The sequence below is a fragment of the Panthera pardus genome, unplaced genomic scaffold (assembly GCF_024362965.1).
Source record: "Panthera pardus isolate Hobbes unplaced genomic scaffold, ASM2436296v1 HiC_scaffold_20, whole genome shotgun sequence".
Classification (NCBI taxonomy): Eukaryota; Metazoa; Chordata; class Mammalia; order Carnivora; family Felidae; genus Panthera; species Panthera pardus.
Window position 1 is genome coordinate 6899051 of NW_026526766.1, and position 62551 is coordinate 6961601.

General features: G+C 45.3%; 2 protein-coding genes and 1 non-coding gene across 3 annotated transcripts; 1 reads left to right on the plus strand and 2 right to left on the minus strand.

The window, feature by feature from the left end:
* The first annotated feature begins 4729 nt into the window (after positions 1-4729).
* On the plus strand, positions 4730-52354 carry SPATA6L (spermatogenesis associated 6 like). Its single transcript, XM_019463708.2, is given in 15 exon segments — positions 4730-4797; positions 4992-5036; positions 9475-9612; positions 12245-12293; positions 15670-15711; positions 26542-26666; positions 32318-32395; positions 35443-35670; positions 38679-38781; positions 42012-42046; positions 42800-42996; positions 46547-46640; positions 47928-47973; positions 47976-48017; positions 52125-52354. Coding segments are annotated over 14 exon segments (1260 nt in total). The 5' UTR covers positions 4730-4746; the 3' UTR covers positions 48005-48017; positions 52125-52354.
* Positions 8042-9385, minus strand: PLPP6 (phospholipid phosphatase 6). Its single transcript, XM_019463714.2, has one exon. It carries the CDS (start codon positions 9147-9149, stop codon positions 8259-8261), a length of 891 nt encoding a protein of 296 aa, XP_019319259.2. The 5' UTR covers positions 9150-9385; the 3' UTR covers positions 8042-8258.
* TRNAC-GCA (transfer RNA cysteine (anticodon GCA)) lies at positions 19010-19094 on the minus strand. Its single transcript has one exon. It is a non-coding gene; the product is annotated as a tRNA-Cys (tRNA).
* Positions 52355-62551: the final 10197 nt, after the last annotated feature.

The following is a 62551-nucleotide window of genomic DNA, read 5'->3' on the forward strand; positions in this document are numbered from 1 at the left end:
GTCCACACATTTTTTGTTCAATGCTTTTTGCCCCCTTAGTCCTATATTTTCGAGAGGATTTATTGCTGAGATGTGCATCTCAGATTCATACTTTTTCCATGCTGCATAATATTCCAACTTGAGGCTTAAGCATAATTGATTGAACCTGACCCTACTTAATGAACATTTAAGTGGTTTCCAGTATCTTTTTTTATTACTATTTTTTATTTTAGAGAGAGTATGAGTGGGGGAAAGGGGTACAGGGATCGAGAGAGACAGAGAGAGGCAGAGACAGAGACAGAGACAGAGAGAATCTTAAGCAGGCTTCATGCTCAGCATGGAGCCCCATTCAGGGCTTGATCTCACGACCCTGGGATCATGCCCTGAGCTGAAATCAAGAGTTGGATGCTCAACCAATTGAGCCACCCAGGCACTCCCAGTATCTTTTTTTCAAAACTGCAAATAATGCTGCAGCATGTATTTTTGTGTATGTGTGGAAGTATATCCATACACACCCATTCCTAGCAGTAGAATTGCTGAGTTGAATGAAAAATTTTGATAGACATTAACAAACTGCTCTCCAGAGAGGTTATACATGGTAGGCAGAATAATAGTCCCCAAAGATATCCACATCTTATTTCCTGGAACCTATGAATATGTTACTTTCCATGGCAAATGGGAATTAACATTACAGATGGAATTAAGGTTGCTAATCAAGATCTTAAAATAGGGAAATTATCGGGGCCTCTGGGTGGCTCAGCTGGTTGAGCATCTGGCCCTTGATTTTGGCTCAGGTCATGATCTCATGGTTTGTGGGATTGAGCTGTTCATCAGGCTCTGTGCTAACAGCATGGAGCCTACTTGGGATTCTCTCTCTCTCTCTCTCTCTCTCTCCCTCTGCCCTTCCCCTGCTCATGCTCTGTCTCTCTCTCTCTCTCAAAATAAATAAATAAACATGAAAAAAAAGATAGGAAAATTATTCTGGGTTATCTGGATGGGCCCAGAGTCATCACAAAGATCCCTAAAAGTGGAGGAGAGAACCAGAGAGGTGGAAGTGTGGGAAGGATTAGCTCAAATTTGCTGGCTTTGAAGATGGAGGATGGGAGCTAGGAGCCAACGAATGCAGGTGACCCCAGAAGCTGGAAAAACAAGGAAACGAAAAAGGCAAGGAACGCAGCCCTGCTTTTTTAGCTTTGCTTTTAGCCCTGTGAGATCTGTGTTGGATTTCTGACCCACGAAACTAATAATAACAAATAATAAATTTGTCTTGTTTTAAGTCATTAAGTTTGTGGTTATTTGTTACAATAGCTGTAGAAAAGTAATGCATAATATATATTTACACTCCTACCAACATCCATAAGATTAGAGCCTTCTTTTTTTATACATAGTTCCCTTCTCCATATGACTATTCCTTTCTACGTTATTTGAGGAATGTTTACGATTTAGTGTAAACGATTTAGATTCATGTGTTTAGTTAAATGGAAAATTCGCAACCATAATTGTCTGACTGTTACACCTTTGTTCTTTGCTAATTAACTCTTTGGAAATTTCCCATTTGGGACATGTGCCTGTTTTTTTTGTTTTTTGTTTTTTTGCAGTGGCCAGGATGTGAGCAGGATGTGCTGATGTGTTATTTCTGCAGTGCTGATATCACTGTTGACCAGCCTGCAGTGCAGAAACACTGTGGGAATAGAAGTTGTTCAGTGGGATTTGTTTTCTGCCACCAAGGTGGCAGTCTCGATGATGAACTACTCTGCAAGATGGGCCAAAGGCACTATGTATGATAGAAACTTCTACATCTCCATGGTAGCTCAGGTGACCACGGTGGGGAAAATTAACAGAGTATAAATATTCCTTATCAACTCAGTTGGTAAGCCTCCACGGCAGAGTAGCAGAAGTAGCTAGCATAATAAAAGGGAGGAATCAATCTTTATTGAGAACCTGCAAAGTGCTAGCTTACAAAGGAGGCACTTGGGTGACTCAATCGGTTATGATCTCACAGTTCAACTTTGGTTCAGGACATGATCTCGCAGTTCATGAGTTCGAGCCCCAGGTCGGGTTCTGTACTGGCAGCTCAGAGCCGGGAGCCTGCTTCAGATTCTGTGTCTCCCTCTCTTTCTGCCCCTCCCCTGCTCTCACTGTACCTCCCCACCCATCCCGCTTTCAAAAATAAAGAAAAATTAAAAAAAAAAGTGCTAGCTACAAAGTGCCATTTAGTCTGCCCTGATGTGGTGTTGGTTCCCAAACTCAGAGCTTCCCTGGGTGATATCTGAAATTGGCTCCTAGTTGTGGAGGACAGTGAGAGACTGAAGGAAGAGGCAGGCCACTCAAGATGAGTAGGTGGCAGTTTTAATAAGCAAGGGAACTTACACAGGAGGTTTGTCTTAGGCGGCCACCAGATGAGTAGATATCTGCACCCACCCACCAGAAACTAGAAGTTTATTTAGAAGCTAGAACTGGATTCAGACACATTTACGATCCAGATGGTCTCAACAGCATTTTGCTCTCTCAAGGCCTGTGTTCTTGAAATAACTCCCACTGAGGGAATGGTGGGTAGAATGTACATTCCAAGCACAGTGGAGGTGGGGGGGGTGCAGAACTTCCAGTTGCCTTGGTCCCGCCTGTGGGTCAACCAGTGGTCACGTCCTCTTGATGACCTCCTCCAACAAGTGGGAACCCCCTTTCCCACGTACGTTGAACCCTACAGACTGCCTTGATCAGCTCTGCATTTAACATCGCTTCAAAGCTATTTATTGAGCATCTGCTAAGCTAGGTATTTCGAATACAAACTCTTAGCCAGGCAAAGCGCGTAGTTTATAGAGAAAAAGAACAATCACAGGAACAAATGTGAAACTGCTATTGTGGCAGCTGCTACAAAGAGGAGATATAAATATAAATATAAATATAAATATAAATATAAAAGTAGTGAGATTCCTCCTCATCAGGAGGCCTGGGTGTGATATGTAAATCTGCATACATGTTTTTATCCATACCTATATTGTATGCCACCCTAGGTAAAAGGCACAGATTATGTAAAGGAAAGGACCTGGAAACACTGCATAGCCAGGTAGAGGAAGATGAACAGAGAGAAAGAGTGGCCAGAGAGTTGAAGGGAAACCAGAAAAGGGCTGTATTCTAGGAGCCAAGCAAGGAGAGTCCGATTAAGACTAGGAAGAACACAGGATGGGGCAGTGTGTCTGTAGAAATCAATAGGATTTCTATGCCACAGGGGCAGTGATGTGGTAGGGCACACCTGGATTCAAGTGTGGCTGTTTCCCTTTAGCCGTGTGACCTTGGGGAAAAGGCTGTTTGGTCTCAGATCCCGCATCTGTCAAACGGAGAATCTCTTCCTCCAAGAGTTAATGTGGAGATGAAATGAATTAGCATATGCAATGTGCCTAGCACTTTGCACGTTCTCAAGAAAGATCGATTCCTCCCTTCCATTGTGTCCCTGCCCACTCATTTATTCATCTATTTATTTCATCTCACTTATTCATCTATCCATCTTATTTATTCATCTGTTTTGGTTGTTTCTCTCCATGATGACTTAGCATTGGTGGTGGTAACTTACCCGTGAGGGTCAACACAGTTCATGTCCCTGTATATCCCTGCATATGTTCCTGTATATCCTGTATATCCCCGCTCTGGTCTGGGTGCCGGCACGCTGTCGTGAGTCAACAAATCAGTTCTCCGGATGTTGCAGGGGGCCAAGCACGCACCTGTGTTTCTCTCGGTATGCAGACAGACAGAGCAACAAAGATTGGATAAGGACATAATATACCTTCCTTCATCATACTGAGTCTTTCTGTTGCTGGGAAAGGAACTCCGGTTCCCAAAGAATGCCTAATTCTTGTCACAGAACATCTTTGTGCACTTGGATTTCTGCAGTGGCATAAATCTCCAAAAGTTTAGTAATAAATGACTCATCACAATTTAAGATTTCTTTCCAGAGACAGCACTGGCCCTCCCAGATTTTTCAGATTGGCTAGAAGCAGTCACTCCCGCCTCCTTTCCTGTCTTTTTGTCTGTTAAATACAGTGAATGGACAAAAAGCAATTTCCCGTACTGGTGAAAAACTTTTTCTCTGCCTGTCCCCTCTGATGGTTTTTACAGTGTGGCCCTGCCTTTGGCAACCACCGTAACTACCCACTGGGAGATAATGTAACTCCCTGCTTGCTCCCGGTTAAGTAGACGCCAGAAAAGAGAGACTGACAAATATTTCTACTGTGGCTAACGTGGAAACCAAACGTTTAAATCTCTTTCGGAATTATCCTTGTATTTCCAATAAGCAACATGTTAATTTCTTGTTATTGAAGGGGGCCATGTTTTCCAAACCAAACATAAGGACATAACATTTCGTAAGCAAGAGAGTACCTTTAGGGACAGGCTATTATATTAATTGAACTGTTAAAGAAATTCTGGGGCTTGGCGGTCTTACAGCTACTAAAAGCGGGTAGCACTTAAATGATAACGGAGCTCATGATCATATTCCCCTTTCAGAATGGACTCTGTGAACATTTTAACATAGCAATGGGGGCCATAAAGAGAGGTGATGGAGAGGGTTGGGGGAAGGGAAACTGGAGCTTTTTCAGCAGCTCAGGATCCAGCCGCCAAGCCTGCACCTGCTGGGGCTCTCCCGCCTGCGCACAGCCTGGGAAGCCCACTTCGGGCGCGCGCCGCGCTCCCAGTGGGGCAGCCGGGGGCGCGCACGCCTGCGCAGAGCCTCGCTGGCGCGTTCCAGGTGGGAGGTTGCGAGTTTGAGCGTTCATGGCAACGCGACGCTTCCGCCTTCTGGAAGCCTTGGCTCCAGCTCGCGCAGTGTGAGACCCATCCCGGTGGGAGGGACCTGAGCTGGGGCGGAGGGCGGGGGGACGGATGGCGAGACCAGGGGATAAAGGGCCTGGGGAAGCTGCTGGGAACCTTTGCCCTAGGGATTGAGCTAAACCAAGAAAAATTGGCCCAGGGCTGAGCACAAAAGGATCTTTTCATTCCAGTGCTTTTCGCCCACACAGGGGACCATGCCTCTGGAGGTGGTGGTGGAACTCCAGATCCGGGCGGTAAGAGAAGTCGACCGACCTCCATTCCTTGCCCCAAATCACACTCTCTGCCCAGGGTTCCTAAATGGTCTTGATCATTTTCACCACCTCCTACCCACCTCACCACACACATCATTGTCTTTGGGACAGATCATACCTCTCAGTCCTTAAGATCCTCTACATTGGTCTTTCCTGATTTCTTAACTCTTAATTCAGCCCAACCCCTTCCAACTCCCCCCGCCCCAACGACTTGTTAGCTTTATCCTAAATTTTTCTGTTACTTTAAAATAATGGGGGCGCCTGGGTGGCTCAGTTGGTTGTGTCTGACTTTTGATTTCCACCGAGGTCATGATCCCAGGGTCATGGGATGGAGTCCCTCATAGGCTCTGTGCTCAGCGAGGAGCCTGCTTCAGATTCTCTTTCTCCCTCTACCCCTCTCCCCTACTTGAGTGCACTCTCTGAAATTTAAAAAAAAAAAAAAATTAATAATAGCCTTGCATTAAGTCCAAGAAGAATTTTATTTTTTTCCAGGATAAAGATTTGTGAAAGAATTAAAAGAAAACAACAACACCCTCCTTTAAATAACAAGGGAAGAGTTTAATTCCATAAAGCCCAATGACTTCCTGATAATTTGCCACCTCTATGAACCAATTGAATATATTCTAAGGTATTTCCCCTAGAGATGGCTCTGGCTTGCTAATTCCAAAAGGGAAGTCAATCAACCAACACTTGTTTTATGATTGTCCACTGAATCCTGCTCAAGTGAGGTGCTTGTGGCAGAGTGACTGCATTGTTCCTGTTTGGGATCAGGCATTTCTTTTAATTCAGCTTATATTTTCCAATCCTTCCATCTGTAGTTGGTGACAGACTGTCATACAGCTTTGCCTGTCAGCTGTAGGGGCGTCTCTACTGGCCGTGAGTACAAGCGAAATGCCGACGGGTTACGGCCATGGAAGATCTGTCAGCCTCCGTACAAGTGACACGTGCTGTGCTTTCATCAGACATGCAGTTCTGAAAGATAAAAATTTCCTGGATTTGTCCCATTTTGCTAACAGCAAATAGGACCAGACTCTATCAGTTGTGCTCCATCAAATGCCAAGTCTCAAAATTCTGCAGTAAGAGGAAGGAATTCTTGAGGAGCTGAGTGATAAATCAGTCTTCCTGCTCATCAAGGCAAAGATTAAACCAGTTTGCATCTCGCTCCATTCAAACATTATTGGTTTATTTTATTTTAAGTTTTAAAAAGCATTCCTCAGTGCACGATTACAGTAAAATCAGTTTTCTAGCCTACAGTACTTAGAGTGCTTCAGAAACATCAGCTGAATTGATCTGTGCTTTAAAAGCCTGCAAAGTCAGGTCTGGACAACTAAGATGTGGGATTCCAGGGACCAGAAGAGAAGCCTAGTGTTGAGCCCCCAATATTCAGACTTGTGAACACTGCAAAGGCAATAAATGTCATTGCTTCCAAAAATAGCTGGCCCGAATATTGCTGGATTAAAACAAAGATCTCTCTAAGGTTAAACAATTAAGCAGACCACTTAGAGCTTTACAGTTGGGCTGATTCAGCGAGAGAAGAGGTAGTCCACGTCGGAAGATGTTGTGGGGATGCAAATGACTTTATTTTACTTTGAGGAGTTCCTCTTTCAGTGTGCCTCTCACGCTCAGGAGGTTCACACTTCCACCCAATCAGAACCTACTTGTCACGCTATTCTCCAGATTCTAGTGTTCACCTCTATGTGGCAGATCAAAGGCCATAATCCTTTCAATTTATAAATGTCAAAATAATTCCTCATTCTCTGAAAACACCGGTTCCACGGGTAATTTAAAGGTTCTCATTTTTCAGGGAGGACTTTCAGGGAGCATTTAAAGCACATCCCGTTTTGTGGTCTTTCCTGGTCAAAGAATAATGAGCAGAGTCCAACCTGCGTTTGGTGGTCTTTGGTCTTGTGATTTGGGGAGGCACCATGGATAAACCGATCTAAATGTAAAGGTCACCATAAAGGCAAATTTAGGAGTTAGTTATACCTTGAGCCTGGTATAGCAGTGGGTTCCCCTGATGAGTTTCAAGTTGAATACTGTTACCTAAAGTGTGCTGTGCACAGGGAAATGGGATTCTGTACGAAAAACCGTAGTATACAGGGTCATCCCTGTGGTACATATGAGAAAGCTTATGCCCTTGCACTGCAAAGAATCAAGTCATTTTCCTATTTTATTACCTACGTAGAGAAGCATCATTCTTTGTCAGTAGAGATAGTGGGCAGCACAGTCCCATCTCCTGCCATACTGGCCCCCTGCCATCACATGTGGTAAGCTCACCCCCAGACTCTTAGTTCCTGACGTCCTCAATGGGCATTTCTGCCCTCTGTCATGCCACGCTATTTGTTGTCAATAGAATCACACATTTGGTCATGGTCCCAGTCTTTCTCCACTGGCACTGTAGATATGCCCATATCTACATTAAGTGCTGCTTCTTCAAGGAAGTTCTTGGCTTGTTCTCTGAATGCAAAAAGATAACATGAGAGAGTACTGGGAGATATATATCTATTTAAAGAATTTTTGAGAAGGTAGAGGAAAGGAAAGAAAGATATATACTATAATCTCTCTTCTCGCTACCCAATCCACAAAGAGGGAAGAGACAATAAACAAAATAAGCTTATCAAGAAAATCGGGATTAAGAAGACACTGTGGCAACAGATTTTCAGGGAATCAGCGAGAAAAACCCATGCTTTAGACTCTTAAACTACTGTCTACAGTCTACCTCAGAAGAACCAGGCTTAGTAGGTGGCTCATCTGCATGTACATTTACAGAATGCAGACCATGTTTTGCTTTTTTCCCCCAAGTTCACTTTACAGGTGATACGTTGACTTACAGGATAACTACAAAACACAAAATTTACCGATGTCAACTTTTAAAAAACAGCAGTATTATAATCACCCCAGCTTGTTTTCTTTGCAGTTGTTCTGGAGATACAAACAATTGTTGAATAAATAGAGAGTTGTTGTAATAGAGAGGTTTGGGTTTTTTTTTTTTGTTTTTTTTTTTTGCTTTCCATAATATGGCTGTGGTCCAATGGCCAGCACGTTCTCCGGCCTAGCAAGCCATCAAGATGGAATGACACCTGAAATTTCAAAGGAAGCCTGAAATGTCCTTAGAGGGCCGAGCAGGAGTGCGGCTGGTTTTTGTCAGCATGGTCGCATGTGGAAACCTTCAGATCTCCTGGTGTCATGATGAATGAGATGGTGTCACTGTTGGCTCCACAGTAGGAAGAGGACCGGGGCATTGTGCGGTGAAAGCCAGCAATAGTCCACGATGCTGTACTGCGTGTAGCCCAGAAAAAAGCCAAAAGCCACGTCGGTGACATTGTGCCGCCCCAGCATGACCCTGGAGAGGCCCAAGATGAAGGCCCATAGTACCACGAGCACCCTCAGCGGAATGGCCAGCACCAAGTGGTTCAGGATGAACCGGGACACCAGGGCGGCCCTGGTGGCGTGGCCCGAGGGGAAGGAGTATTTGTCTACCGAGAGGGTGACGAACATGTCCATCTGGTTGTGGGCCGGGCGGCGCCTGCGGACCAGCCCCTTGATCAGGGCCACCAGCAGCAGGTCCAACAACAGGGCAAAGAGCAGGTTCATGAGCACCTCGCGCCCGGCCCAGCTGTCGCTCCTGGATAGGCAGTAGAGGGTCCCCAGCAGCCAGGGGATGCCGTGGCCCGAGATCTCCAGCAGCTTCATAAGGGGCCGCATGCTACCCCAGGACGAGCTCTCCCCGGCGCACACTCCCAGCTTCTTGGACAGCCACAGGTCGATGGCCAGCAGGGAGCGCAGGGCGATGCCCAGGAACGACGGGTTCAGGTCCATGCGGTCCTCCTCGGGGAGCGGGGCCGGGGGCGCCTGCGAGGGGCCCGCCCCGGCCAGGGGGAAGGAGCCGCGGCGGTGCACCGGGCTCTCGGACGCGCGGAGCCGGGTGCAGGTGGGGTCCAAGCCCGGCGCGCGGCTGCTGAGCAGGGACTGGAACTCGAACCTGCCGCCGCCGCCGCCGCCGCCGCCGTGGGCCGGGCTGCCGGGGCCGCTGCTGCTGCTCGAGGCGGAGGCGGCCAGCGGGCGTGCGTCCACGTTCCTGCGGGGGCTCGGCATCGCGGCGGGGGGCCCGGACCCCAGGACCCGACCGGCCTAGCGAGCGGCTCCCGGCCCTGCAGCCTCTTCCGCTTCCGCATTGCCATCCCCGCGGGGGCGGGGAGAAGGGCCGGCGAGAGGACGATTGTGACACCTGGCGGAGACGTGGGAGGAGACTGGCGTTTCCACTTGGGGAAGGGGGGGACGGGGCAAGGAAGGCGGAGGTGTGGGAGATGGCGGGGCGGCGAATTCCACCGCGTCCGTGCGAGCCTAGGGAACGCAGCTCCACTTCAAACACGAAACGAACCAAGCCCTGTTCTCTACTCTCTTCTTCTTTGTTTTTAAGATTTCTTGTCCAGGGGTGTTCCTTCCCGACAAGCAAGATGTGTACCTTGGGGTGTACCTCCTGAATCAGTACCTGGAGACAGACTGCTTTCCCTCTGTGTTCCCTATTATGATTCAGCAGAGCATGAGGTTTGAAAAGGTGATCTTGACTTTCTCATTGCTAAACGGAGAAATGTAGATGTTGCTGTCTGAAGATCCTCTAATGGTTCCTATAAAGAACGCGGTTCTTAAAAAGTTACTTGGTACATTTTCTTTAAAAAATGACTTGAAGCGGCCTCAGCACACCGTAGTTGGAGGAATAGCTTTTACATTGTAGGTCTGAGCCAAGTGCTGTCAACCTAGTGCTAAATACCCTGGTCGATGTTTTCTATTCTTGGAACTCCCATGGCATTTTTCTAACTGGAGCAGAGAGAGCATTTTCTCAAAGTTCCTGGAGGTGTTAGAGGCAGTTGCGTTACATTAATGACAGGGATTATCAGTGAATTATGGACCTTAGAAACAAATTGGTAGACTCAGAGAAATAATGAAAAAAAACAAAAAACAAAAACTAGATTCAAATTAGTAAAACCCTGTACCTGAAATCCTGTAACAAAACAGGCCTCTTCAGATTTACTGAGTATTCTTAGACCATACCTGGTTTATTTAGCTACAGTGATAAAGACTAGGTTTCATTCCTACGAATAGGAACATGATATTAATAGAACATTTATCAACCTGCTTCCCGCCTCAATTTAGAATATGAAGTTCATTACTGTGACTCATTGGCGGTCCTTTGAAGTTTTTGTTTTGGAATTTGGAGGTGAAATCAGTTTTAACCTTGATGAGTCTAATGATTTCCCTTCAAAATGATATCACTGAGCTGCTTCTTTGGGAGAGGGGACAAATCCGGGAAGGGCTCCAGGGTGTAGCCTATCACTTTTATCTTCAATTTTTTTTTTAACGTTTATTTATTTTTGAGACAGAGCATGAATGGGGGGAGGGTCAGAGAGAGAGGGAGACACAGAATCGGAAGCATGGAGCCTATCACTTTTAAAGGTCTGGATGGTGCTGCCCAGAAAATGACATGTTTTGAACTGAGAATGGGCGATGAGATGAGGGTTGGTTTTCCAACAGGCTAGGGCTGTAGATAATATTTTTGTACATTACAGCTTGTTTATTTAAACAGAGTCTACCAAACTGGTTAGATAAGAGAGGAGAAGAATAAATGGCTATTACCTTGGGACATACAGTCAGAATCGAAAGCAACCTCCTTCTACTAGATACTAGTAGTGGTAGGAAGTGAGCGGTGAAAATCCAGTCTATGTTTTCCCCTAAGAATTTCCTTTTTATCAAGTTTGCTTCTGTAGAAGACTTTAGAAATCTTTTTATAAGAAACCCAAGGGTACAAAGTCAAAGAAGCACAGAATGATAATTCTGTAAATGAACTTGGAGGTCATCAAGTCCAACATCCCTGATGTGTAGAAAAGGAAGGAGAGACTCACACATACTCTAGATGCCTCTCCTGCTCTCTTACAAAACTGTGCATTTAAGGTTGCTGGTCAAATATGTATCATGGGCCATTTTTCTTTTTATAAAATGTGGTTCTTTAAAAATCTGAAATACTGCCCTCATGCAGTTTGGGTTCATATTCCAGCTTTCTCCATTCGGCTCTAGTGTTCTTGGATTTGTTCTGTTCTCCAGCTGCAAATGCGTGCAGCAAGTATCAAAATCATTTTCTCGTCTCTGGACCTTCTGTGTAACCCAGAATTGAACACCCTAAAGCAATTGGATAAATAAACTGTTCATAACGAACGTATGAGACATTGTGTTTGAACAGTTCATGTTGATCATTTACTCCCCAGAGTCATACTTGAGAAAATCCTTAAACATGGATGAAGTGAAGGGATGCCATTACTGAAATATTTTAGGGGGGAAAAAAACCCTCACCCACATTTGCCCTGATACATCTAGGTCAGGAAGGCAAAAACGGATTGCAGGGGATAGCCTCCACTTTTGTAGTTAAAGCAGACCTGGCTTTAGATCAAGAGCAGATTTTAACCATGCTTACGTTTAAATACCATTTACATCAGAACATTAATGCCTGAAACCAAACTCTGGTGAAAACTTTGGTTTCATGCAGGCTTCCAGAGTTTAGGGAGACGGACGTGGTGTGCTTTCAATTTCAGTCCTGTCCCAGACCCTTTTAGCTCAAGGACAAAATAAGCAGATTTGGCATTGGCTAGGCAGATATCACAACGTTTGTCTTGTGCTTCATGATATACTTTAAACTTATGAGGCTCTCCCTCTCTCTAGTTATCTTGTTCTGTAGGAGGGTGCGTAGGTTTTCTTTTGTGTTGCACATAGAATTTGTGCTGAGGTTCCTGTTTAGCACAACCGATTGTTAGAGTCGTTTATTCAGTTAACATCACTTAATGAGTGTCCGTGGTATGCAGAATGTTTTTCTAGGTATTCAAGCAAGACTCTTTGAGGTTGATGCCAGATGTGCTTTTAGCCACAAACTGTAAGACTAGGTCAAGTTGATGACATTTTGAGCATGGGGTAGAGTCAGCTAACTCAGATTTTCCTTGTACTTGGTATTGTGTTTATTCTCATTCTATAGTCATTTGTTGAACTTTTAGCCGCATACACGTTAAAGATACTCCTGTTGAATTTTAAAATACTGTATGGCTGGAATTGACATGTGTTAATTGTTTGGAAAGATAAAACCTACAGTTTCTATAAGCATATATTAATCTTTGAAAATTTATTTTCACCATTTTTTTTCCCTGCAGGTATTTGAAAATGCAATAGATCCTGGGGCTGTAGCAGAAATTTTAGAAAGTAAGTGCTCTTAAAACAAAGCAGAACAACTATTGGGTGTATGTTATTGTGTGTGCAGATATAAAATTCTGTATTCTAATTCTGTATTGTGATATTTCCATTTTGATCCATACTTATATTCAAGAGTCTGTGTCAAATTTGAATCATGGTTTTGATTCTATTACAAACCCTTTTCTAGATAGCGATGGGATTTATTTGATGGTACACTTCTGTTTGTTTATATATTATAATTAAATGGTTTTTGTATCTTCATACAGTTATGTGACCATCATAATTTTTAAAAATTAATTAATTAATTAATATTTAAATTTACATCTAAGTTCGTTAGCATATAGTGCAACAATGATTTCAGGAATAGATTCCTTAGTGCCCCTAACCCATTTAGCCCATCCCCCCCCACAACCCCTCCAACAACCCTCTGTTTGTTCTCCATATTTAAGAGTTTCTAACGTTTTGTCCCCCTTCCTGTTTTTTATAATATTTTTGCTTCCATTCCCTTACGTTCATCTCTTTTGTATCTTAAAGTACTCATATGATACTTGTCTTTCTCTGACTAATTTCATTTAGCATCATACCCTCCAGTTCCATCCATGTGGTTGCAAATGCAAGATTTCATTCTTTTTGATCCACTCATCCATCAATGGACATTTGGCCTATTTCCATACTTTGGCTATTGTCGATAGTGCTGCTATAAACACGGGGGTGCATGTGCCCCTTCGAAACAGCATACTTGTATCCCTTGGATAAATACCTCGTAGTGCAATTGCTGGGTCGTAGGGTAGTTCTATTTTTAAGTTTTTGAGTAAACTCCATACTCTTTTCCAGAGTGGCTGTACCAGTTTGCAACCATCACCATAATTAATTTTAGGGTATTTTTATCACCATAGAAAGAAACCCTAAACCCATTCTTCCTTATCACTCCTAGCCCTAGGGCACTGCTAACCAATATTTCTGTCTCTATAGATTTGCTTATGCTGGATATTTCATATAAATGGAGTTATATAATATGTGGTCCTTTGTGACTGGCTTCTTTCACTTAGCATGTTTTCAAGATTCATCTTTGCTACAGCATGTGTCAGTATTTCATTTCTTTCTGTGGCGAAGTAGAGTTCCATGGTATGGCTGTGCCACATTTTGTTTATTCATTTAGTGGTTGAGGGACATTTGGGTTTTCTTCATGTTTGGGCTATGATGAACAACGTTGCTGTGAATATTTGTGTACAAGTGTTTTTGTGGACATGTGTTTCCATTTCTCTTGGGTCTATACCTCAGAGTGGAAGTGTTGGGTCGTATGGTAATTCTTTTTAATTTTTGGAGAAACTTCACCAAAGCAACTGTATCATATTACATTCCACCAGCAATGCGTGAGGGATCCATCTCTCCACATCCTGGTCAACACTTGTTACTTGTCCTGTTGATCGGTGGCCATTCTTGTGGGTATGAGTGAAATCTCATTGTGGTTTTGATGATTTTGAGCATTTTTTCATGTGCTGACTGGTTGTTTGTATATGTTATTTGGAGAAATATGTGTTCAGAGCTTTTGCTTATATTTTAATGGGGTTATTTGACTTTTTATTATTGAGTTGTAATATATTATGAACTTGTAACATATTGAATTCTTTGTATATTATAGATGCAAGTCCCATAGCAGATGTATGATAGATACTTTCTTCCATTCTTTGGATTATCTTTTCATTTTCTTGATGGTGTTCTTTGAAACACAAAAATTTTTAATTTTGATGAATTCTGTTTTATTCGTTTTTCTTTTTTTACTTGAGCTTTTGATGTCATACCTAAGAAACCATTACCTAATTTAAGTCACAAAGATTTATGTCTGTGTTTTCTTCTGAGAGTTTTGTAGTTTTAGCTTTTACATTTGAGCCTATGACACCTATTAAGTTTATTTTTGTAAATAGCATGAGGTAGGGGTCCACCTTCATTCTTTTGCATCTGGGTATCCAGTTGTCCTGGTCTCATCTGTTGATAAGAGTATTTTCCCCCCATTGAATAGTCCAGATACATTTGTTGAAAATCAACTGACTGTAAATATGAGGGGTTTTTTTGGATTCTCAATTGTATTCTGTGGATCCATATATCCATCATTATGCCTGTAACACACAGTCTTGATTATTGTAACTTTGTGAGGTTTGAAATCAGGAAATGTGAGTCCTCCACCTTAGTTCTTCATTCCAAGGCAGTTTTTGCTATTTGGATTCTCTTGTATTTCCATGTGAATTTTAGGATCAGCTTGTCTGTTTCTGCAAAGGAGCCAACTAGGATGTTGATAGGGGTTGCCTTGAACCTGTAGATCAATTTGAGGAATGTTTCCATCTGAACAATATCGAGTCTTCCAGTCCATGAACATGGGATATAGTGAGAATTCACTGAACGTAAGGGATTTAGAGCCTGAGACAAATGGAGGGCTTAACATTCCCATTGTCCTACTTGGAAAACCTAAAATTACAAACTGCCTTAACTGTCCGTTTCTTGGCATTTAAAATTCTGTCCTCATACATCCACATGCTTTTCATAAGTCTGCAGAGGGAGAATTTTACTTTTCTTGTATACAGACTTCTAGGTGTTTTGAGACATAATTGACATATCACATTATGTAAGTGTAAGGTATACAACATGTGGATTTGATACACTTAGATATTGCAAAATGATTACCACAGCATGAGCTAACACACTCCTCCCATCATGTAACTGCCATCTCTTTCTTGTGGTGAGAACATTTAAGACCTACCCTCTTAGCAACTTTCAAATATATAATATGGATTAGTAACTATAATCGTCTATGATTGCCACCATTATTGTCTATTTTAAAATGTATTCACTTCTATAATTTGGGGGAATTATCTTTATTGATTTTTTATTGTTATACCATTTATGTTTAAGTTACTTTCAGATTTGAATTTTACTCTTGTCCTTATAGATTTTGTACATGGGCTCACTATTTGTAAATATACTTTGCACTCGGGAAGTATAAAAAATGTTATATGTTATGTTTCATTTATATTGTCAGAGAGCATACTGTTTTAAGCAAGATAAACTTGTATAGGTTGATGGACAAGAGTTGGATTTTGAATTTTTAAAATGAGAATCTGATTTTTATGTCAGTGATTTATGGATACGTTTTTAAGACAAAATATTACATCCATGTCATCAATACTTCTTAGGGCACAAAATGTTATTTTTATGACTTAGTTACTCCCATTCTATGCCCTTGGATTACTGGGTCCAGAAATACCTGAATCCTTGTTGATATGGCATTATTATTATTATTATTATTATTATTATTATTATTATAAATGGAATGTTATGACAGTTTTGAATTTAGCAATTATGAAAAACTCTCTCATTTTTTCTATTTTAGGCTTCCTAACCAGGTTTGAATTAATACAGCTAGTATCTCCAGGTAATGTGCCCATAAATGCATTTCTAAATCAGTTTATTTTAATTTTGAAGGGATTTTGGCACGACAGAATGGGGACTGGTATTTACAAGTTGTGCTTTCTAGAACACTCACTTTCCCCCCGACCAGTGTGTTGAATTTTATCAATTCTCACAGAAGTAACTTTATGGGTCTGGTGGCAGTAAGCATAACTTAAAGGCACTTTGGCTTTCCATTTTTTCATGACTTTAATTATCACCAAATAAGAAAAGCTTGGCTCAGTTTTTTTCAAGTTTTTGCCTTCGGCTTTGTTGGCGAACCCAAAACTATCTTCTGTGTTAGATGCCAGAACGGGGTTGGTAAACTGTAGGCCAGTCCAGCCTGCAGTTTGTTTTGTGTGACTCGTGAGCTAAATTTCTATTTTTTTTTTTAAATTGAGATTCATAAACTGGATATTTAATTCATATACTATAAACCTCTCCATTGCAAGTGTACAACTCAGTTGTTTAAGTATCTTCACAAATTTCTGCAAACATCACCACCATCTTATTCCAGAACCTTTTTATTATCTGGAAAAAAAAACAAAACCAAACCACTGTAGTCCTTAATAGTCACCCTTTATTCCCTCTTCCCACAGCCCTGGCCACCACTAGTCTACTTTCTCTATGGCTGTGCCTCTTCTGGACATTTAGTGTAAATGGAACCAGACAATATGTAGCCTTTGGTGTCTGGCTTCTTCCATTTGGCATGTTTTCAAGATTCACCCAGGTTGTAGCCTGTTATCGTTACTTTGTTCCTTGTCCGGATGCATAATGTGCTTTTATATGGATACGCCTAGTTTGTTTATCCCTTCGTTGGTCGATGGACGTTTGAGTTGTTTCCTGGTTGATGGACGTTTGAGTTGTTTCCACTTTTTGAATATCATGAACGACACTGCTATCAACATTCACGTACAAGTTGTTGTGTGAGTACATGTTTTCAATTCTCTTGGGTTCATACCTAGGAGTAGAGTTTCTGTATCATATGGTACCTCCACGTTTAACTTTTTAAGGAACTGCCAAACTGTCTTCGGTTCTGGCCGTTTTGAAGGGTTGGAAAAAAATTTTAAAACATGCGTATTTCGTGATGGGAAAATTATATAAAATTATATAAAATCCACATTTCATCGTCCAAAAAGTTTTATTGGAACACGGCCATGCTTCATTTATTGTCTGTGGCTGACTTTGTTTATGCTGGAGTTGAGTAGTTATGACCGCGTGGCTTGCAAAGCCTAAAATATTTACTATCTGACCCTTTTATGGAAGCAGTTCTTGCCAGAATCATGGGACTTTAGGAGGAAACCATTCTGTGGTGCCTCTGCTTCCTGTGTGTCTTGAATGGCAGGGCACCTGAGCTAAACTTCTGCATGGTGGCATCAGTTCTCTTACGTGGTTTCTCAGTGTGGCTGGTTACCTGGTGATTTTAGTCGTGTGTGTGTGTGTGTGTGTGTGTGTGTGAGAGAGAGAGAGAGAGAGAGAGAGAGAGAGAGAGAGAGAGGGAGGGAGGGAGAGAGAGGGAGAGAGAGATAATATTTAAAACTCAGGGGGCACCTGGATGGCTCAGTCGGTTAAGTGTCTGACTACAGCTCAGGTCATGATCTCACGGTTCATGAGTTTGAGCCCCGCGTCAGGCTCCGTGCTGACAGCTTGGTGCCTGGGGCCTTCTTTGGATTCTGTGTCTCCCTCTCTCTTTGCCCCTCCTTCCCTTGTTCACTCTCTCTCTCTCTCAAAAAGAAATAAACATTAAAACTCAGAAACATTTAGAATTCTTTTTTGATTTTTGCTGTTACGGGTTTTTGCCTTTTCTCTTCCCAAGATGAAAATAGCTTTATGGTTTTTAGTTGCTGCAAAAAGCATTCCCAAATGATGAGAAAACCTCTATTTATAATTTGGTGAACATGTTTCTTGATATTTGTCTGTGGACAGAACACCTAGATATGGAATTTCTACATAATGGTGTCACATACATTTTCTTCTCTTATTGGCTTCCCCCCATCAAATATCACTGTTGTGTTGTCATTTCTAAAAGCCTGGAGGTACCTCATTCTTTTTAATGGTAATAAAGAATTCCATTAATTTACTTATGTGTCCTTAAAAGTCTCTAAACAGTAGGGACATCATATTTGGGGTTTTTTGACTATACGTTGTTGTCTGTAGTTTGTCTTTTTTCAATAGCTATGTGTTTTTCCAGAATATTCTAATTATCCTTAAATTGATATCGTTGAACATGTAGGTTTTCCTTGTCTTTCACATATTTATAAAAATTATTTTTTTCTCCGGGCTCCTGGATGGCTTAGTCAGTTAAGCCTCTGACTTTGGCTCAGGTCGCAATCTCATGGTTTGTGAGTTCGAGCCCCACATCGGGCTCCGTGCTGACGGCTCAGAGCCCGCTTCGGATCCTCTGTCCTCCTTACTCTCTCTCTCCCCCTGCACTCTTTCTCCCAAATAAACACTTAAAAAAAGATATTTCGCCAGAGATTACAGTGTGTTGTTCTGATTATTCTATTTTATTACTAGTTATTGTTGTGAATCTCTAACTATGCCTAACTTATACATTCAACTTTATCATAGGTATGTATGTATAGGAAAAAAACGTAGTGTATGTAGGATTCAATGCTGTCTGCTGTGGGGGCCTTGGTATATAATTCCCCATGGATAAGCGGGGACTCGACTAAACCATCCATCCATATCTGTAATCTGAAAGTAAACCGATCGCCAGCAAGCTTCCATTATTACTGTGTTCAGCAGTGTGTATACAGCAGGTCCATTGCCCATATCCTAGCTAATGCTGGATATTAACGTTTGAATTAATCATGTTTGCAGAGTATATAATAATTTCTTTAAAGTATATTGTACTATATTTTCTGGCCTCTTCTTTTTTGCAGACATGATTTGTGACAACCTCAAATTTAAAATTTACTTCTTAAAAAATTTCCATTTTCCCATGATTTGTTTTCTTTCTTTTCCTCTGTACAACGTGACTTTCAGTGCCCCGTGGTTACTTGTGGAGTGATGTCTGAATGTTAACATTGCATTTGGTATAACTTCCTGATATTTTTACCAAAGTTTTTAATAAGTTATGCTTACTGTGTATGGATTCCCCCTGTTTTGTTGTATGTTCTGATACGTTATTGTTTGAATTTTTCTTCTTTTAAAAAGACTTTTTTTTAATGTTTATTTTTGAAGGAGAGAGAGACAGAGTGTGAGTGGGGGCTGGGGGGAGGCAGAGAGAGAAGGAGACACAGAATCTGAAGCAGGCTCCAGGCTCCGAGCTGTCAGCACAGAGCCCAACGCGGGGCTCGAACCCACAAACCACGAGATCATGACCTGAGCTGCAGTCAGACGCTCAACCGACTGAGCCACCCAGGCGCCCCTTTCTCTTCTTCTTAAGAAAACATGAGGGAAGGAGAGTGAGCCTGGCAGATTCCTGAGCTAAAGCAGAGGTGACTGTGGAGGCTTTTAAGAGGATCACAGTTGTGCCTGGTGTGGCCCTGCCTGTGGCGGGTCAAGGCCCCAAGGGATGGAGGGGACCCAGAAATCTGTAGCTCTTCTGCCTCTTGGCTCACTGGCAGAGGAGGCCCCGAAACAGAGAAGTACCCCACTCTCTGTGGATCTAAGGACGGGTACCCTCGTATGTGTTAGGGCTTTCTTAGGTAGACAGAAGAGAAGGAAGGCCAGTGGTGCCTCTTCCTGGCTTTCCAGAAATTCTTACTGAATATTTTTCAGCCTAAAAGTGACAGGCTAAAATCAGGGCATTGAATTTTTTTCCACGTTTTTTTTTTTTTCCTTATTTGACCTAGTTTTATGTTCAAACATATATCAATGCTAACTGGCAAGTTATACTTCAGTATGTTAATAAAATAGAAGCAGACTCATTTTGGTCTTATTTAATTCTACACGAATTAAAAAAAAAATAACCCAATACCTACATACTCTCACTGTAAAAATTAAACTAACACAAAGTTATATAAAATGAAAAGTCAAAAGCCACATTCGTCAACAGCTCCTGACAACAATTACTAATAATTTTCTTTTCAGATGTTTTAAAATGCATTTAGTATATGTAATGCATTTAAAATCTAAAATACATACATGCATATATATACATACATATACATACATGTGCTATATATATCTAGTATTTATCATATGTATGTTTAGTATACATATTGGTTGAATATACATATTCTGCAGCTTGCTTTTTAAAGTTTAATATATCTTAGATTGCCATATGTTCTTTTTTTTCATTTCGAGAGAGAGAGAGAGAGCATGAGCAGGGGAGAGGGGCAGAGAGACAGGGAGAGATCAAGCAGACTCCTCGCTCAGCATGGAGTCTGACATGGGGCTCCACCCCACGACCCCGGGATCATGATCTGAGCCAAAATCAAGAGTCAGATGCTCAGCCGACTGAGCCACCCGGGTGCCCCAACCATGTGTTTTCCACACGACCAGAAATCCATCTGTGAGCGGGTTGCAAGAATAGCTCGAAGCCACGATGATTGGAGAATACTGAGGCTGGGTGCACGCGTACTGTTTATAACTCAGAAGTTACTCAGATACAAAGTGGAGGCCTTACGAGACGTGTTTTCCTTTTGTCTACGGTCCTTCAATTTCAGATTGTAATCTTAGTGGAATGAAGTTAGAATTGCTCAAAATAATTCCACTCAGCTTCAGATGCATTGGAGACGGATCCTTTAGTTCTCCCGAGGTGTTCATTGAGGGTGTGCCCGGAACGTGCCCCACAGTGTGCTTCTGGCATCCCACCAGTGGTGCCAGGCGGAAGGGTGATTGTAAGCCCTTTTGCTCTGCTGGGTCTCCATAGCAGATAATTAAGTAAAAATGATTTGTCTCATTGTAGGCTGCACCGTAGGGTCACATGGGTCACATGTAGGTTCACAGGGACCATCCCTTCACTTGGCTGAATTGTTACCTTTTCATTTTGCTGTAGATGTTATTTTATTGTTTGATTCCTTAAAAAAAAATTTTAATGTTTGTTTATTTTTGAGAGAGAGAGACAGTGCAGGCAGGGGACGGGCAGAGAGAGAGGGAGACACAGAATCTGAAGCGGGCTCCGGGCTCCGAGCTGTCAGCACAGCGCCCGACGCAGGGCTTGAGCTCACCGACTGCCACGTCATGAGCTGAGCCACCCAGGCGCCCCTCATTGTTTGATATTTATTCACATTCCTTTCAAACACGCTGATAGTCAAAAGACATATTATGACTATGTGTTAATGATACAAGTAGCTTAGATTTACACACAGCTTTACTGCTAAAGAATGAAGGGGTCCAAAGATTTGGCTTAGAAGCTGTAAAGACGCCTCTGGTTCTTGTTTACCAAGATGGGAAAAAAGCAAGTGGACACAGGGGGGCAGCAGTGTAATCCTGTTGGACTGGGAGCTTGACGCTTTCTTTTTACTGATCTCTTAGAGAAAAAACGTCTACTTGGGGATAAGTCATGTACATTCAGTCCAGCTGTAAATTGCCATTTTTGTGGGCACCTGTTCCCTCAATCAGAGTTTGGTTTTATACTTTGTAGTGTAAAAGAACACTACAAGCAAGAACACTGTAGCAAGAACAGAACTCCTGCCTCAGAAAATATGGTTTTGAATTTCTGCTTTGCCGTGTGGCATCATGATAAGTGTCTTCTACTCACAAAGCCTGTTTCCTTATCGGTAGAGAAGGCATCAAATGAGACTCCATAGTGGGAAGCAAGCTGTCGATTCTGATGTGCTCTATAAATGTTAGATTTTCAATACAATATTGTTATTAAAATGATCGATTTTGGGGGCGCCTGGGTGGTTCAGTTGGATGAGCATCCAACTCTTGATTTCGGCCCAGGTCAAGATCCCAGGGTGATGGGATCGAGCCCCCTCTGCACTGGGCGTGGAGCCTGCTTGAGATTCTCTCTCTCTCTGTCTCTCTCTGTCTCTCTCTCCCCCTCTGCCCCTCTTCCCCGCTTGTGCTCTCTATCTCTCTCTCTCTCAAAAAAAAAAATGTTTTTTTTTTTCTTGAAGTCCTCATTCGTTTTCCTTTTTAGGGGAAATGTTTTTCATCGACGGCATCGATGATGTCGTTGTCTGTGCCATTAGCCTATAAGAACACGGATTTCCTTCAGACATAGCACGTGGCCTATGAGTATCGCTCAGCCTGTGTATAACCCAGGCTCTTGCTGTAACATCCTCGTGGGGTGCCAACATTTTTACACTGGGTGGCAGTTAGGACTCTAGAATATGATGGAACCAGAGAGAGAACTGAGGACATAGCCTTCTATCTATCTCCTCCAATTTCAGTGCCTTCATCCCCGTGATTCCAAAGCTAGTAGATGAGCAGGCCTCCAGTTCTCTGTCCTCTTATTTCTATCTTCATTCTTGCTAACGACGGCGATAGTGACTCAGTAGCTGTCATTTTGGATGCAGTGACAAGAGCTAGCCAAAAACCCATGAAAGGAAAAAGGAACAGCCCGGTGTGTGAGGCATCGTCCCATGCACGCAGGTGTTCCCGGTAGGAGCGTGTGACTGAAAACACGTGACGTCCAGAGACCAGGGCGGCCCTGGTACCTCGTACCCCTGCTGGGTTGGTGTCATGGAGCGGGCACGATAATGGCAGGTGATGTCCGAGTGCTCTACGCTTTGTATATGTCACGTGACCTCACAGTAGCCCTAGGGGGCAGGTACTACGATGACTTTTACGTTTTCCCGAAGAGGCCCCTGAAGTTAGGAGATCACGTAACGTGCTCCTGGTCACACAGCTGGTAAAGGGTGGGGCAGGGATCTGAACCAGCTCTGTGTGCATCTGGACACGGTTCTTCCCCACTGTACGTGGACCTCAGCAGAAAGCTGCGTTCCGTTGCTGGTGACGGATGAGGAGACCGTCACATCACTTCCCATTTTCAGGTTGCGCTTGTGAGACCTCAGACTGGAGGAAGTCTGTCTGGCCGGCAGAGGGGGGGAGGCCATGCCCGTCCTAGGGAGCACCGATAAAAAAGGTGGCCAGGATAAGACTGGGAAATGATTGATGCTAAGATTGATTCTGGGATAGCACCCGCCTTCCACTGCCTCTCCACCTTTCTCTTTGTCATCAGTGTACCTTGTATATTTATTTGCATAGTTTTTTTGACATCTGTAGACTGGAAACTCCAGGAGGGCAGGAGTTGGACCCATTTTGTCTGCTAGTATACATGCAGGGTCTAGGACTCCTGGCACACAGTAGGTTCTCTATGCATATTTCTTGAACGTATGAATGAAAAGAAATTGAAAATATTGGAAAGAAATGGTTGAGAAATGAATGAACCGTGAAGGTTGGAAAAAAATTTTTTTTAAGTAGGCTTTATCCCCAGTGCAGAGCCCAACACGGGGCTTGAACTCACGACCCTGAGATCAAGACCCTGATCAGGGTCAGGACCTGAGCTGAGATCAAGAGTTGGCTGCTTACCCAACTGCGCCACCCAGGGACCCCTCAGAGGATTTTTGGTCTGTCTGCCTTGTCTCACGGTGGTGGAAACGGAGTCTCAGAGAGGGTGATTACTGCTAACTGACTCCACGTCGGTCTTCACGATTATCCCCTCAAGAGGCACTTAGCAAGTGTCCGCCCTGTACCAGGCACCCGTCTGGGGGCAGCCCCGGGGGGCTGTGTTTTACCACTCGGTTCTGACGGCCACCCAAACACAGGTGTAAAATGTCTATCTTTAATGACATCTCAAGGGCCCTATGGGAAACGCTGACAGAATGGTCCCTCTCCAGGTGAGGCGTCGTGGCTGGGCCACTAACTGCCTGGCATTCACACCTTTCTGGGCACAGCCCTGCCAGGGACAGAGTAAGGAACGTTGACAGACAGGGACTGCTTTCATGGAACGTTGATGGAAACGGATCAGAGATACATATCCGAATGAAGAGCCTGCTGAGTGGTACGTTAAGGGCTGCAAGTTCATTGGGCTGCAAGTTCAAAGGGCATACCGCCTTTCTAATGAGATGAAATTTCAACCAAGGCCCATCATGGGATAGGAGGGAGGCAGCCCTGCAATGATCCAGGGAAGGAACGTTACAGGGAGAACCCGGGGCAAACGTCTGAGGTCGAGGCGAGCCTGGTGTGTTGGAGGGACAACGGGAAGGGCGGCAGGGAGGGCGTGGAATGACCGAGGAGGAAGAGTGGTAACATGAGGGAGGAGAGGCGGTCAGAGGCCTGATTATGTGGAGTCTTGAAGTCCAGAGCAAGATGCTCAGGCTTTATTCGCGAGTGATGGGAAGCCCGCTGGGAGGTTCTCAGGAGAGGAAAGGCCCAGTCTGACGTGTTTATAACATCGCGGTGTGTGGAGGACAGGTGTGAGTGCAGCAAGAATGGAAGCAGAGAGAGCAGTGTGGAGGCCGTGGCAGTGGTCCGGGAGGGAGGTGGTGTGGCGGGGACCGGGGTAGTGACCGTCAAGATGGAGAGAGGAGACAGATTGCAGGTTTATCTCGGAGATGGAGTCCACAGGACTGGCTAGCGGGTTAACGTGAGGGGCGAAGGAGTGGAGTCAAGGATAAAGCCTGGACTTTTGGCCCGAGCACACGCTCCCTTCTCTCTGAAGGGAGAATAGGGGAGAGCTTATGTGTGGGAAAAAATCAAGGGTGTTGTTTTGGACCTGTTACTTTGGAGACATGAGGAGACATTGGACGTGAAGCTTGAAGGACGAAGGAGATCTCAACAGGATGGGAAGGAAGAAAGGACATTTTGGAAGGAACAGCACCGGCAGAGGAAGGACGGGGCGGTGGAGGAGGGAGAGATACATCATCAATCCGTTGTGGCCGGAGCACGTCTGAGAGAAGGGTGGGGACACATGATCTGATGACGAAAACCATAGAATTCGTTCTTTTTGCACATGGATCCTTATTAGAACCCAAACATTCATATTTATTTATTTCTTTTAATTTTCAAAAAATGTTTTATATATTTTTGAAAGAGAGAGAGAGAGAGAGAGAGAGATGAGCAGGGGAGGGGTAGAGAGAGAGGGAGACACAGAATCTGAAACAGGCTCCAGGCTCCGAGCCATCAGCACAGATCCCGACGGGGGGCTCGAACTCACAGACTGTGAGATCATGACCTGAGCTGAAGTCAGACACTTAACTGACTGAGCCACCCAGGCGCCCCCCAAACATCCGTATTAAAGAATAAGTAGGAAGAAATTGGTCCATTATATGTGATAATGTCAGGTGTTTTCTGCCATCGATGTGCCAGAAATCCACCCTCGTCAGACTTCTTCTCACAAACAGAATGGTAGTCACCAAACAGTAAAGCTACCTGGTTGACCATAGTCTCTTCTGTGGCAGTGTGCCATACAGAGGCCACTCTTAGTCTGAACCTCTTGTGTTGCACCTGCTGTGTAGACGAGGAGCGTTCAGACGGCAGCTTCTCCGTCCTTCGCTCAGTGATTCTCGGTCCTCGTAGCCCCAAGATCTGTTGGTAATGAGTGTTTGGTAACATCCCTTTCGTCAGACTGAAATAATATTGATGGTTAATATAACCATCTGAAGCAAATCACTGCAAATAGAGAAATAAAAGGAAAATGGTTTCAAATAAAACGATAGCGTATCAATACATAAATGGTGGGCACAAAGAAGTATTTAGATGTGGCATGGTTTTCAAACTGCCAGTAGGGGCTCAGTAAAAACCCAAACACAGTCAAGTATGACGGCCCCTTAATTCACATGGTACCTGCATTCCCGAAAATTCAGTGTATTTTAAAACCATGCAGAGAAAGTGCTTTGTGTTTACATGTAGCCGTGAGGTTCCAGGCTTCGCTAATTATAAGGGAAGAATTAGCTTCTCGCCTAAAAGAATGTCGGTTATGATGTTAGAATGTTGTGCAGGAGTGTCTTGAGTGTTGCAATGTCTTGACCCTGGCACCTTGGCTCCTGCCCATGACATGTCCCCACAAATCTTGGGAGTGTCCCTGAGGCTGGTACCAACTGTGCTAAGAACCACAGCCTCGGCTGTTCTGTGGGCCATCAGGATACTGGTATCTCTGCATCACAGGACACGTCGAGCCCCAGTCTATGCTGTAAGCTTTGTGTGAACAGGGCGCTGTCTGCTTTGTTCCTGTTCTGTCCCTAGGACCTGGCCCAAAGTGTGTCCTTGGAAAACATGTGGAAGGAAAGGATGGGTGGTCGCATGGATGGATGGACAGACAGATGGATGAAAAGAGATTTTTCTCTTTGTTCTGTCTTGTGGAGTAATCCTTTAGATATTTTTGTCTCTCTCTGTTGTGAGTTCGGAAGACTTTTAAGTTTTATCCATGAGATAAGAACCAGTAGAAGTGTCTTCTACTCTGCCTCTTAAATAAGAGGTGATTTAATAAAAATGTTTATTTTTTTAATGTTTATTTATTATTTTTGAGCATTTATTTATTATTGTATTATAATAAATACATATTTTATATAAATAAAAATAAACATTTTATTATAATAAATACATATTTTTACATAAATAAAAATAAACATTTTTATTATAATAAATAAATATGATTTATTATTATTTTGAGCTCACCCCGAGTGTGAGCAAGGGAGGGGCAGAGAGAGGGAGACATAGAATCTGAAGCAGAGTCCAGGCTCCGAGCTGTCAGCACAGAGCCTGATGCGGGGCTTGAACTCACAAACCGTGAGATCATGACCTGAGCTGAAGTCTGATGCTTAACCAAATGAGCCACCCAGGCGCCCCAAAATGTCTACTTTTATCTGAGTGCCTTCTCTGCCATCACCTGTCTGAGCTCTTATTTTGTTAAACTCAAGAAGTAGATCATTTTCAGAACGTAAATCTACTTATGGTTTTTCTCCTTGCATTCTAGCATGGGAAGAGTTGGCCTTCTATGAAGAAAACACACGAGATTTTCTTTTCCCTGAGCCCAAGCTGACACCTTCACTCCCTGGCATGTACAGGCAGGTGCTCATGAAGACATTTGCAGGTTTTCCAGTAAGTGATTCATGCCCCGCTGGACTTCTGCTGGGAGAGATTCTTGCGACCTGGACATTTTATTTCCGATAGGGGATGCTCTTGGGCAGATCACTTCCATCTGGGTTAGTTCCCTTGTTCTGTTTAGCAGCCCCGTTTAGATGCCCCATTCAAAATACCAATTATACTGGTCTGAGAGGTGGGGATCTTACCTAGCCAGGTAAATCATTGCCATCGTCACACTGTCACATACTTAGAAGGACGTTTTCTCCACCTTCTCTGAATGCAGACTAACTGAAAGATTTGATACTTGTTTGTTTTTTATTAAATGTTTTATTTATTTTTGAGAGAGTTAGAGAGACAGTGCAAGCAGGCGAGGGGCAGAGAGAGAGGGAGACACAGAATCCGAAGCAGGCTCCAGGCTCCGAGCTGTCAGCACAGGGCCCAACACGGGGCTCGAACTCACAGACGATGAGAACACGACCTGGGCCGAAGTCGGACGCTTAAATGACTCAGCCACCCAGGTGCCCCTGTACCAGTTTTTTTAATTGTAACTATTGTTTTAGTAGTAATAATGAAAGCAAAATACAATCGTAATAGTAATAATGCCACCTCTCATTTATTTTGAGCTTTCGGTTCTTCATAAGATAGGTTATTTTCCTCAGAGTTCTCATGTCATCCAAGGCAGCTATCACAGTCTCCACTTAACGGAAGGGAAAGAGACAGAGGTTCACGGTGATATTATTGAAGGATCTTGAAAGACACAGCAGTGATTCAGATGACAGTCTGTTTTGGGGGCATTGCCTGAACCCAAATTCAAAATATTCATTTTGATGATATCTGTGATAGTTTCTAACCTCACAGCAACTCGGATGGTTTTCTCAACATTTCTGTGGCCTGGATGGCCTCTGTTGTAAGGGCCGCACCTTTATGAATTATAAAAAGCATATTTAATACTCAACTTTTCTGTTACTTGCCCATGAATCTCTGTTACTATCACTTAATAAAATGTCATTGCCTCCCATTTTGTTGAGAGTACTGTGTAGAATATACAACATGCAGGACCCTTACTTCTGTGATGTTTATGACGACAGAACTTCTAGTTCTAATACTTCAAATGGCAAACTTTCATCAAAAGTTGTCCTCCTCAGAATTGCTAATGTCCGTAACTCTAAACCCTCCATAATCTTTGAGGGTTTGGTGAATATCACTGACGCCATTTTTTTTTCCCCTCCGAGATACTCTTTGTATATCACCTGTATCCATCGTACTCATGAGAATGTTTGCCTTCATCATATTGAGTTATTGGCATATTTCTCTTCAGGAGCTAAAAGGATCAAAACTGGCGAGAATCGCGTGAAGGATATTCCTTATATTAACTTCGGTTTCCCTGAGTTTTCTATCACAGAAAAGCATCCACAAACACTGAGCTGGTATCCAGCTGAGTATCGAGACGAGGAGAAACACACGTTCTTATATTTTCTCAAGTGTTGTCTCTGTTTAACTTTATGGGCATAAGTAGGAAGAAGAACATATAGGAAGTTGTGTTTATAGTTTTTTGTAAATGCAGAGAAAGGGCTTTAAAACCGCAGGGAAAGATCGGCAGGCATTAGAGGTAAAGTGTCAGTGAAGTTAATGAAACTGTGTTTTAAACAATTTGTAAAAAGATAGCGGAGCTCAATTTCTCCCAAATGTTCTATAAAGCAACATAAAACCAGCTGCCACAGTTTTAATGGTAGCAGACATTCAGTGCCCGCTCGCTAGATGCCAGGTACTGTGCTGAGTTTGTTACAGGTTATCTCGTGCAGTCCTCCTTGACCCTGCAAGGTGGCTATCAGTTTTTTCCTCATTTTACTGATGGGTAAGGTGGCATAGGTAGTTTAAGAAGGTGCTCGAAGAGAGGCACCTGGGTGCTCAGTCGGTTAAGTGTCTGACTCTCGGTTTTGGCTCAGGTCAGGATCTCACAGTTTCATGAGATCGAGCCCCACATCAGGCTCTGTGCTGATGGTACACAGCCTGCTTGGGATTCTCTCTCTCTCTCTGCCCCTCCCCTACTCACGCTATGTCTCTCTCAAAATGAATAAACTTTTAAAATATTGTAAAAAAAAAAGAATGGGCTTGAAGACACAGGGCTGATGAATGATGGGGCATGCTTGTCTGTCAGACTTCAAAGTCTGGAATCTTGGCCACTGTGAGACGCTAATTCTCTTCTGTTTATTTCAGCCCATTGTCCACTTTCTCTACATTCATATCATAGAACTTGAGTGTGTACATGTGTGGGTCAGGCAAATCATTCACTTGTTTTCTCTAAGTTGTTAATTCATTAAGAAGTAGACTTATTTCCTTCACGAAAATGTGACTTTTCCTTTGTATTTCTGTATTTCATTTCACTTGATACCTTAACCGCTGTTTCTCCCCCCTTTTCCTGCTGAGGTTAAGAATTTTTTTTTAATTTAATTATTTTTGAGGGGGGGAAGGGCAGTGGAAGAGGGAGAGAGAGAATCCCAAGTAGAGAGCGCAGAGCCCAACTTGGGGCTCAAAGTCATAAACTGGGAGATCATGACCTGAGCTGAAATTAAAGAGTCAGACACTTAACTGACTGAGTCACCCAGGTGCCCCAAGAATTTTTTTTTTTAATATAATTTGTTCTCTTGTTAGGTGAAGACTGTAAAGTAAGCAGAAGGAATATTATTATTTCTTTATTGTTAACTTTTAGTTAATAATTTCATTTTTTCTTTAGGGCCATGATTCTAGAAAAGTCGTACTGTTAAATCCATTTCTTGACCTAACCATCATTGCCCTCATCCTGTTGCTAAGGAAATTGGACAAGATAGACCCTGTAAATTTCAGCTCTAAACTTTTACACTAAAATCAGTGTTCCTGTGAACAAGAAAATACGTTCTTCCTTATTATCTGTCAGTCACTGTCAGGCGTCGAGGTTATATGAGCGAACAGGAATGTGTTACGGGGTGTGGATTCCTTGCTGGTAGGGCACCTCCCTCCTCTCCAGGCAAAGTGGAACAGCGGTTTGAAGTCCTGCTAGGCAGCCACACGTGCGAAGTGTGGACTCGGACTGTCTGGGTTCAGTCCCGGCTGTGTCACTCATTACTGTGACTTTGGGTAAATTGCTTTCTCTCTGTTTACCTGAGGTTCCCAGCTGTAAAATGGACTGATAATAGTACTTCCCCTATAGGGTTATTGCGACGGTTGGATGTATGTACAGTGTTTAGCATGCTATCTGGCATATAGTTAGGTTCACGGTAAACGTGACCTGTTGTGGTTTATTAAACTGTCATTCAAATGATGATGCTGTCTCCTTGTGAGGCCATGAAAAACTGCACGAGTCTGTGGCCCACGTGGGGACGTGTTCAGGCTCAGACGGCTGGGCCAGGGGGGACCTGAGGTCTGGCACACACGAGGTCTCATGATTCTAACCAACAGCACTGTGGACCTTGGAGCTTCCCCCAGTCTCCTCTCCGGTGGGCAGTCTCACAGCTGGAGGTGAGGCTGAGCAGGTCACGTCACTGTATGCTGTTTGCCGGATGTCTCCACCCCCCACCACCACCCTTCCCCCCCGCCCCCGGATTTTCTAACTTGGCAGCAATTGGGCTCATGTGTTTGTAAGCCCAGAAATCTTGAGTCTCTGGCCCAAGCCTACCGCTTGTATGGGCATACCACATTCTAGAGGCAAAAAAAAAGAAGAAAGAAAAAAAGGAGCTGAGGATCTAGGCTGTGCCTGTAAGGACATGTTCTGTGGACAAGGTGAACGCACAAGAATGAACGTGCATAGGAGTGAATAAATGCCCAGGAAACAAGCTGACTCCTGGCTCCACCGATCCCCAGTGGACAGACTTAACCTCTCCAAGCTCGTTGGATAAAATGGGGATAGGACTGTGTGCTACCCAGGTTGTGGGAGGGTTAAATGAGAGGGCGTGAAAGTCCCTCACAAACCCTGGCGCGAGTGGTAAAAGATACAGTACTTGTCGGCATCCTCTCCCCCTGGGGCTTCAGCTGATGCAAATCCTTCTTACTGACTATGTCCTGTCATGAGAATGAGCTTTCACAGCCCGGAGGAGTGAGGGGGAGGGCGGGCTTTGAGAGGCAACTGGGGCTTGGACAGGAGATGAAGAAAGGGAAGGCACACCGGGGACAAGGAACACCTGGCCAGGTGATGGTGTCTGGGGGAGGGAAGAGCAGAGGGTCCTGCTGGGCGGGGGAGGGGGGGAGGGAGTGATGGCTGCAGGTGAGTCCATGAGGTCAGTCGGAGATCCTGTAACTCGATCAGATCCAGTTCTGTTCTCATTTTGCCATCTAGAAGCCACGGGACCTTGGGAAAATTGCTTTCTGTCTCTCTAAAGCCTCAGTCTTTTTTAGAAAGATAATGGTATTTTTATTTTATTTATTTATCAATTAAAAGCGTTTATTTTTAAGTAATCCCTACACCCGACACGGGGCTCAAACTCGCAACCCCAACATCAAAAGTCGCACGCTCCATTGGCTGAGCCAGCCAGGTGCCCAGATAATTGTATTTTTTGTTTTTTTAACGTTTATTTATTTTTGAGACAGAGAGAGACAGAGCATGAACGGGGAGGGGCAGAGAGAGAGGGAGACACAGAACCGGAAGCAGGCTCCAGGCTCTGAGCCATCAGCCCAGAGCCCGATGCGGGGCTCGAACTCACAGACCGCGAGATCGTGACCTGAGCCGAAGTTGGTGCTTAACCGACTGAGCCACCCAGGCACCCCGATAATTGTATTTTTTAAATGACCGTGCGGTAAATTGATTTTTCTGATAACACGGTTACACGAATGTTAACACATGTATAGATTTGTGAAACCACCACCGTGATCAGGATGTGGAGCTCTCCCATCAACCCCCAAATCTCCTCCCTTTATCCCTTTATAGGTGCAACCTCTCCCTTACCCCTCACCGCTGGTCTGCTCTCCATCACTGTAGTTCTGTCTTTTTCAGAAGGTCACGTAAAGGGAATTATATGGTCTGCACCCTTTTGAGGTTGGCTCCTTTCACTTAGAAAAATGCCTTGGACAGTCACCCGTGTGATTGTGTGCGCCAGCACTTTGTTCCTTGTTATTACTGAGTGTGTGTGTGGCTGTGTATTATTCAGTATGGCACCGATCCCCAGAAAAGTGTCAATGACACGAAATGGGAAGTTTGGAAATAGATCTAATGAGCATAAATATTTGGTATAAGATACGAAGCACGTTTTTCAAAGCAAGTAGGCAAGGAAGGAGAACCTCTATCTAGCCTAGATAATCCTAAATAATCTCACTCAATTCTGTGGTTCAGTGTTTTAATTTTTTAATGTATGTTTATTTTTGAGAGAGACAGAGACAGAGTGCGAGCAGGGGGAGGGGCAGAGAGAGAGGGAGACACAGAATCCGAAGCAGGCTCCAGGCTCCGGGCTGTCAGCACAGAGCCCGACACGGGGCTCGAACTCACGGACCGTGAGATCATGACCTGAGCTGAGATCGTATGTTTAACCAACTGAGCCACCCAGGTGCCCCATATGTATATATTTTAAGCGATATGTGTGGGTTATGCCAACCACACAAAAGAGTAATTAGGTTCTTACAGGCTTTCAAGTTAGAATGGGATGGGCGAAGAATCTGTTTCCAGTAACTTATTTGCTTCCTTTATGCTATTTCATTTTTAGGGCATTGCTCCCAAAATAGAATTTTCCACACGGACAGCCATCAGAGAACGCGTGTTCCTGCATAGAAACAGGTTTCTTGTAAGTATAATCAAGAAGCCAGTGGTAGATCTGTCAGGAATTTTCTCCGCAGAATTTTCTCAGCTCAAACTCAGTTACTAAGTTTAGATGCAACTGGATGAGTAGAAACCTGGAGACTCCTGGCTGGGTTTGAGTTTCTGTGTTCAGACTGTTCAGCCTGCCCCATTAGACTGTGTCTGACATGGGTTCCTTCTGGTCTGTGGTGGAGCGGACAGAAAAGCGATACAAAAGCCAAAGTCACAAGTTTGACATAAGTAGGCTGGTTAGCTTATTTGCTATTGTTTCATGGCTTTTGCTCTTGAGCTTGTGAATATGAGTGTTCCTTCCCTCTTGGCTGAGGCTGCTGCTCTGAGTTGTATTTGGGGCCGTCTTTGGTGATCGGGAAGGGTCTCGGGTGTTCTTGTTCAGCCCCGATTTCCCGTCATCCTGAGTACTTTTGGTGTTTCTTTTACCTTGTGGCTTATAATTTTTAACCATTAAAATCCTTTCTAGAACAATATGGAGCATGGGTGAATGTAATTGGTAAAGCTTCTTCAGGTGCTTTGCTTGTCATCCCAGATCTTGCCTGGTGTCCTGGAAAATCCTTGAAAATGTAGGCTGTGGGTTGAGGGGGTACTGAATGAAAAGGGCCACTAATCTGTGCAAATCCATCACTCCTGTGGGCATCATAACTCATATAATGGGAGGCCAATGATTAATTTTAAGGAAGGCATTAGCTGCTTTTTAGGTTTTCCTTATTTAAAAAAAAAAGCATTTGTTTATTTTGAAAGAGGAAGGGGGCAGAAAGGGAGAGAGAGAGAATCCCAAGCCAGCTCTGTGCTGTCAGCGCAAAGCCCCATGCGGGGCTTGAACTCACGAACCATGAGATCATGGCCTGAGCCGAAATCAAGAGTCAGATACTTTACCAACTGAGTCACCCAGGCGCCCCAGTATTTCCTTACTTACCTGCTATTTTTTCCAGGCTGATATGGGTGCATGGTGATTTTTCAGTTTATCTTTCTTTTCCACTCCATCGTATTAATCTTGCTTTGATCTCCTAATATAGGTCTTCCTTTAAGTGTTAACTTTTTATTTTTATTTTTTAAATTTTTTTAATGTTTATTTTTGAGAGAGAGAGAGAGACAGAGCACGAGCAGGGGAAGGGCAGAGAGAGGGAGACACAGAATCCGAAGCAGCCTCCAGGCTCCAAGCTGTCAGCCCAGAGCCCGACGCGGGGCTCGAACTCACAGACCACGAGGTCGTGACCTGAGCCGAAATCGGCCGCTTAACCAACTGAGCCACCCAGGGGCCCCAAGTGTTAACTTTTTAAAGTAACAGATTTATTGTTTTTTCTTATGGCAAAAGTATTCATTTTAGAAAATTAGAAAATACAGATAAGCAAAAAGGACAAAATAAAAATTGCCTGTCATTCTTATTAGCTAGAGATGAGCGTGACTCATTTTTTTTTGAGCATGTTCTTCTGTATACACATACCCACACCCACACACACATAATTTTAACGTTAAAAGATTGCATATCACTTTGCACCTTTCCCTCTTCACCTAACATACCCTGGGCATGTTTCTCACGTCCTTAAGTATTCTTACACCAGGCAGATTTTCGCGGCTTCATTGCAGTCCACCATATGGAAGCACCATAATTTGGTCATTTTCCTGGTGTTGGGCACTTCACTGATACAGTAGTCAGAGTTCAGTCAGGAAAACAGACCGCACATGTTATTTTAGTAAACAGATTTGATCTTGTATTTTTTTGAAGTTTATTTATATTTTGAGAGAGAGCGCGCACGAGAGAGAGCACATGCACCTGTGTGGGCGGGGGCGGGGCAGAGGGAGAGAGAGAATCCCAAGCAGGCTCCACGCTTTCGGCAAAGGGCCCAACCTGGGGCTTGAACTGCTGAACCGTGAGATCAAGATCAGAGCCGACATCGAGAGTCAGACGCTCCACCCACTGACACGCCCAGCCGCCCCAAAAGATTTAATGTTTTAAAGTAAAGCCAAACGGGTTGAAGGACTTAAGGTAAAAGGGACACGGGACTGACACTGCTCACCGCTGCTGACCCGGGAGCTTGGAGGAAGGGTCCTGTGGGGCAAGTCCCAGAGTTCTGAGCGGGGCCCTCTGGCCAGCTGGTGCTGGAAGGTGTGAGTGGGGCACAGGAGGCTAGCTCTGCGGTTATGGGAGGAACACTATAAACCCGGTACCTCTGTCACTCGGAAGGTGAAGAGCAGTTGCTGGGATGGCATTGATGGCCGTAGATGGCAGCCCTGGGAGCCGGGCCTGGCCTCCCTTCCCGGCTTGCAGCCGCTCCCCAGCGCCCTCCAGCGGTGGGGCCTGCCCGAGCGGCTCGACAAGCGGCCGGTTTGCCCCAGCATCGCCCGGCTGAGCCTTGGAGCGAGGGGGGTTCCCAGCAGAGAGGAAATTGCTTACTCACCGGTATAGCTGACTTCCCAGGTTTGGAACGGTTATGAGAATGTTTGTAACTATACACATTGCCGCAGTTATTTCCTTATAACGGATTCCTTGACATGAAATTGCCGGGGTGGGGTGTGTGCCAGGTTCCATTTCTCTCTCTTTATCTCTGTCTCTGTCAATCACCTATCTTCTTTTTTAAAGAAGTTGTTCATTTATTTATTTTGAGAGTGGGGGGCGGGGCAGCGCAGAGAGAGAGAGAGCGTCCCAAGCAGGCCCCGTGCTGTTGGCACAGAGCCCGACCTCGGGGCTCGAACCCACAAACCGCAAGATCATGACCGGAGCCAAAATCGACAGTCAAACGCTCAGCCGACTGAGCCACCCAGGTGCCCCCCAGCTTTCTCCTAATACAAATAAATGTCGCTGTTACTGGTGGAAAGATATTACCCTAGCGAGTTATAAATACTAGTGATGTTAAGCTGAACTGAAGAAAAGCTAGAGAGAACACCCTTTCTAAGTTCATGGTTTGCAAATCTGAGGTGTTCACTCTTCTACAGAGTTCGATTAAACACGGTTATATTCTGATTGAATTTTCTTTTTTCTCCATTTTCATTTTTGAAAACGTTTCTTTTTGGTTTCAGGAAGAAAGAGAGAAGTCAAGAAGGCCTTTATCTATATCAGATGGGCCCAGATCCCCCTTAAATAACGTGAGGATGAGGCCAAAGGACAGTAAGGTCGAAAGCACGCAATCCTGGGCCCCCTCGCCCTGCTCCCCCAGGTGCTTCGTTCAGGACCAGCCCACTCCACCGAGCCTTGGAAATAATTTCAGAATCTCTGGGGAAAGCAAACCTCCATTTGTAGTTAGACACGTGAGCCTAAAATTATTTTTCAGAGTTTGGAAGGGTGAAGGTGCGAATGAGGGCAGAATACGGGAAGGTCAGGCCATGAAGACGAATGGGCAATATTAAAATAAAGAGGGAATTCAAGCTGAATAGTAACTATGATTAAATGATGTTCACTTCCTGGAGTCATTGTCAGGAAAGCCATACGAAGCTGTCTCGTGCACAGGACTTGCTCACTGAATGTCAGTCATCCCTATTTTTAATTTTTGGAAATTATTAATAGAGGGTGATGTCTGCATGTGACAACCTGCCATTACCCAGAAGAATCAGCCAACTGACAGGGGTGGGAGATGCATAACGAAGGCTGACATGTGCTCTGTCCCCATCGCAAACTGAAGCTTCATCAGTTTTAAAGAAAACGGCTTGAGTTTTTAAATGAGGTTGTTTTTACTTTATTTTTATTTAAAAAAAAAATTTTTTTAATGTTTATTTATTTTTGACAGAGAGAGAGAGAGACAGAGCATGAACAGGGGAGGAGCAGAGAGAGAGGGAGACACAGAATCTGAAACAGGCTCCAGGCTCTGAGCGGTCAGCACAGAGCCCGACGTGGGGCTCGAACTCACGGACCGTGAGATCATGACCTGAGCCGAAGTTGGATGCCTAACTGACCGAGCCACCCAGGCGCCCCATGGTTGTTTTTACTTTAAAGAGCAGGAAAAACTATGTCTGAGTTAGAAGCAATGACGTGCCATACTCAAGGCCCTTAATTAAAGCTTCCTTAGGTTTAGCCCTCAGGAAGTAACGGGGAAATTTAATCGCAGCAGCCCACATCGCCTCCTTACATTTTTTTTGACTACTATAAAAGTAACAGAGGGGTGCCTGGGTGGCTCAGTCGGTTGAGTGTCCGACTTCGGCTCAGGTCATGATCTCATGATTCATGGGTTCGAGCCCCACATCGGGCTCTGTGCTGACAGCTCGGAGCTTGTAGCCTGCTCTGGATTCTTTCTCTCAAAAATAAACATTAAAAAAAAATTTTTTTTTAAGTAATGGAAAATATAGAGAAATTGAAAAAAGATTACCTATAGGCTCACCAATGTAATATAAATAAACATTTTCTTTAATGGATTTTCTTTCACTTTTTAAATATTCATAAGGCTTTATTTTTTCCACAAACTTATAATTATACTGTATATATAGATTGGTTTCTCAATATATATGGTTACTATTACATTAAAAGCATTTCCTATATTAGTTCATATTCTTTATTCCACATTCTAGTTAATGATTTATTCTCCAGGAGTCCTTATAACTCCCAGTAGTCAACTGTGGATATTACTGTCAAATTGATAACTTGGCTTAAAGAAGTCACTGGTGGTGATGTTTGTGCATGAGATATAAGAAAGGGCACCTGGGTGGCTCAGTTGGTTGAGCTTCTGAATCTTGATTTTGGCTCATGTCATGATCCCAGGGATGTGGGATTGAGCCTTATGTCAAGCCTGCTTGGGATTCTCTCTGTCTCTCTCTCCCCCTCTGCCCCACTCCCCTGCTCGAGTGTGCTCTCTCTCTCTCAAAAAAAAAAAAAAAAAAAAAAGATACGAAGCATTTTCAACCCCGAAGTCAGGGTGCTATTGATTGAGGTGACTGTGTGCAGAGTGGGTTTATAGGTTTAACAGAGATGTTATTTGGCCAGAGACCGTAGAGCCGCTGGGGTTACCTCATGGTAACCTAGGCAAAATGGTAAAAACCTAGCGACCAATCTTTAAATATTGTTGAACTGAGTTTATTGGACACTCTGCTTCATTGCATTTCATTTTTGTGAAATACAACTGTAGTCGAGGCCCTTTGGGGTACATAATCTTAATATCTTGATAGATTTCGTAGGGAATAAAACCTGCTTGGTGTTTATTTTATTTAACAAATTCTTGTACAGCCTCTGCTATGTACCAAGCTCTTTTCTAAATGCTTTATACGTACTCTTATGGAGCCAGATTTCCTGATGGCATGTGACGTTTCTTCAAGCAGAAGCATTAAAATTTAGAGGACTTAATGTCGTGAAGACAGTAAATTCTAATCAACAAAATTCTGAAAGTAGAATGAAGAGTAACATTATAACCTGCCTTCTTGAAATTAAAAAAAAAAATGGCAGAAATGAACAAGATAAAAATAATTTAGCGACTCTATGCCATAAGTATTCTGAAGTAGTTAGTTCCCTATTTCAAGTGTTTGGACCTGTTTACAGATTATGTTGCCCAGTCAGGATAATAAGGTCACCTTAATTAAAATCACGCAGCTGCCACTATTCTTTTTTTTTTTTTTTTTTTTTTTTTTAAGGATACAGGCACTCAGATTGGAAGGGAATGGGGAAGGCTGAAATGTCACCTTGTGATAATCCCCTGATTTCAGGGAGGACCCTACCTAGGCCAGCACTGCGTCCTGTTTAGGAACATGAAACTGTCCTGTTTTGAAAGAGTTAGAAATAAACTTCACTTACTCGTTTCTGGGCTTGATCCCGAACCTGTGGTTAGAATATAATTTGTGTCCAACTTTATGCTAAGAGTTAGCTCATACCTTCCTGTTTAAGCCTCAGCGAAGGTAAGGACACACAGCTTCCTTTGTTGGGATAACATTTAACACACATGGAGATATGATTCTATTTGTTCCCAACCTTTTCTTCTTTTTTTTTAATTATTTAAAAAATTTTTTTAATGTATGTTTATTTTTGAGAGAGAGGGAGAGACAGAGCGCGAGCAGGGGAGGGGCAGAGAGAGAGGGAGACACAGAATCTGAAGCAGGCTCTAGGCTCCGAGCTGTCAGCACAGACCCCGACGCAGGGCTCGAACTCACGGACCGCGAGATCGTGACCTGAGCCAAAGTCGGACGCTTAACCGACTGAGCCACCCAGGCACCCCCCTGCCCAGCCTTCCCTTTTTACTTGCGTGGCCCGCAGTTGAATGGGAGAAAGGCACTACAGGTAATGAGGAGAGGGTAACATGAGCTATGGTGGGTTCAAATCTTATTTCTTTCCTTTCTTTCAGGTGGACAGTGCGAAGCCTTTTGGTGACAGTATTTCAGAGCTTCAGCCCCGGAAGTCTAGGACAAAACCTAAGTTTTCAAACTTACCTTTTCCAGGGAGAAGAGGTACTGGAGTTTCTTGTTATTCCTACAGATTCCCCAGTGGAATTACTGGGCTCCTCCTACAGATTCCCCATCCTCCTTCTGAATCTTCCTTCATTCTTTTTTTTTTTTTAATGTTTATTTATTTATTTTGAGAGAGACAGCACGAGTTGGGGGGGGGGGATGGATGGGCAGAGAGAGAGAGAGAGAGAGAGAGAGAGAGAATCCCAAGCAGGTTCAGCACTGTCAGCACAGAACCCGATGCGGGGCTCGGACCCACGAACCAGGAAATCGTGACCTGAGCCGAAACCAAGAGTCAGATGCTCAACTGACCGAGCCACCCAGGTGCTCCCTAAATCTTCTTTCATTCTGAATCATCCCACGTTTTTGGGGGGAAACTCTTTGGCCTAATTGTCAAGTGCCGTCCAGCTGTGGAGCTTGCAGGGAAGGCGTTCCCACGGAGCGGAGGCCAGGGAGAGCTGTCCCCTTCCTGGTCCCCCTCGCTGTTGAAGGAGAATGCTCTGAGTAGCACCATCACGAGGTGGCTGGGCCAGAAGAGGGGCCAGCTTGTCCTGGTATGACACCCTCAAAGGCACCCCACATAGCTAACAGAGGAGGCTCACCATTTCTCGAGATGGGAAAGAGCCGGGGGTCTGGGAGGGGATTGGTGGAGATCAAAGCTTTGCTTTACAAGAGGCCAGGTCAGCCAAGAGGAGCGCCAGCTCGACCTAAACCAGTTAGGTTAAGGCAGGGAGTCTCACGTGCAACTGTCAGGACCCTTCTGCATTCTTTTAAAATATTTTTTTTATGTGTACTTATTTTTGAGAGAGAGAGATTGAGACAGAACATGAGCGGGGTAGAGGTGGAGAGAGAGGGAGACCCAGAATCCGAAGCAGGCTCCAGGCTCCGAGCCGTCAGCACAGAGCCCGATGGGAGGCTCGAACCCAGGAGACGTGAGATCATGAGCTGAAGTTGGACGCTTAACGGACTGAGCTGCGCAGGTGCCCCAGGACCCTTTTGCATTAAGGGGTTTTGAATTAAGTATTCTTAAATACTATTGAGGTCCCCAAAGAGCTTTTGTTTAAGTGGATGATACCTCTTAATAGTTAGCACATTAGAAATTGAAACTGAGAAATTTGTAATATACGGGAATTTTACAAGCACACGTTCCATTAGCCACGTAGAGTGGTGATGTCATGACACATCATGTAGCTTCTGGAAAATTCCCTCGTGCGAGAATGAGAGAAAGATAACTCGTGTCTTGGTATTATTAGAACGGTTTTGACTTTGCAGATCTCCTGGAAGTTGTTGGTGAGCCCTGGGGAGGTCCCTGAACCTTATGTTGAGAGTCACTGAGTTAATGCATCCCTTGGTGGCATGTACCTTATGATGTGGCAGCTCCCAAGGTCACGGCAGTGAAGTGCATCCATTCCTGAACCTGATAAAAATTCTTAGGCTTGCAGTGCTGGCCTATTTTCTTGACTCCTGGTGGAACTGGACCGAGGCCAATCCTGACAGCACATTCCCTATTTTAGGCTTAAAGGCTTATGCTTTTAAGGGGCTACACAGATTCTTATAGTAACTCAAACCAGTGTTCCTGGAACACGGTGACTGTTAGCAGCCGACCAAGGACAGAGCACGGGGTTTGAAGCAGAAAGTGCTTTATCACCTCTGACATTTAATTTAAGTCCTTTGGATTGAAAATCACCCACGTAGCCTATAAAAGCAGCACTGCCTTCCCTATTACCATGAGATCAGGCAATGGCAAGTGTCCTTTCCTGGAGAGGACACGTTGGGCTTAATGCTGGCTCAGTTACGACAGGACTCTCATGCCTCACACTGGTCTCGGCCTCTCTGTCTTTTCTTAATCCTGGCAGGTGGAGAACTGAGGTTCCAGAGAAGTTACAGAGCGTAGGGCACACCTACCTTTAGAGAAGACGTTCAGACCTCTGGGCTCTCAGATCCTTGGATTCCCTGTGGGTCCCAAGCCAGACCTTTGCTTAGGTCACCGTCAGCTCATTCATCCCGGCCTAAGGCAGAATAAAGCAGCGGCTTCTCAAACTTGAATGTGCATTTGAATCACCTGGGGCTCTTGTTCAACTGTAGATTCTGATTCAGTAGGGCTGGGGTGGGGCCTGGGAGCCTTCTTTTCTTACGAGCTTCCCAGTAATAACAACGTGGCTGGTCCGGGGACTGCACTTTGAGAAGCAAGAGAACAGGGCAGGCCCCTTGTGAAAGGCAGTGATCCCAGCCAGTAGCAAGGGGTTTCTATCAACAGGGCAGATTTGTGGCTATAGCCGTAAAGGGCCTTAGCATTGCCAGCTCCCGGCTCAGCTAGGAGTTGGGGACAAGGGAACTTCTGGGACAAGGTAGTCACACACACCTGCATGCCGGGAAGTGGTGGCGATTACCAGTCTTTAAAAAGCCCGTTTCGTATCTTCCTTCTTACTGTCAGTGACAGAGGGACATCAGCAGTCCATAAAAAGCCCTTGTCACTGCCTAAGCCCCACGCGCAGAGGGGGAAGTCACGGTGTCTTTGGCCTAGCCCCGCAAATACTCATTCCAAAAGCTTTTTTTTTTCTGACTTTGGAAGAATCCAGTTTAGTCTTGAATTTGCCTGTGGGTGTTTATTACTTCACTTCCCAGTCATCCTTACGAGGCTCTGGCATGCGGTCTACTTACTTACTCATGATTGTTTAGGGTAATCCTGATGATTTACACTTCGCTGCATTGTGTTTTCCCAAGCTCTTGTCTATTCATTGTCTCCATTTAACAGTCGTGTCCACCTTGGACAAGGATGCTGGAGACTTGTGCATAAATAGGATCTCCACGTAAACCAAACGTGAAGGGAATGGCAGACGCAGAGTATATGAATTTTATATGAGAGTCACACGGTTTTCTTTCAGGCTCTGGGCAATTGGGCGAATATGAGTTTTGTTTTCCAGGCTGCGTGAGGGTTACTGAATTTACTGCTTCACTGTAGACCCTCCTGTGCCCTTTCCACGTCCCTGTGTACTGTCATTAATAATACAACTTCACCGGACCTCCAAAGGACGGAAAAACTCAGAGATAGGATTACTGTGACTCAAGGGAGGCATAAAAGTTGACAGTGTAATTTACAAGGGAGCGCTTAGATTCTTTAATAATTCATTCACGTGTCATAGTTTTGTGCTGCTGCGGAGGAGACCTAACAGCAGTTTTAGGGGTTACCGGTAAAAATGAATCACTGAAACACCTGTTCCTCTCTCTTCTAGCTTCTTCTTTTGACAGCTTTGCTGCTAACATAAAGGTAATTGTAGAAGTAGCGTTTGTAAATGATTTATTTCCAGCTTCTAATGTCGGTTATTGTGCGTTCCCCAACGAGGGGTGGAAAGGATATTTCTAGCAAGTGCTGCTTGTGGAATCGCTGTAGATGCTCTAGAGTTTAAGAGATGCCCAGGCGCCACTGTCCTCTTGCATTGGTCGCTCTGCTCCCCTCCTACAAGCTCTTTCCATTTGTGGAATGAATCACCAGGGTCGAACGCCCCGATACCTACTTTACCAGTTGGTATTTTTATTGCTTTTTTTCCCCAATCAAATACTTTCTATGACACCAAGAGGTGGTAAGCCACTTACTCTTGAAATTTGGTTTGTCAAGGTGAAGGCTCACACTTGTACGTTACAACATGAAGATAGATGTAGGCAGAGGGATGGGATACACTGAGCTTTTGATGCCACGGCCTTTAAATATTTTATTTAAGAAATTGTATCTTTACCAAACCCGATAATCCCTTATCCTCTCAAATCAAAGTTCGGAGCATGAGTTTATTTTGGCTTGTTCATATGTGCCAAACGTGCAGAATTTTGGTTTTCCTTCCCTTGACCTTGACTCCTCAGCATGTTGTTTCTAGTACCGCCTACTCCTGCCGTTCTTTTACTGCAGGAGCTCCTTGGGGCAGGTACTCAATTAGCTTGCCCCCTTCCTCATCCCACCCACCCCCGGCTCTAATTAAGCAGACCAAAGCAAAATGACAGCTAAAGAATAATGCGCATTGTCACTCAGGTTATCAAAGAGCCAGATGAACGGATTGTTTTAAGGAAAGAATCACCATCACCTTTAGATTCAAGTAAGTTTGGAAAACCGTCGCCCAGTTATGGTAACCAAGGGGACGCCGATTTCCACCGGGAAGCCTCATTTGCCACCGACCAGCCTTCCAGATCTTCTAGCCCTCTTCTGGATCAGCCCCTTCTCCGAGAAAGGTCAGCGGCCAGCACCCGTCTCTTCGTTTGAAGAGCGTGTTGTGGTCTAGTGGGAGTAAAGCCTGGTCGCTTCACCAGTTGGCTTCCTGACGAGTGTTCAGCTGGTGATAGGAAAAGTCACCATTTCTTTTCAAATCTTCCCAGAAGGAAGGATTGAGCCTTTTCTCTTGCCTGTGGAAAGCATATCTCATGTTTGTTGAAAATGGGACAGCTAACTTGGCGTAGAACTATTTATCTATCCGTTTTTTCATCTTTCGTAAGTTTAAACCCTCAAGAGTTTGATTTATTTCTTCTTTTTTTTAAATAATTTTTAAAAAATGTTTATTTGTTTTTGAGAGAGAGTGAGAGACAAAGTGCAAGCTGGGGAGGGGCAGAGAGAGAGGGAGATGTAAAATCCGAAGCAGGCTCCAGGCTCCGAGCTGTCAGCACAGAGCCCACGGGATCTGTGGGGCTTGAACCCACGAACCGTGAGATTATGATCTGAGCCGAAGTTGGACGCCCAACTGAGCCACCCAGGCGCCCCAGGAGTTTGATTTCACCAGTAGAAAAGCACCCACTATAGAAAGTTGGGAAATTCCAGAAAAACAGGGGTGAAAAAAAATCATCCATAGTTCTGCCACCCAAAGACAAGAATTACTAACATGTAGGTGTATTCTCTCTTTTTCTAGACATGTTTTCTTGGTTTATTTATATGATTGCCACAAATAACCGCCCCCCCCTCCCCACACACACAATTGCACCTATCTGGTAAGCAGGACAAAATTGAGAGAAGAACCCGTATTTTCCAAATTGTACTCTCTGGTAAGATGACCAGCCATCCACTTGGCCTGGGACTCTTCTGACTTTGGCTCTTAAAGTCCTGCATTCTGGGAAACGCCTTACTCCCAGCAAACCATGACACGTGGTCACCTTAATGCTGGGAAGTGGTGAAGATTATATATATATATATATATTTTTTTTTTTTTAAGATTTTTAATGTTTATTTATTTTTGAGAGACAGAGATGTGGCACGAGTGGGAGAGGGGCAGAGAGAGAGGGAGACACAGAATCCGAAGCAGGCTCCAGGCTCCGAGCTGTCAGCACAGAGCCCGACGCGGGGCTGGAACCCACGAGCCGTGAGATCATGACCTGAGCCAAAGTAGGACGCTCAGCCAATCGAGCCACCCAGGCGCCCCCTGAAGATAATATTTTTAAGACAGCTTTAAAAAAGGAATAATTGACATTATATTAGTCTCAGGTATACAACAAACATCATGATTGGATATCTGTACAGACTACAAAATACTCACCACAGTAAATCCAGTATGCACCTGTCACCATAGTTACAGATTTTTTTTTCTTGTGATGGGAATTCTGGACGTTTATTCTTGCAGCAACTTTTAAATATGCAATATGGTAGTAACTCTAGTTGCCATGCTGTCCGTTACATCCCTAGGACTTATTTTATTATTATTTTTAATGTTTATTTTTTATTTTTGAGAGAGAGAGAGAAAAGGAGAGAGACACACAGGGAGAGAAAGAGAATCCCAAGCAGGCTCCGTGCGGTCAGCACAGAGCCCGATGCAGGGATGACATCATGACCTGAGCTGAAGTTGGACACTTAACCGACTGAGCCACCCAGGTGCCTCTGGAAACGCTAACACTGAAGACGTTTCTCCTGATCTCTGAGAACTTGCAACTTAGCAGAGGATGTAAAAACAAACATGTGTACCGAGAGCTTTCTACAAGGCAGGACTTTGAGAATAGTGTAGACCAAACGTTATCAGAGTATGAAGCAGGAAGAAGGAATGCTTCATGGAGCAGGTGGTGTTTCCCAGGTGGGCCTTGAGGGGAGGGGATTGGATTCTGATGGAGTTAATGGAGGGGAGGGATTGGAGGTGAGAAGCCACAGGGCTCTGGCACCTTCTAGAAGTTAGAGCAGCTTGAGGGAATAGTGGGTGCCAAGGCTGAGGGTCTGAGGGCCTGTGGAAGCCAAGCTAAGGAGTTTAGGCTCTGTTGGAAGGCAGTGGGAGCTTTTTCAAGTTCATTCTCAGGAGTTAGGCCATTTGACTGTAGGGTGATGGCTCTGGCTGCAGATCAGATTTTTATCCTCTACCTCTGACAAATCAGCAAGTTCTGTGTGCCCCAAATCACTCTAAATGGAGAACTTTGGAACTAATTAGACTATGAGTTTGTAGATAAGGCTATGATCAACTGTGACAAAGGACAACACAGTCATGGAAAGGCCATCTGGCTTGCCCAGGACTGTCCAGTGTGTATCATACATTAATTAAAGAGAAGGATTTCAACGTATTGCTAAATTTCTTAGGAATTTTTAGAAAACAATGTGTGTTTTTTTAATCCTTGCATAGATTTTTAAAAATATCTATTATTTTTGAGAGAGAGGGAGTGAGCACAAGCAGGGGAGGGGCAGAGAGAGAGGGAGACACAGAATCTGAAGCAGGCTCCAGGCTCTGAGCTGTCAGCGCAGAGCCCGACGTGGGCCTTGAACCCACGAACCGTGAGATCATGACTTGAGCCAAAGTCGGATGCTTAGCCGGCCGAGCCACTCAGGCGTCCCCCTCCCCCATCCCAGTGTCAGACATTAACCAAATAATGACAAAATGTCACTGGGTGAAGTGCTATGAATGGTGTTGAATGGACTCCAAGCGCATGTAGGAGGGGAGCCGGCTCCCTCTACAGGAGGGGGCTCAGGGGGGACTTTGCTGAGAACTCAGTCATTGGACTGAGCTCTGAAGGGGAGTCGGGGTTAGCGCGGAGTGGGGATCGGGGTGGGAGTGGCAGCATTCCAGGCCCTAGCGAGCAGTGCTGGCGGGCGTGGAAGGGAGAAAGTGCCTCCTATGTGAGGAACCGAAAGGCACCCTAAGGTGTGTGGTGAAGTTTGGGTCTGCTCAGCCTAAAGTAGGTGAGATAAACAGTAAATTCCTGGGCCCAGTCGGTCAGGTTAAGCGTCTGACTCTTGATTTTGGCTCAGGTCATGATCTCGTGGTTCTTGAGATCGAGCCCCGTGTTGGGCTCTGCACTGACAGTGGAGCCTACTTGGGATTCTCTCTCTCTCTCTCTCTCTCTCTCTCTCTCTCTCTCTCTCTCTCTCTCTCTCTCTCCCTGTCTCTGTCCCTCCCCCACTCACATGCATGCATGTATGCATGCCGTCTCTCTCAAAATAAATAAATAAACATAAAAAAAAATCCTTGTGGTGGAAAACAATTGGGATTACGTTTCGTATTAAACATTGGTGGATTAAATTTTTCAACGTGAACGCAGGCTTTATTCTTTAGAGAGCTATCTGAAGCGCGCAGCAAAGAAGAAGAGAATCCCTCGCAGGCACCCACCCCCACACAGGCCATTCTCCACCCTGTGGTTTTTATTCGTCAGTGTGTGTCGTATGCATCAGGGTAAATAAGGACACTGAAACCACACTATGTGTACAGGTTGCCTGTTACTGCTTTTTCTTGCCATCAAGCTGTAAATATCAGCCCACAGCGTTCTGTACTCTAGTATCCTTTTCAGCAGCTGCCTAACACTCTGGCCTGTTTCATTTTCTGAGCAGATTCCACCTTTATTCTCAGTCCACTTGGAGGAAGATCCACGAGAGGGTGTGCGGTCTTCTGACATCCCACAGAGCTCAGCAACACCTAAACAAGGTAGGGCTTCTGGGAACACCTAATCGCTGACGAAGTTCCACGGGAACTGGGACTTACAGTCTCCGAGGGGGGTGTGTGCGTGGGGGAGATGGACATTAATCAGGCCACCGTAGAAATAAATGTACAATTGTGACACTTACCAAGGAGGGTGCGTGGGGTCCTGAGAGCGTACGAAAGGGGGGTATTGACGTGGTTGGGAATCAGGGTGGGCTTCCCTGAGGAAGAGACACAGGAGCTTCCATCTGACCCATGAGTAGCAGCTACTTTGCAGCTCAGCACGCACGGGGCAGAGGTCCTACATCGTGAGGGATCACGGTCCTTTCAGGGACTGAGGGAGGACCTCTCACCGGTCTGGAGCACAGTTTCTAACCCGTAGTTAGATATACCCAGTACTCTGTCTACTGCGGAGTGCAGCACGAGCTAAGGGACCTGTTGCCATTTCCAAGGAATTCCAATGAGAGGTTAACAGTGCCCCCCATGGATGGATTTAACGACACCACGTAGTAGTTGAAGCAGTCATCTTGAGTTATATAAACACTGGCATATTGTAGATTTATAGGATGACACTCATAAATGAACATTGGGGCACCTGGGTGGCTCACTCGGTTAAGCATCTGACCGGCTCAGGTCATGATCTCGCGGTTCGTGGGTTCGAGCCCCGCGTCGGGCTCTGTGCTGACAGCTCGGAGCCTGGAGCCTGCTTCGGATTCTGTGTCTCCCTCTCTAGCTGCCCCTCCCCCATTCTCTCTCTCTCTCTCTCTCTCTCTCTCTCTCTCTCAAAAATAAATGAAAGCATTAAAAAATACAAACAAACAAATAAACATTGATTTTCATTGAGAGGGTTGTGAATTACTTTGCTGCTTCTCTGCAAAGTCATTGGCTTTGCTTTGTTAATTTCTAGTCTTTTTAAGGAAGGGAATCCTTTCAGAATGTAAAAAGAAGGAAAGGAAAGGAGGAAAGGAGAGAGAAGAAAAAGAAGGAAAAAAGAAGAAAGTATCTGCATGTATTTACATATATAGTAAACCCCACGTATGGGGCATGCATGGGTCATAGACCTCTTTTTGTTTGTTTGTTTTTAAGTAGGCTTCATGCCCAGTGCGGGGGTTTGAACTCATGACCCTGAGATCAAGACCTGAGCTGAGATCGGGAGTCATTTGCTTAACTGTCTGAGTCACCTAGGCACCCCCCCCCCCCCCCGGCCTCTTACATGCAGAAGCACACATCTGGGTATCGTTGATCTATATGACACTATGAGTAATGCAATTGCCAGGTTTGTTTTTGTTACAGGAATATACTATCTCTGAAACAAAGTATATCCTTGAAAGACCAAGTTACTCCCAGTGCAGGAACAGAGATACTTTTAAGCAGCTGTCTTAGGTAAGTGAGCAGCTTAAGTGCTGTTTCCTATTTTGATTTGCTTAATTTCATGTCAACATGAAATAACTAGAAAATGTGGTGGACAGGAGACGGGGTGGAGACCTAAGAGCCACATTCTTCTTCCACTCGGTAGAACCACAGCACGCGTGTCTGTGGTCGGCTAGCCCGGTCTCTGTCTCTGTCTCTGTCTCTGTCTCTGTCTCTCTTTCTCTCCCCTCCTTCCCACCCTCTTATTTAATGGTACCTCTTTGAGCTCTAGGCTCTCTTTCCTGCTGTGGGGTATTTACACGTGCTGCCCTCCATCTAGAATACTGCTTCCAGACCCTGCTTGGGTCACTTCTATTTATCCTTTGGTCTCGTGACCAAAGCTCTCTGCACTTTTCTTGGGAAAAGTATCCTTGTATCAGATCACCTTCCACTGTGGTTGGTGCTCGGTAGGTATCCCTTAATGAGTGAGTGTCGAACGAGGGGATAAGGCCAACTCTAGGATTCAGGTGTATGGTAAGTAGTTGGCCATATGATGCAGTGAATTCTGTTCTTTTCCTCTCCTGCCTGGGCCTAGAATTAGAATAGCTCTTCCTTACAAAGTGCTTCCTGAGTGCCAGAAACTGGTCCGAACACTTTGGTTGCATTAGATGAGTGAATGTTGGGGCGCCTGGGTGGCTCAGTCGGTTAAGCGTCCAACTTCAGCTCAGGTCACGATCTCGCGGTCCATGAGTTCGAGCCCCGCGTCGGGCTCTGGGCTGATGGCTCAGAGCCTGGAGCCTGCTTCCGATTCTGTGTCTCGCTGTCTCTCTGCCCCTCCCCTGTTCATGCTCTGTCTCTCTCTGTCTCAAAAATAAAGGTTAAAAAAAAATTAAAAAAAAAAGATGAGTGAATGTCTAATTCTCATAACAATCCTATGAAGTAGGTTCTGTCATTAGTCCCATTTCATAGAGAAACTGAGGCGCAGGGAGGTTAGGTGCCGTGCTCAAGGTCACATGGCCAGTGGATGGCGTGGCCAGGAATACGAACATTCTGTGGCCTCCCGAAACCTAGATTGTGTGATAGGGGAGCCCTGGGGAGAAAGAGCAGAGCCCTTGGGACTCTGAGCAAAGTCCGTGGACAGTGCCCTTGAACATCTCCCTCGGGGATCCTGTGTTGCTGTATTATGTAGTCCCTAGCATCCTAGCAACATCAAAATGATTATGAGTCTTTTTAAACCATAAAGGAGTGTGAGATGATATGCTAGGTTTTCACAGTAGTTGGGCTCCAGAAAATCTGGCTTGAGGGTCACTCATGCTTCAGGGCACAGGTTGCTTGCCCACGCCCGCCCCCCCGCCTCCAGGGCTGGCCAGGACTCGCTGCCTTTAGCACCGAGGTGTGGGGAGGACAGCTCAGTAATAGCCCATTCTCCAAGCTTCTACCCCCGAACGTTCTGCTTGGTAGATTAAAGGATAGATTCTGGGCCACTGAATCTCCAGTTGCCAAAATAGTCATCTCGGCGTTTATTAGGCAGTTATATGGAACAGGGCCCACATAATTACCACCATGGGAACCGGGCCCACATAATTACTGAATGCCAAGTTGTGTTGGCATCAAGTTCCAAAACCAGCTGATACGTGGATGCCGATGGGAGGGGAGAGAGTGAAGGGAAGAAAAAAAATGAGTAACTTCTTAGAAAGTGGGTTTCCTTTGGGGCATCTGGCTGGCCCAGTCCGGTAGAGCATGTGACTCTTAATCTCGGGGTCATGAGTTTGAGCCTCATGTTGGGGGATGAGTTTACTTAAAAAAAAAGAAAGATGGGCGTCTGGGTGGGTCAGTCAGTTGAGCGTCCGACTTTGGCTCAGGTCATGATCTCGTTGTCCGTGAGTTCGAGCCCCGCGTCGGGCTCTGTGCTGACAGCTCGGAGCCCGGAGCCTGTTTCAGATTCTGTGCCTCCCGCTCTCTCTGCCCCTCCCCCACTCGTGCTCTGTCTCTGTCTCTGTCAAAAATAAATAAACATTAAAAAAAATTAAAAAAAGAAAGAAAGAAAATAGGTTTCCTTCCAAACACAAGTTCCCACCCACTAGTTTGGAATAGTCTCGTAGGCCTTCTCTGGAAGTGCTCCATGCCGCTCCCCGATCACCCCCCACTGTTTGGGTCATGCATTCCTGGGGAGGCAGGAGTCCTGGAGGGCTGTGTCCGTGAAAGTGTTCATGCGTGCAAAGAAACACGGGTGACCTTGGCTCATCTTAAGCAAACAGGGCACTTATTACAAGGATGCTGAATATCTCAGTGAATCTAGGGAGGATCCAAACAAGCAAGATCAGGCCACTAAAATGGGATGGCTAGAGTCCCCCCTCTGGGTCAGGAAGACAGTCCCAGAGAGGAGCATCCACAGAAGACCCCGTGGGCTTCCACTACCTGTCCCCAACCTTGATTTTCTCAAGGACCGTCTCCCGCTTGGAGACTCCAATTCTTGTCGCTTGCCTTTGCCACTTTGGCTCTCTTGCTGTTGACCAGCTGTCCCCCTCCTGGGTGCCTAGTGATCTCAAGACCGGGGGAAATGAAACAGTCGACTCTTACCACAAAAGGACCAGCAATTCTTGACCCAGAAACAGTGAATCCAGTTGCCTGACAAGGGAACGGGCGGAAGAATCGGGTAGTGGGGGTGGGAATACATCTCTTTCTCCTTATTCTGGATGATTTGGGACTTGGCACTTTTGCTATAAAACAGATCATCCCTTGTATACTTCAAAATGGTTAAAATTTTATAAACCATGAACAGAAAATTTTGTGTTATGTGAATTTTGCCACCAAAAAAAAAAAAAAAAAAAAAATCCCGTATACCACTCCCCACCCCCTAGTTCTCTTGGAATGGGTGGTTGTCTCTGTGTTTCGGTCCTTACCAAGTGTGTGAGCTGACTGTGTGTGTCTGGCAGGTGCTCACTGAGACTCCGCTTTCAAGGGCGAGCTTCCAGGGCTGTCCTCTGCGACGCCTGGTCCCTCAGGCAGACTGAGGCCCGCTGCCCTCTGCTCCCAAACGAACCTCCACTTAGCACCTCATTCCCACAGCCATGTATTATAGTTGGTTTTCCTTGTGAAAACCCTCCGAGGAAGGGGACAGAGACTGACCAAACGGCACCAGCTCCGGCCCACTGAGTTCCAGCACCATGGCTGGTCTGGAGCAGGGGCCAGTCCGCTAGGAATGCTTCCAGCCAGAGGGTAGGCAGGGAACCCAGGCCTCGTGTCCTCGGACACAGACGAGAACCGTAGCACAAAAACCTCTCTGAAATTAAAGAATAGCGGGGCGTCTGGGTGGCTCAGTAGGTTAAGCATCTGACTCTTGATTTCGGCTCAGGTCACGATCTCACAGTTCATGAGCTCGAGCCTCATGTCTGGCTCTGTGCTGACAGCCTGCTTGGGGTTCTCTCTCTCCCTCTGTCTCTGCCTCCCCCCTATGTGCCCTCTCTCCTCTCTCAAAAATAGACATTAAGAAATATTAAAGTGGGGCGCCTGGGTGGCTCAGTCGGTTAAGCGTCCGACTTCAGCTCAGGTCACGATCTCGCAGTCCGTGGGTTCGTGCCCCGCGTCGGGCTCTGGGCTGACGGCTCAGAGCCTGGAGCCTGCTTCCGATTCTGTGTCTCCCTCTCTCTCTGCCCCTCCCCCGTTCATGCTCTGTCTCTCTCTGTCTCAAAAATAAATAAACGTTAAAAAAAATTTTTAAAAAAAGAAAAATTAAAGAGTAGCAAAATGGAAAAAAAATCAAGAAAGAAACCAAAAAAGGACAAAAGTTAATTAAAATGCTGATTTTTGGTCTGTCTCAGCTCATTAGGCCTCCAGGTCCTAAGACAGTGGTTGGTACAGCTCCCAGCCTCACCCTGTCTACACTGGGCGGGCAGGAGTCTGTTTACTCCCTGTCACAGGGGCTTATCCTCAAACTGATGTGACGCAGAGAAGTCAGGTAACCTGCCCAAGGTCACACAGCTGCTCGGTCAGGTTTCCCTAACGTCGCCTCCCCCTGCACTGGGAATGTAGAAGGGGCTCAGACACCAAGGGATCTTCGGGAAGAGCTACTTGCCTAGATTAGGATTGAGCGAAATCACCGTCTCCTCCTTGGCGCTGATCCTTTGCCTTTTTCCTCAGGACCACGTGCCGTGCACGACGTTGCCGGCTTCACAGCGGAAACTGGAGGAGCATCGCGAAGAACTCACTCATCGAGTCAACTGACACATCCTTCGAGAAATGAACAAGTTTTTGTTATGTGTGTGGAATCACCAGTGTCTCACCCCCTTTACACCAAACCCTGTACTCACTCAGTCTTCTGTACCTAGGTCAGAGTCGTTGATTAAAGTGTTTCCAGTGCGGGGCTCCTATTTCCTTGTCAAGCTGGAAACTTTTTAATACACTTTGTGTGTGCTTATGTTTTGAGCTTGAACGAGAAAGTAGCGGAGGGTGGGTGGCCGGTGCTTTTATTGGGAGGGCACCTGTAGAAATCGAACAGCTCAGGACGCCTTTGGAGGTGCTCCTCATTTTTGTTTTTTTTTTTAATTTTTTTAATGTTTATTTATTTTTGAGACAGAGACAGAGCATGAACGAGGGAGGGTCAGAGAGAGAGGGAGACACAGAATCTGAAGCAGGCTCCAGGCTCCGAGCTGTCAGCACAGAGCCCGACGCGGGCCTCGAACTCACAGACCGCGAGATCATGACCTGAGCTGAAGTCGGACGCTTAACCAACTGAGTCACCCAGGCGCCCTGGTTTTTTTTTTTCAAGTTTGTTTATTTTGGAAGAGAGAGAATCCCAAGCAGGCTCTGTACCAACAGCACAGAGCCCCATGTGGGGCTCGAACTCACAAGCTATGAGATCATGTCCTGAGTCAAAACCAAGAGTTGAAAGCTTACCAAACTGAGCCACTCAGGTGCCCCTCTTGAAATTTTTCAAAGTTTTTCCTTCCTTCCCCCTTCTCCTGCCCTATCTCTCTCCTTCCCTCCTTCCATCCTCCTCTTCTCAGCTTACATTTTACTTGACCTAGAGGAAGCTGCTATTTACAGGATAACCCCATAAATCCTCCAGGGAAAAATGGTCAACTTGAATTTCTCTTTTTGGTAAACTTGGGTTTTGTTGTGTGTTTTTTAAAAAATTTTTTTTTCAATGTTTGTTCATTTTTGAGAGACAGAGTGCAAGTGGGGGTGGGGCAGAGAGAGAGGGAGACACAGAATCCGAAGCGGGCTCCAGGCTCTGAGCTGTCACCACAGAGCCTGACACGGGGCTGGAACCCACGAGCCTTGAGATCATGACCTGAGCCAAAATTGGATGCTTAAGCGACTGACCCACACAGGCACCCCTGTTTGTTTGTTTGTTTGTTTGTTTGTTAATGTTAGGCTTGATTTACATGAAGTCCACCGAAAACTTGGGAAGAGGGAGCTTTATGTCAGGAGAATTCAGATCTGGCTCTAGGACACATTTGTAAGAGGAGGCTAATTTCTTTGGATTATAGTTTAAACCATCCTCTCACCTTACCTCCCTCCTCTGTTTCCAGCAGTGCTTAATAAATTTCTATGAGGAACGAAATCTTCCTCAAATATTTCTCTGAAAGAGCTACTTTAAATAAATACATGCTGCAAATATGACCGCCAAAACCACATTTAAAATCAGCTAGAAGGGCACCCTGATGAAATGCTCACACAGTGTTAAGGAGCACCAAGAGAACACGGCCGGGATGATGTGGGACTGGAGGCTCATTGTCTTCATGGGGACAAGCCCAGAGCCGAGGGGCCTGGAAATGGGAACCTCAGTCTTTCCTTCACATTATAACCTGGCATTTTCCTTTACCATACCCTAAATTTCTTTTAGTTTTTACAGGATTTGGCGAGAGTCAAATTTCCTTTTCTTGTTATGACCACAGGAATTGGTTTGTGTTAGGTAACTTAGGAAAACAGCATTAGTAATTAAAGGAAAAAAAGGCCTACAGAAACAATAAAACAAAGCTCATTTATTCTCTTCGACTTTGAGCCAAGTAAAGGTGTATATGTTACAACAAGCATTTCATTGACCTTTGGAAAACAGCCAACGTACTTAAAATTACACCTGCTTCTGTATTCTGGGTGTGTCTGAGACTTAGAGCTGTCAGTTTGTTACTTTGACATCTCAGGAGTCATCAAAAATAAAAAAATACTGTGTTACACAAAGGCTGTAGCAGAATCCTCAGAAAAGGATCACTTACGAAGTGTGTCAGCAGCTAGAGGAAATCAGTTCTAGAGAATTGGTATCTCATGGCGGTTCCCTCTCAGACACACACGGTGACATTCAGCCTTCAGTTTCTCTAAAGTGGTTTGAGCATGACTCCTTGATTCCATTTAGGGACAAGATTTTTCAGGGCACCTCTGTGGCTCAGTCGGTTAAGTGTCCGACTTTGGCTCAGGTCATGGTCTCACTGTCTGTGAGTTCAAGCCCCACGTCAGGCTCTGTGCTGACAGCTCAGAGCCTGGAGCCTGTTTCAGATTCGGTGTCTCCCTCTCTCTCTGCCCCTTCCCTGGTTGCATTCTGTCTCTCTCTCTCTGTCTCTCTCAAAAATAAACATTAAAGAAAAAAAACTTCATTGCCCATTCTTAAAGTTTGTTTTGTTTTCAAATCAATCTTTGTTCTCAGCTAATTGTATTGTTTAAATTATTCTTATTTTACCTTTTTATTTCTCAAGGAATTATTTCCATTTTGAGGAATCATATTGGGGCCAGGATTGCACTTGAGGTGTTTTGCTTTTGGAGGATGTAATAATGTGAATAGTTTTGTGATGGATTGAGATTTCTTTGGGAAGACCTACGTCATCAAACATGATACAGATTCCCACCTGTCTTGCTTCAAGTTCTTATTCCTATTTTGACTTTCACAAAAAGTCAAAGCCTGGACTGTAGTTTACAAGCAGGTTTGATGGGGTCTGGGTTTGCAGAGGCTCCTGGGAAAATCTCCTTGGGGGAGCCTGGGCCGCCCCACGCAAAAGCCACCGCACAAAGAGGTATTTCCCTAAGGTCACCTGGCTGACCCAAAGTTAGCTGAAACGTACAGACCCTGCATTATAAATACTATTTTTTTATTAAAAAAAATTTTTTTTAACGTTTATTTATTTTTGAGACAGAGAGAGACAGAGCATGAACGGGGGAGGGTCAGAGAGAGGGAGACACAGAATCTGAAACAGGCTCCAGGCTCCGAGCTGTCAGCACAGAGCCCAACGCGGGGCCGAACTCATGGACCGCGAGATCATGACCTGAGCCGAAGTCGGCCGCCTAACCGACTGAGCCCCCCAGGCGCCCCTATAAATACTATTTTAAAGATGAGAGTGTACATGGTGTGTTTGACATAGAAGGTGGTTGCTTTTATACCGGGAACCGCAGAGGATTGATGAGTTACGCATGCAGGTTGACCTGGCCCCTGAGTGCTGCTCATAATGGCCGTGACTCTACTCGATTATTCCATTAACAGAGCCCTCTGGCCTCCGTGCGGGCAGCCCGAGGAAAGCACTCTGGCCCACGTGTGACCGATGAATCTTCTAGCACAGCTGTGCTTCTCTGGATAGATGACCCAACCCAGCATTCCCTGGGGACTTGCAGTTCTTGGCGAGGACCCCCTCCTCTCTTCCCAGGTCCCGGGAGCCCTGCCGACAGAGGAGGTGCACCCCCTGTTCACCCGCAGCCCCCCCACCCTGCTCCTTGGGCCTGCTCCTCTCCGCCCCCCGCCCCTTGGGTCTGCTCCCATCGGCCCCTCTGCACTGGGCCCAGGGGCAGCTGTAGTTATTTTGCTCATCAGAGGAAAGAGCCAGTGCTTACTTTCGCTCTCAGAGCTAGGAAGTTTGGCAAAAGCAAGGTTGGGCCGAGGACAAGAACTCTTCCTCGGTGCAGATGGGTCATTTCCCGGATGGATAGGTTGTCGAAGCTTCTTCGGCAGAGCGAGGAGCTCCCAGGCTGAAATTTTCCCTTCGGGATTCTGTGCCTTTTACAGTGATCCTCCGGCACCCCCGTAAGTACGTGTTTTCCTTGTCTTTATTTTAAAAGCACCCTGTAGCCCGTGATATAATATCCATTTTCCTCATGTACCTGTAAGAATCACCCGCTGGGCCTCATTTGCTCTCTGGGGCTCTGTGGTGACCACAGCTTTGCCTCCACCAAGAGGGACAATAAACATAATGTACGGCGGGCTGTGCTTTGTGTGGGAGGGTCACATGGGGTGGGGGGGGAGGGGAATCTTCATTTCGACACCAGAACTCCAAGGTGACAGCACTGAGGGCCACCGTGTCCGCCCCAGACGTGGCGAAGGGGATCTGGGGGCTGTGAGACCGCCCAGTCATCAGGATTAGGACTTAAAAGGGAAGAGAGAGAAGAGAGGCCTCTAGCAGGGTGGAGAGTTTGCTCTGAGGTCGGAGAGTTGAAGTACACAGGTTGTCTTGGGCCTTTGGCTTGTGAGTGGTCAGGATGCTTCTGAACCAGCCAGGCTGCGCTACCTCGTGTCCTGCTTAGGTTGGAAGGGTGTGGAGGGTGATTTAGTCTAGCTCCTTCCACAGAGGAGGCCAGGACAAGGGCAACAGTTTAAAAAAAAATTTTTTTTTCATGTTTTTATTTATTTTTGAGACAGAGAATGACAGAGCATGAGCAGGGGAGGGGCAGAGAGAGAGGGAGACACAGAATCTGAAACAGGCTCCAGGCTCTGAGCTGTCAGCAGGGAGCCGGACGCGGGGCTCGAACTCACGGACCGCGAGATCGTGACCTGAGCTGAAGTCGGACGCTTAACCGACTGAGCCACCCAGGTGCCCCATTTTTTTAAAGTTTTAAAAAATTTATGTTAGAGGGGCGCCTGGGTGGCTCAGTCGGTTAAGCGTCCGACTTCAGCTCAGGTCACGATCTCGCGGTCCGTGAGTTCGAGCCCCGCGTCCGGCTCTGGGCTGTTGGCTCAGAGCCTGGAGCCTGCTTCGGATTCTGTGTCTCCCTCTCTCTCTGCCCTTCCCCCGTTCATGCTCTGTCTCTCTCTGTCTCAAAAATAAATAAAAAACATTAAAAAAAATTAAAAAAAAATTATGTTAGCAAGCAAGCAGGGTAGGGGCAGAGAGAGAGGGGAACAGAGGATCTGAAGTAGGCTCTGTGAGAACAGCAGACAGCCGGATGTGGGGCTCGAACTCAAAAACCTCAAGATCATGATCTGAGGAGAAGTTGGATGCTTAACCAGCTGAGCCACCCAGGTGCCCCGAGGGCAGTAGTCACGTAAAGACCTTACCATCTAACTTTGGAATACTTGGGATTCCAGTAAAGGGATATAATAAAGCTTTTTTTCCTTCTTCCTGCCTGCTCTCTTTTCTCTCTCTCTCTCTCTCTCTCTTTTAAAATTTTTTCTTGAGAGAGAAAATGTGAGCAGGGGAGGGGCAGAGAGAGAGGAGACAGAAAATCCCAAGCAAGTTCTGCGCTCTCCGCACGGAGCCCTACGTGGGGCTGGAACTCACAAACTGTGAGATCGTGATCTGAGCTGAAATCAACAGTCCGGCCTACTCTACCGAGCCATCTAGGCGCCTCTCTTGGCGTTTTTTCATTCATTCGTTTAGTGCCTCAGTTTGCCCGTGCTAGATCAATTGCTCCCAAGGGCATTCTCGTGAGGGGTCTCATGCAGGGAGAACACCTGCATTTGAACGGCTTCTGCCATTTGCCGCGTGACTGACTTGGGCAAAAAGTGGCTTAGAACTCTGTCTCAGGGTCCTTCTGTGCGTAAAGGAGGCAGTTACAACAGCTACTTGAAAACGTTAACTGCTGTAGGCAGATGAGTTAACACATTTAAAGCGCTTTCGATCAGTTGCCGGCACAAAATAAGTCTCAGCAGGTGCCAGCTGTTTATTTGCACCTCATTGAGTTATTTGAGGAAGGTGTTAGGTCTCCCCCCACTTTCTTTTGCTAAGGATACCGAGGCTCGGAGAAGCTAGACTGTCACAGCCAGTTTCCAAACCCTGGTCCGTCTCGTCTCTAAACCTCGTATTCTCTCTCCCGCTTTCCACCACCCTGTTGGCTGTCACCTGATTGTCCCTGAGGCTTGTGCATACCGGATAATGCAACCTAAGGGGTTAGACAAAAAGGAACCCAGAACCTTTCCGTAGAGTGACAGGGCAGCCAAGGTCTCTTGCCAGAAGTTGGAATGAGGTTCACCACTTCTTGTAACCAGGAGATGCTGTCTGGTCTTATTTCCGGTCACTGGAATGTGATGTTTGGTATGAGCCTTTTTAGGAAGCCAGCTCCCTTGGCCTGTCGCCACCTAAATATCCCTGTTCCTTTTCCTCTGGGAACTGACACTTCGCTTAAACTGGTTTTCTTGAACTGAGATTATCAGCACACCTGTTTCAGTGGGATGCCTTTCAGGGACAGACCATGTTGGGTACCGGGCGACGTTGCTCCAAGCACTGGACTCACGGACGAGGAGCTCCGTGCCACGAAAGTTCATTTGTCGTTGCCGAGGGGAGGTTCGGTGTGGGCCACTGATGACGTCCTTCGTTCATTGATTCACGCCGTCTCCCGGCCCTGACAGTTCACCGCAGCGATTCCACCGACTCCTATGGAATCACTCAATTTGTATTAAGCTCCTACTGTGGGCTCAGTAGTGTATTGTGCCCTGGGGATGGGGGGAGGGGCAGGGGCGAGCTATGTAACGAGTAGAAGACCCATCCTGTGCCCTCCCGGAGTCTCTGGACTCCCCAGGGCAGTGAGATGTTGCAAACGTGACTCTCAAAATGTGTTACAACCTCCCGTGTCTTCAGGACCAGCCCGGATTCACGGCTGTCGGAAGCAGTGGGGTTTGAAATAACCGTGTGTGATGGGGACTGGGTGAAGTGGACAGTGAAAGTTGACGCCCTCCACCTCCTGCAAGGCATTCACATTTTTTTTTCAATCTTTCAAGTTCAAATCTAAAACAACAAAAGGTTCTATGGTCACATAAAGCTGATCTGAAGCTGAATCTTGCCCACAGCCACCTGTTTTGACTTGTATTTAAGACTATTGAGGGGCGCCTGGGTGGCTCAGTCGCTTGAGCGTCCGACTTCAGCTCAGGTCATGATCTCACAGTCCGTGAGTTCGAGCCCCGCGTCGGGCTCTGTGCTGACGGCTCAGAGCCTGGAGCCCGTTTCAGATTCTGTGTGTCCCCCTCTCTCTGCCCCTCCCCTGCTCATGCTCTGTCTCTGCCTCAAAAATAAAAACATTAAAAAAATGTTTTTAAAGGAATATTGAATAATGATACTCTGTTATCATCCATAGTTTGTGGAACTCAATTTTATTATGTCATAATCATATCTCATATTAAATTAATAAGGTAGTATCTGATTATGGACCAAGATACTGTGACTTTTCTAAGGCCTCTGAGGTAAAGAAAGAATAGGTTAGAAATAATGAGGTCTTGGGGCGCCTGGGTGGCGCAGTCGGTTAAGCGTCCGACTTCAGCCAGGTCACGATCTCGCGGTCCGTGAGTTCGAGCCCCGCGTCAGGCTCTGGGCTGATGGCTCGGAGCCTGGAGCCTGTTTCCAATTCTGTGTCTCCCTCTCTCTCTGCCCCTCCCCCGTTCATGCTCTGTCTCTCTCTCTGTCCCAAAAATAAATTTTAAAAAGTTGAAAAAAAATTTAAAAAAAAAAAAAAAGAAAAGAAATAATGAGGTCTTGGGGCTGGGGCCCAATAATTTATTTTTTGACACTAAGGAATAGGAAGACCAGGTAGAGAAGAGGTTTGGAAAAAGGAAATTGGAATCTAATGAAAGGTATGTGTATGGAGAAGGAGAAGGGGGAAACATCCTCTAGGGATATCTTCTAAAGTATCTTAAATGTTAGACTTGGTATTTTAGACTTTGTGCTATAGACAGAAGCGATTAGAATTTGGGGATGAAAAAGCAGACTGCTAATCTGATGGTCCTTGTTCAGGGTGGTTTGGGGGTGGGTAGAAGCTGGAGGCAGGTGGTTCAGCAGGTGGGTGGAGGCTGGCAGCAGGGAGGCCATGACAAAGCCATTGAAGAAGTCTGAAAATTAGGACAATAGAATCTGGACAGGGTGGGAGGGTCATAGAGAAGAAAGGGGCCATTAAACATCAGGAAGACATAATCAGGCAACTTATTTTAACGGTGCTTTAATGGTGCGTGGGGTGCAGGGAGGGGGAGACTGGCTCCTGTAAGAAAGAACCGGCTGGCCTTGGCTGAGTTGTGAAGTGAAGGTGGGATTATTTAATCATCAGGAATAAAGTATTGATTGAGAGAGTAATTACTCTGCCGACATAAGGACACAGTGGCCTTTATTTCATAGATTTGTGTAGACATGTGACCTGAGTGAGATGAACTCAGGACTAAATAAAAGAGGAGGCCAAGTCAAAGCTTTTGGGGAGGGATTCCCAACCCCCCCACCCCCACCCCCCACGGTGTGTGTTTGGCAATAGGGCCAGAGCAGGGAACACTTGGGATTATGCTGTGGAGTGGGTGCTGAGAGGCAATGGGGGGGGGGGCTCCTCTTGGATTCAGGTGTGGGTTCTTGTTACTGCTGCATATTCTTCCTATTGTGAAGGTGTCATTGTGGTAAATAGACTTTAGAGGATTATCAGGATACGTGTTGCTCATTCAGGAATTACGTGGGGAGAGAAGACGGAGGGATGCACATGGCCAGTTATCACGTCTGAACAGAGTCTCAGCCTCGGGCTGCTCACTTCACAAAGAGGCAGCGCTGTCGCTCAGGGGCTCCCTCAACCTGATGCGCTCCCCCCAAAGCGGAAGGATTTAAATACATGAATGAGCCTCTGTAGACCTGCCTTGCAACTTCAAACCCTTTGAGGTCAAAGAAGGGAGACATTGTTATCATCCTAGGTTTCAGTGGAAATAAACCACGATCTTGAAACCACGATACCCAGTTTTGAAAAGACAGACTACAAAAGAATTGACAAGGTTGATTTTTGGGTAAGCTCAGTTTAAACAGATGCCGGAGTGGGGCGCCTGGGTGGCTCAGTCGGTTAAGCACCTGACTTCGGCTCCAGTCGTGATCTTCGCGGTTCGTGAGTTCGAGCCCCACATTGGGCTCGCTGCTGTCAGACTGTGAGCGCAGACCCCGCTTCGGCTCCTCTGCCCCTTCTCTCTGCCCCTCCCGCATTTGCGCTCTCCCAAACATAAACATTAAATAATAAAAAGTGATAACTTTTAAAGAGGTGGCGATCGGATACCATCATGCATTGCCTTTTTACATTGCAGGTGGTTTTTTTCCAGCTTTATTGAGATATAATTGACAAATAAAATTGTGATGTATTTAAAGCGTACAGTGTGATAGTTTGATATACGTATACATGGTGAAAGGATTCACACCACTGAGTTAATGAGTACATCCATCACCTCATGTACTTACTCTCGGTAAATGGCCATTATACAGTACAGCCAAGTATAGTCCCCGTGTTGTACATTAGATGAGAGTTTGTACCTGTTTACCGACCCTTCCCTCCGCCCCCCACCCCACAGCCCCTGGAAACCACCATCCTGCTCTGTTTCTGTGAATTTGACTTTTTTTTTCTTCTGACTGCACATACAAGTGATACGATGCAGTGTATTTTTCTTCCTCTCTTTGGCTTCTTTCACAGCAGACTGCCCTCCAGGTTCATCCATGTTGTTGCAAATGGCAGCATTTTTGTTTTCAAGATTGAGTGACATTCTGCCTTGTGTAGGTATCACATTCGTTTTATCCACTCATCCATCATCAGTGGACATTTAGGTGGTTTTCACATCTTGGCTATTGCGAATAGTGCTGCGATGAACCTGGGAGTCGCATATCTTTTTATTTATTTATTTATTTATTTTAATTTTTTTAATGTTTTATTTATTTTTGAGACAGAGAGAGACAGAGCATGAATGGGGGAGGATGAGAGAGAGAGGGAGACACAGAATCTGAAGCAGGCTCCAGGCTCTGAGCCGTCAGCCCAGAGCCCGATGCGGGGCTTGAACTCACGGACCGCGAGATCGTGACCTGAGCCGAAGTCGGACGCTTAACCGACTGAGCCACCCAGGCGCCCCTCGCATATCTTTTTGAAATAGTGGTTTCATTTCTTTTGGATACGTGTCCTGAAACGGGATCGCTGGATCTTATGGTAATTCTATTTTTAATTTCTTGAGGAGCCTCCATATCGTTTTCCACAGTGGCTGCGCCATTGACATCCCATCAACAGTGCGAGAGGGCTCCCTTCTCTCCATATCCTCACCAGGAATTGTTCTCTCTTCTCTTTGATAATAGACATACTAGTGGATATGAAGTGACATCTCTTTGGGGTTTTGATTTTCATTTCTCCGATGATTAGTGATGTTGAGCACCTTTTCACGCACCAACTGACCGTTTGAATAGCTTCTTTTTGGAAAATGTCTGCTCAGATCCTTTGCCCATTTTTTTTTAAATTAAATTTTATTTAAATCCAAGTTAGTTAACATATGGTATAGTAATGATTTCAGGAGTAGAATTTAGTGATTCATCACCTACAGATAACACCCAGTGCTCATCCCAACAGGTGCCCTCCTTAATGCCCATCACCCATTTAGCCCCCACCCCCACCCAACA

What these genes read in the sequence shown, in the direction of transcription:
- PLPP6 (XM_019463714.2), bottom strand. Translation starts at nt 9,149, where the DNA reads ATGCCGAGCCCCCGCAGGAACGTGGACGCACGCCCGCTGGCCGCCTCC.